The 55,494-nt window shown below is 46.1% G+C and overlaps 3 protein-coding genes across 5 annotated transcripts; 1 reads left to right on the top strand and 2 right to left on the bottom strand.

The window, feature by feature from the left end:
* Window positions 1-14,494: 14,494 nt before the first annotated feature.
* Window positions 14,495-31,461, bottom strand: CLCN6 (chloride voltage-gated channel 6). The gene is made up of 23 exons (XM_066563904.1): window positions 31,383-31,461; window positions 30,567-30,626; window positions 29,492-29,557; window positions 28,912-28,977; window positions 28,189-28,255; window positions 27,686-27,792; window positions 27,328-27,454; window positions 26,682-26,749; window positions 26,527-26,585; window positions 25,791-25,923; window positions 25,256-25,369; window positions 24,887-25,053; window positions 23,892-24,018; window positions 23,384-23,510; window positions 22,914-23,067; window positions 22,660-22,819; window positions 22,408-22,514; window positions 21,637-21,823; window positions 21,059-21,216; window positions 20,140-20,296; window positions 19,391-19,498; window positions 18,864-18,989; window positions 14,495-17,547 (listed from the first exon to the last, which is right to left on the bottom strand). Exons 1-23 carry the CDS (start codon window positions 31,458-31,460, stop codon window positions 17,467-17,469), a joined length of 2,604 nt encoding a protein of 867 aa, XP_066420001.1. The 5' UTR covers window position 31,461; the 3' UTR covers window positions 14,495-17,466.
* A 257-nt stretch (window positions 31,462-31,718) lies between these two features.
* MTHFR (methylenetetrahydrofolate reductase) lies at window positions 31,719-43,695 on the top strand. 3 transcript variants are annotated; one of them, XM_066563894.1, is made up of 12 exons: window positions 31,719-31,833; window positions 34,581-34,832; window positions 35,878-36,116; window positions 36,413-36,523; window positions 36,691-36,884; window positions 37,348-37,598; window positions 38,795-38,929; window positions 39,756-39,936; window positions 40,309-40,491; window positions 41,776-41,877; window positions 42,113-42,232; window positions 42,845-43,695. In XM_066563894.1, the coding sequence occupies exons 2-12, from the start codon at window positions 34,591-34,593 to the stop codon at window positions 43,040-43,042; spliced, it is 1,956 nt and encodes a 651-aa protein (XP_066419991.1). In that variant the 5' UTR covers window positions 31,719-31,833; window positions 34,581-34,590; the 3' UTR covers window positions 43,043-43,695. The 3 variants fall into 3 exon arrangements, with proteins under 3 accessions (XP_066419991.1, XP_066419990.1, XP_066419993.1); XM_066563893.1 differs by having other exon boundaries at window positions 31,736-31,833; window positions 34,421-34,832; XM_066563896.1 differs by lacking the exon at window positions 31,719-31,833 and adding an exon at window positions 32,556-32,580.
* A 968-nt stretch (window positions 43,696-44,663) lies between these two features.
* C21H1orf167 (chromosome 21 C1orf167 homolog) lies at window positions 44,664-52,743 on the bottom strand. Its single transcript, XM_066564137.1, has 9 exons — window positions 52,682-52,743; window positions 51,946-52,154; window positions 51,077-51,221; window positions 48,647-48,911; window positions 47,976-48,084; window positions 47,525-47,732; window positions 46,595-46,730; window positions 45,756-45,866; window positions 44,664-45,044 (listed from the first exon to the last, which is right to left on the bottom strand). The coding sequence occupies exons 2-9, from the start codon at window positions 52,124-52,126 to the stop codon at window positions 44,985-44,987; spliced, it is 1,215 nt and encodes a 404-aa protein (XP_066420234.1). The 5' UTR covers window positions 52,127-52,154; window positions 52,682-52,743; the 3' UTR covers window positions 44,664-44,984.
* Window positions 52,744-55,494: the final 2,751 nt, after the last annotated feature.

The following is a 55,494-nucleotide window of genomic DNA, read 5'->3' as shown; positions in this document are numbered from 1 at the left end:
ACAGTAACATTTCCATGCTGTGTGAAATCCTGTACACTTCTCTTTCTATTTCTTATTCATCTTCTTTATTGGCAGGACTGACTTTGGGGTTTCAAAGCACCCCTTGCCTACTACAGGTCTGTACTGAGCAAACACACCCAGCTCTCCCCTGATATACCTGGCCAGCAGAGTGCACCTTTGGTGTACTGCCTGTTTGTAGCAGAGTATTTATTTGTCAACATCTATCTGGAAATCAATTACAGAAAACTACATTTGTACTCTTTGTTTACTGAATGTATAAATAAACAAGTCTCATTATGTCACAAGTAATAAACTGTTTTCCATAATGTAATGAATTTGCTTCAGGGTTTGCTGTGTGATTTGTTCATATTTCATTCCTGAAACAGAGCCCTAGTTTGCAGTTAGACACTGGAATTCAGGAGCATTTCAGAGGGTTGTCTCTGGTAAACAGAAACCAGGACACAAAGCCCCAAGTCTCTGACCCACAATTTGAACAAAGGGCAGCTCTCTTAGCAGACATCACTAGAAAGCACTGACTCTGCATTTGGATCTGCCACTGATGGAGGAAAACAAATTTTTCTTAGTATTTGTTTTATTAAAAAAAAAGAAAAGAAAAAAGAAACAAAAAAACCCCATTTATTAAAAAAAAAGTTTTATTAAAAAGGAAAAAAGAAACAAAACCCCCCTAAACAAACAAACCAAAAAACTAAACAAATAAAACAACCCCAAAACAATACTACCCTTCTTTGAAGGAAATTCAAAGGCACCCCACTCTTCCATAGGCAAATCCAGGTATTTCAAACTACTGAGAAGAAAATTGAAAAACATATCCTGAAGGCTTCTCTGTTTAACATTTTTGGTTAGGTCTTATGTTGTTTGCTAGTTAATCTGTTTAAGTTAACTTTATTAACAAAGCAACAGCAACTGTGAAAAGGCACTGAACAGGTATTTGTTGCCATGTGCATACAGAGCCCTGAGTACAAGCTCTCCAATGATGGATTAGTTCATAATGAATTTATTACACTCTGAATTGCCATTCCTAAGAAAAAAAATCACAAGAAAATTAAGATTTCTACCAATCAAAAAAGGAATTAAAGTCCAGAATGAAAACATCTTCCAGCATAATTCCATACCAATAGTCAGTCTATACATGGCTTAAAATCAGCTATTTAGGCTAAGAAGAAGCAGATCAGATGCAGCTTTCTTAGAGTCCCTGTTCAGGTGTGCTAGCCCAGGGCTGGCCCAGGTGCAGGTGGAAAGGTTCATCCACAGAGCCCATGGACATCAGGGTGCCAAACAATGTAAATCAGCACCTTATGACACCTGGAGCTAATGGGAAGTTTGCAGCCTCCTTTCTAATAATCCTGAGTCTAAAGCTTGTTCCTAGCTCCCAGTAACTCTAGAGCAGGGATGTTGTCACAGACATGAAGGCTTCTTGATGTTGAAATTTCACTGAAAAGTCAGTGGAGGACAAGCACTACTGAAGTTTATTTGCAGAAAAATAACAGAGGTCAGAGTAGGTTGAAGTCTGAGCTGTGATCACTTGTGAACAGAATCCTACAGAAGATGAATAAGAAACAGATAAGAGTTGCAATTACAGAGGTCAGGCTGGTAATGTGCCATCCCATCACCTGGCATTTTGTGGGAACATTTTAAAAAGGCACTTTTCTCAAAGCAAGAACAATTTATTTCACATAAAAGGCTCTATAATTAGATCCCCAAGACTGAAGCCAGGTGTGTTTGTACTTTAGGTAATTTCCTGGGTTCTATTAGCATTTCAATAATCAAAGCTAAGCTTTGAAGTGAGCATGCCAGACAGATGAGGGAAGTTCCTCTCTAGCTGTGCCATTTCCATCTTTGCTAAGAAGCAGTGCATTAATTTACAGAAGTTGCTGAGGACAAAAGCCTCCAAGAGAAACATACAGGTACCTTTCTCATATTGGTGTGCTTTTGGTGTACCTGATTTGAAGTGATGTCAGGCAGCAATTGAGATTTGGTCTCATCCAAGACTCACTTCTGGCTAGCTTGTTACCAGAAGGCCAGTGGTATTTACTCCCCTTGATCATCACACAGATCCTGGCCAGCCTCAGGTGCCTTCAGTGCACACCAGTTCTGGAAGGCTTTGGCTGGAGGGTGGCAGCAGCAGCAGGGAGGATGGAGGCTCATCCTCCCAGGACAGTGTCAGGCCCTCCACACGGTACTGGGGTGGCACTACCAGGCACCACTGCCAGATCTGGGAGTGTGGCCGGGATCCAGCTCGACTTTCCTGATGGTTTCAGTGCTGCCAGCAGGGAATCCTGCCCGGAGGTGGGCACGGGGCTGGGGGCTCATTCCTACACCCACCCCTGTGCCATGGGCTGAGCCGCTGCTGTCAGTGCCAGGCTTGGCACGGCAGACCGGCATGGGGGGACTTCTTAGGACAAAGGGCTTTAAAAATCGCTTTAAAAATCCACCGGGTGGCGGCTGCAGCTGCAGGCGAAGGGCTGCGAGGGCTTCAGCACCTGGGACAGACGCCAATCGCCCCGCCGGGCTGCCCTCGCCTGCTCGGGGCTCGCTCCCTTCAGCCTGCAGGGCCCAGCACTCAGATAATGTACCACGATCAGCGGGAGAAACAATCCGTGTTTAGGATGAAATGAAACTTCCCCCTCTGTAAAATGTGAGGCGCCACTTATTTGAAGGATGGCCACTTCAGACATTTTTATATTTCTGCTTTGATTTTTGTCTAAAGGCCTCACCGATTAATTTCCTTCTCAATCTAACCATCATGCAGGGAAAGAGAGCCTGGGTGGGGTGTGGTGGCGCAGACATCTTTTATGGAAAATCCTTTCCTTAGGATTTTTCCTCCTGAGAAGCTGAGAGGCCTCAGGAACAAAATGTAACCAATGTTTATCTGCTGCTGTGGAATGCAACAGGTGCAGCTGGGATTGGGCTCATGTGGTTGTTTCTAATTAATGGCCAATCACAGTCCAGCTGTCTCAGACTCTCTGTCCAAGACACAAGCCTTTGTTATTCATTCTTTCTTTTTCTATTCTTAGCTAGCCTTCTGATGAAATCCTTTCTTCTATTCTTTTAGTATAGTTTTAATACAATATATATCATAAAATAATAAATCAAGTCTTCTGAAACATGGAGTCAGATCCTGGTCTCTTCCCTCATCCTCAGACCCCTGTGAACACGGTCACAGTGTGACACAGTTTTGTCAAAGGTTTTGTCACTGGGAGATGAAAGGAATCCAAACCCAGCCTCTTCCTCAGAACAGGAGGCTCTGTACAAACAGCTCACACTGCCCAGCCCAGAGTGGCAGTAGGAGAATGGACACAGAGGCAGGATGTGCAGCAGGTCAGGGTAGCACTTAGGGCAGGTCTGTCCATCAGCAGATGGAACCCAGATGGTGCCAACCCCCAGGGTTACAGTCCTTACCCTTACAGGGCTGAAAAACCAGGAGACAGAATCATCTTGCTGCGAAAGGGGCAATGCCACCTCAGCTGAGCTGTGTCCATCCTCCTCATCACAGGATCCACACACAGGCTGCCAGCAGCATCTCTCTGATCTGAACAACCAGAGCTGCTCTGGCACAGCCTCCTGGCACCACACCTCCCATCCCACACCCTGGGAAGCAGGGGAAATGTGCCAGGTTCCCTAAAAGCAGTCACAGAAAGCTTTTCAGAAGAACCTGCTGCCCTGTTAAGGCAGACATTTTACTGGGGAAATGCCCAGCTGAGCATGGGCAATGCCTAGACCTTGACTTTACTGCTAGGCTATAAAGCCTAAAGTCTATATTAATTTACCAAGATGATAAGACTGAGATAAACAAGTGACTTTTATAGCTTAACAATGATGAGCTGAGTTCTGACATTTCACACTCTGTTTGCTTTGGCAGAACTGCAAGATGGATAATTGAGGGCAGAATTTGGCTGTGAAAATACAACTGCTACTGTGACAGGCAGCCATTTCATCCCATCTCTACACTGTACATGGAATAGAGCACAAAAGTTTCCTGTCTTAGAAAAGGATTGTCAAAGCTGAAGTCATGCTGCTGCATCTTATTTATCAGCCACGGAACACAGAAGATGAAAAAGAATGAACCAGTAAAGAAAGGACTATCTTGGGTCTGACTTAATGACTAAAATCCTGGACAATTAGATTGTTTCACAGGGACAGGTCACTCAAAGCAAAATATTTCACATCTGAGATTAATATTGTGTTCCTTCATTTCTTGCTGCTGGGTTTGCGCCCCAGGGGCTGCTGTACAAAATAAAAATAAAACCCAAACCAAAACAAACCAAATTAAAAAAAAAAACAGACACAAAGGAAATCTCAGAGCAAGCTACAAAATACTTTTGTCCAGAGAGCACTAGAGAATACTTATTGTGTGTGTGGGGGGGGGTGTGAAAGGAAAGAAAGGAAAGAAACAAGAAATACAACAATAACTGATTCTAATTATCTTAAATTGGACACTCAAAATGAACAAATAATTCTGGTTTATCTTCTCCCACTTTTGCAGTTTACAAAACAAAGTAACACCTTGGCACAAACAAACATACACAAAAGAGCAGCAGGAAGAGAATACTTGTAACTAATTAATGAATTATAGAGACACTGCAGTATAGAATGTTAATTATAAAAAATAAGCTATAAGGATCTTAATTCTTTTTTAAAAGCACAAAATAAGAAAGTGTTGGAGTACAGAACAATACAAAAAAATAGCATTGTCTTTATGTTCTGAAAAAAATAAAGCATTGAGGAAAAGCAGAGAGAGCTCTTTTAATAAAGGGCTTCATCAGAGCACACACAGAGTTGGGCTGACTTCGGGCTATATTAGGAAGAAGTAGCATTTGAGCGTGACTTCACAACCTTGAGAATGTCCTTTCTAGTATAATTTTGGTAGCTGATCATGTGAGCAGTGTGTGCACATGTTTGTACATAAACACCATGTTAAGACATTTAAGACATGGGCAATAGTTTATCATTCTATTATTATTTTCAAAGCGTACTCGGGAGATTCTTTCAAGATCTTTTCGTATGAAAAGTCAACAAATTATTACTAGATTGACATTCAGCTTACTCCTACATTTGTTGTTGTTTCAATTTAAAATAACAAGAAACATTAGGAAAATGCAAAAAGAAAAAAAAAGCCATTGCTTCATGATTTAGAACTCTCTTGCATTTCTGTAAAAAGATTAAGTTTTAGTTATACTATATGTACAAAGACAAAAATGGAAGAGAAATTAGAAGCATTTCTGTACTTTTGTAATTTCTCATCTAAGCATAGGCAGTTTCTAGCTAATTTTAAGACATTCAGCACTTAAACAAATAAATACTTTTAGTTTTTAATGTATTATATTTAAGATTTTGTTTTAACTCCTCACAAAACTCACATATAATCCAATTCATCCATTCTTTCTTCAGGACAGATTCTGAATAATACCAGCTATCTATATAAGTTCTCATTGAACAAATTTCTTGTATGACGGCAAAATAAGATTATTGCTGAAGCTGGCTGCCTGTTCTTTAAATTTTATTGATGCAGGGTCAAGCCTTACCATCAGTGTTTAAAGAAATCCCATTATTTAAGCATTTGGCCGTTCATAAACTCTAGTGTTTGTCAGTGGTGCCGGAGCCGGTTGTCGCGGAGGGCTGGAGGTGCTCGCTCTCCCCACTGTCAGCTCTGCACTGAGGTGCAGATCGAGGTGCTGCTCTTGTTGGTAACACACAAACACAAAGTTTCAGTGGTGATATCACCTCATAGCAATGGGAAAAGTGGCCCAAATCTGGGATTTTCAGCACACTTTCTGGTAGGCGGTGGCCGCGCATATTCCATATAAGAAGGAAAGTGTGCACAATGCTTTAGGTGTCCTGAAAGACAATTTATCTTCATTCTTGCCTCTTCACCAAACATTGATCTGAAAGCCTGTTCTTTCCCCTTTAAAAGGCATTTTCCTTATGGAAATCTTCTAACTGAGCAAAGTTTAGAGAAGTTTTGGGATTGTTTCCCATCTCTGTAAATCTGACCATAGGGGTCTCTTGAAAGAGAATTGCTAAGAATTTCCAACTGGACTATGTAATCACAGCTCTTGGTATCAAGAGGAGGGGGAGTGACATGAAATCACTGACTTGTGACATACATTCCTCAGCAACAGCAGCTGCTGCCTAATGACAGCTAATAAAGGGAATCTTCCCTTGACAGAGCTGCATGCCTGCAGTGGGACTGGAATGTGCCCAAGATAAACCCACTGATAACCTAGGAAGCAGGGATCACCCAAAGAGTATAAAAGACGAGCTTCAGAAGAGACACACCACCACAAGGAAGAAAGAGACTTGAAGGGACATCTCAGAAGAAACAGCTTGAACTTCCCTACTCCCAACGAGGTCAGCGCCATGGACACTAAAGGCTCATTTTTCTATGGCTTCCTTTTGCTCCTGCTCATCCAGCTCCAGCCCAGCAGAGCCAACCCTATCTACAGCCTCAGCCCTGCCAAAGAACTGGCCAGCATGGAGGTGAGGACTCTCATTTTGCAAGGGTAAACTTTTGGGGTGCTTAGCAGGGTGTGAAGTGGTGCTTTGCCTTCCTTTTGCATGACTGGATTGCAATAACCACATCAGCCATCTCATGCTGGGGGACAAAGCTTTTCAAAGGAGTTCAGAGAAGCTCTGTAGCTCCTGGGCAGTAGTGGGAACCAAATTGTGATGTTGTAGGATGTCTGCTTTGGTGTTTTGGTCCTTTTTCTTTTAAAGATATATCTTCCTGAGAACAAAGTTCCAGGGAAGGAAAAAATCATCAGAGCAGCTCTGTAAGAACAAATAGAAAACTCTGATGTGGGGTCCTGTCTATGTGCTTACCCCTGCTCCACAGGGCAGCCATATGGCTCTAGCTTTGTAAATTTGAGAGATCTGCTTGTGTATGGATGAGAGATGAGGAGGTAGAGTGGAGCACCTAAAGACAAACTTTTAGAAATGTTACTAGAGGAATTAACACAATCATTTAGTGTGGCTCATCCAGAAAAGCTTCCAGAGCTATAAAATTACTGCTAAGCATTCTAACAAATAGAGAAAATCTGTTGTTACAGCACAGTACAAGCTTGAGACTCTGATGGGATCTGAAAGCTCAAACTTTCCTTGGGCTGGTTGGTACCAGTAACCAGCTTCCCAAAGCTGTTCTCAGGCCCTAAGAACAAACTCCCTGAGCTGATAAGGACAATTGAAGCTAAAGCTGCCCCTGGGCTGTTTCCAGCAGCCAGGAAGAGTGGCTTCCAAATGCACTCACTGTCAGGCAAGCCATAAGGCTCATTCCTCTATATTCACATTCTAGAGCTGGGCAATTAGATTCCTCTAATTGGTTGAGCTGCCCTTGAGGAGGTTATCTGAGCCCAGTTACACAAAGCTTTACAAATTACAAAGAATGGTACCCAGGAAGCAATCACACAGCAGGCATGAATTTACCACACAGGTATTTTCAGTCACTTTCAGGAGTGGCAATCCTGTAATGCCTGGGGCAGAGATTAGTGAAAACACCCAGAGCTTCTCCAAGTGATGTCCATTGAAACAGCCAGGGGTGACAAAGCAGCAATGTGAGAATGTGGGGGTGGGCTGTGTGGCTAGAGGTTCTCTCAGACTGTGTACCACTGGTGGGCTGAGTAGACCCTGTTCAACCCAGATCTTGCATTTTCTTCTCTGCCAACATGTGTTCCAAATTTGCCAGTAAGATACACATGATGGCAAGCAGCTTCACTCAGTTCACAAGGTGAAGCTATGCCTTCCCATAGATGGAATTAGTGTGAACAGGGAAATAATGCAGAGGAAAGAACCCAAAGACCACCAGTAAGGCTGGGACCCAACCCGTCAGCGTCCCCAGGGTGGGCTATGGGACCATCAATGGATACAGAACAGAATGACTGGAGGAGTTAGCAAATGACCACAAAACAAGGAATTTCATTAATTTAATCCTTCTCTTATAGGCTCTGCTGGAAAGACTGGAGGATAAGTTTGCAATGATGGAAGCCCTGGAGTCCAATCCTGACCTGCAAGAAGCCAAAACCCAGGAGGAGATGCTGCCGGAACTCGCCGACGACAGTGACAACCAGAAGGCTGAACCCAGGCTGGCACCCAACACCCCTCTGTCCTACAGGGACCCCTTCCTCAAGAGACTGAGGGGGCTGCAGATGCCCAGGATGATGAGGGATTCTGGCTGTTTTGGCAGGAGGATTGACAGGATCGGCTCCCTCAGTGGGATGGGCTGCAATGGTGAGTCCTGGCTAAGCCATTTCACTGAATAGCACAGACCGCGGCCGTGCCATGGCACAGGGGAGGAGCAGCTCCTCATTTAAATCTTTAAGACAATTCCATTCTGAAACTAATTTGAGCCTAGTATTTAAGCTAGTATTGGTTTTGCAAAAGCATTGCTGACAATGGTGACATGTACCAAGGCAAAAGCAGATTCTAGTAACATTTATTTCATGTTTGGTTTACAGGTTACCGGAGAAATTAGGATCAACCTCCCTAGAACCTGCTCTGAAGAATGCTTTACAGTACCCCTTCCTCCCAAGATGGAAGCCAGATGCTTTCCAAGCTCCTCAACAGAAAGTTATTCCTATTTTTATTTATTTATTTATTTATTTATTTGATGTTTTTTAAAGAACATTTCTTATGTTAGCACTGACTGACCATCTTTAAATAAAACTAACACATTAGACATCTGTGCTGGACCTCTCTCCTGTCTGTTGCATTAAATTTTCTTGTATTTGCCTAAAGTCAAAATCTTAAGTTTTATTGATATTCTGGTACCCACAAGCCTGGATCTTACTTACATGAGACAGAGAAAACTTAGTAAAAATGAAAATGAGTTTTTGACCAGAGGCTTTTCCTCTGCAGTAAGAAATGCTAACAGGTTAGCAGGAAAAAAAAAAAACAAACCTGCTTAACATGAAAAGATCATCATGAGTCCTCCTATAGACAGGGTTTCAGTGATAAGAGAGTCCTTTTGCTGGTTTAAATTATTCAGTCATGGGAACTGCCACAAATGCCTGGAGTAAGCAAAAGCTACATGAAAAGAAATAAATAAAAATCATAACACTGCACAAGTTTCAAGATAACCAGAGGGAGGAAAGGGAATTCATTGTATATGCTTTCTAGCAGTGACCCAATAAAGGTTCCGAGCATCAACAGAAAGATACATCAATAACTGTGTCTTGTCTCACTCTGCACCTGGCTGAGATGCTGATTCCCAGAATTTCTTCTTGAAGGATCCTCAAAGGTTTGGATATTATCATGAGAGGGTAGGTGGGATCACTGAACTACACAGCAGCTTGCTGCAAAAAGCATTTATCACTTTCTGGGAATGGCCCCTTGCAAAGTTGTTCTAACATGGCCAATGGGAACACTGGAAGTCTCATTAAGGTTTATTTAACCTTGCTAAATTTCACACCTAGGAGATGAGTTTGACCCAAAACATATTCTAGCACCCCACCAAAGAAGGAAATATTGCCAGAAACACATTTAGTCAGCATCCCAAGGAACAAAGAGCTTGGATCCCCATGGGAGCCCCAGCAATGGCATCAAGCCCAGCTCAACACAGCTGTCCTGTGGTTGACTGCATGTACTGCTAGGAACTGTGTTATTTTGAGCACCTCATGAGTCTCATTCCCAGAATCTCAGTGCATTCCCATGGACCTGAGTACCCTGAGAAGCTTGTTCAGGGCTTAAGAAGGCAGCACCAGGACAGACTCAGCTGGAACAATCCAATTCTGACTTTGCTTATGCAGAGGTGACAGGAACAGTACCTGGTGAGGATAAGGAATTGGATTGCAGGTGTTCCAGAGCTGCTGACAACAGCTCTCAGGGGCCACAGCTCCAGGGAAAGGGTAAATTCAAGCACACACCCCTCCTTGCACAAGGCCAGTCACAGCTAAGGCTGCTGCAACACTTTGATAAGGCTCATGTCACACATCACATTTGTGATAAGCCACCCTCCCAGTCACTCCCTGCAGTGCTGACATGGCCTCCAAGAGGGGTCTGTGTGCTCCTCTCCACACTGGGCCTTGTGATTCTTTCCTAGGGAAGAAGGGCAGAAGTCCAATCTGAGGGACTAATTTTGGAACACTCCAACAGGAAACCACAGTGTGATACAAATCCTCTCCTTCCAGCAGCACCAGCTACAGATAAAATATTTTGTGGAATGGTGTTCACACAGGTTTCCCTGACAGAAGAATAAATTCTCAGGCTGAGATTCCCAGCAGCATCCATGGGACATCTCTGCAGTGTAAAATACAGTGACTTTGCAATTTCTCAATTTCACAGATCATGGGGGTGTGAAGTCACCCTTTGGGGAGCCCTTGAGGGGACAATGGGGCTTTGTCTTCTTCAAAGGCTTTCCAAACACACCCACTGCAGCACGATGGGAACATGCAGGTGGATCCCTCCACACCAGCAATGAGCAACAGCCTGCCTTCCCCTGTGCTGCTGAAAGGAGAACAATTCATGTACTCTAACAATAGCTGGAGCTGAACTTTACCCAGTCAAGCACAGCTTGCACAGACACTGTAAATTGTCCCTCCCTGTCAGTCCCTCAAGGCACAAAACACTGATTAGTTCAGTGGAATGTGCTAAAAATGGCAAGAAGAGGCAATGCTTCCTGACCTAAAGCCAGGTGGGTCCAGTATTAGCAGCAAGCCAGTTCCTGGTGGAACAAGTCTGTATTAGCTTGCAGACAGTGAGTTAATAGACCCTGCAGTCTGGGAGAACCTAATGGAGGGTAAGCAATCGAGGAAAAAAGCATCTCTGACTGGATTTTTACTGCTACCCCCATACACACCCTGAGCTGTAAAGCACCCTCAGGGAAATCCTGCAGCCAGCTCAGAATAGTGCTGCACTCAGGAGTAAGCACTGGGGAAAGCTGAATGGGAGAAACTCAACACTGATCAGCTCCACAGGCAGAGACCATCACCCGCAAGGATGGAAAAAAGCTGCCACTGGTGCTGGGAGAGCTGGATCAGAGAGAGCAGGGAGCAATCTCGTGAACAGCCATCATGTAAATGAAGAAATATTCCAGTGGGAGCAGAGAAGGACCAGGCTAACACCCTGCACACAGCTCTAATGACATTTGCCACCTCCTGCCTTGCCAGACTTCATTGTAACTTCTGAACAGTGTTTGGCAGCACCCATTGTTGGCCATGCACAATTCAGCAGCTTGCTTTCCTTTGGACTCTGAAACCCAGTAATTCCATTAGTGTGCTCCATGCACTCTGAAAGGCAAGAGCCTTGTTTGGAATAGGGGTCTGCTTGGCACAGCAAGCATATTTGCAAATTAGATTTGATGGTTTCTCTGCCCCTCAGACACTGCACTATCCCTACCCAGCTTCCCACTAAACAAAATGCTTCCACTGAAATCCAAGTTGGCAGGCAAGAATGCCAAGAGGAGCTGTCAGCACTGCTTGGCTCCTCTAAGAAATCAGAAGTGAAGGCCAGGGCACACACCCACCCTCCACTGCTGCAGGGAGACGTGGAGCTGTGCCAGTTCACATCCCAGTCTGGCCACAACCAGCTTGCTTGATTTACTTCTCCTGAATCTTGGCCCCCAAGGGCCTTTGCTGATTGATATCTGCTTGATAAGTGTGTCCCACACTTCTATGTGGGAAGGAAGGAAGATTTGTAAGACTTTCCCCCTCTATTACCATCTCCTGACTGCTCTCTCAGAAAACCAGCACCTCCTCCCAAGAGGGATTGTGAAGTTTAAGCCAACAGAAGGTGGTGGGAAGGCAACTAGAGTCAGGCCTGCTGTGCTGGGAATTGGAATACAAGAAAAGAAGAATAAAACTGGTGTGTTAATCCAGCCATCCCAGAGAGATATTCTCTAGTATAGGCATCAAAGAGCTGCTGGGGGAGTCAAAAGGCTCAAGGTTGTCATGTCTGAGATGTTAGACATGAGTTTTAACACAGTATTGTTTTCTACTGAAACTGGTATATATGGGTTGCAGGCTCTACTTTAAAATGCTTAAAGTATCAGTAAGATGTGTGTTAAAGCATACACAGCCCATACAGCAATTGAAACAGCCTGGAGAAAGGGACATCCTACTCACTTTTAAACTGCTATCTTGTTGAGTTTGTGAGGGTTTCCAGGATGAGGTGAGAGATGAGAATCTGACTTTATGTTCCCAGAAGGCTGATTTATTATTTTATGATATTATATTATATTATAGTAAAAGAATACTATACTAAAACTATACTAAAGAAAGAGAAGGATACAGACAGAAGGTGTAACAAGAATCATAATGAAAAACTCACGACTGACTCCTCAGAGTCATTGGTCATTAAATAAAACCAATTCACCTGAAACCAATCAAACATTGACCAGTTGGTAAACAATATCTAGACCACACTCCAAAGCAGCAAAACAGGGAGAAGCAGATAATTATTGTTTTCCTTCTTTTCTGAGGCTTCTCAGCTTCCCAGGAGAAGAAATCCTGGCGAAGGGATTTTTCAGAAAATATGACAGTGACATTATCTCAACACCCAAACCTCACTGACTCCCCTGCCTTCCCAGACATCTCATCCCAGCTCCCAGTGAGCCTTTTCAGACACTGCATTTGAACAGTGGGTGCAGAGCAGACTGAGTGTATGCCCCTGCTGCTGAAAAGCCCTTCAGCACCCTGGACAACAAGAGCAGCTTCACCCTCTTCTCACAGCCCTGCAACAGCCAAGGCTCCAGGCAGCCACCCTCTGTTCCTCCCAGTGCCTGCTGCACGATTCACAACTGGGAATGCCCACACACTGAAGAGGCAGCTTGTATCCTGCTAGCAAAGCAAAAATTAAAAAAATAATAATAATCTCACTGAACACCACTGATTTTTTTCTGCTAGAGCCCCAGTGTGTCATTACAGGGACAATGATGCATGGTTTCAATGAGTCTATAAACCTCTCCCATTCCCTCCTGTGTTGCTGCATTTACAATCAAAGGCAGCACAAGCTGAAGCAGAGTTCCCCCAGTCCCTTCTCCTGATGACTCCTTCCCACCCCTGCCAGGGTATCCTTCCTATTCCTTGCTTAGTTAAGCCCTCTGTGGCACTTCTTGAGCTCCTCAAATGAGATTTTCTGCCATTCCCTCCCAAGAGATGGTTTTACCCATCTCAGGCTTTCCCTGGCATTACACACCCACCAAGGGAGAGCCAGAGGGCAGAGCCAGACAAGCTGCTGGCCAACTCTGGGTTAGAGTGCCTCAGAGTGTGTGCATCTGTACAGCAGCTGTATATTGTGCACAGCAGCTGTATATTGTATGCAGCAGCTGTACATTGTGTACAGCATCTGTATATTGTGTACAGCAGCTGTACATTGTGCGCAGCAGCTGTATATTGTGTGCAGCAGCTGCATATTGTGTGCAGCAGCTGTATATTCTGTACAGCAGCTGTATATTGTGTGCAGCAGCTGTACATTGTGTGCAGCAGCTGTACATTGTGTACAGCATCTGTATATTCTGTACAGCAGCTGTATATTGTGTGCAGCAGCTGTACATTGTGTGCAGCAGCTGTACATTGTGTGCAGCAGCTGTACATTCTGTGCAGCAGCTGTATATTATGTGCAGCAGCTGCATATTGTGTGCAGCATCTGTACATTCTGTGCAGCAGCTGTATATTCTGTACAACATCTGTATATTCTGTGCAGCAGCTGTATATTCTGAGCAGCAGCTGTATATTCTGAGCAGCAGCTGCACATTCTGTACAACAGCTGCACATTCTGTACAGGAGCTGCATATTCTGTACAACAGCTGTACATCCTGTACATCTGTATATTCTGTACAGCAGCTGCATATTGTGTACAGCAGCTGTTCATTCTGTACATCTGTACATTCTGTACAACATCTGTACATTCTGTACAGCAGCTGTACATTCTGTACAGCAGCTGTACATTCTGTGCAGCAGCTGTAAATTCTGTACAACATCTGTACATTCTGTGCAGCAGCTGTACTATGTGCATCCTGTAGAACCCAGCCCCTGAGGCACAGAAACATGGAAAGGCAGTGAGCTTTTGGGTCAGGTATTTCTACAGAGCTCCAAGACTGTACTTACATTTTTGGCTTGTAAGCCAAAATGAGATGAAAGCTCAAAAATTGTCACTAATTCTTTTCTGTAAGGAGACAGCAGGACAAAGCAGGAAAGATAGGCACAAACTAAATAAATATTCAAGATGAAATTAAGATCCTTCATACCCTGGGAAGCCAAGTGTAAAACAAGAGGTGACACACTGTAGCTTTAACCTCTTTCATTAACTTACTGGTGAGTTCCAGGTAAGAAAAGCAGCACAATGTGCACAATTTAGCTCCTTGTCAAACATGGCAATTCCCTCCTTTGAAACAGCTGTGGTGAGAGTGTGGAACTGCAGTGGTCACAAGCTAAGGGATCACAGCCATTCCTCTCTGCCCAGTCTAAGAGCACCTTCTGTACAAACTGTGAGATCCAGACAGCTCATAAATAGCAACGACTCAACTACCTCAAATCATGCTCTTGGATGTTGCCATGTTCTACTCGTTTTATTATCATAAAGGGCAAAAATAAAACAATGCTAGAAACATCAAAAGGCCTTGAAAGTGCTGAAGGAGACACACAAACATTTTACTCTCAGACACGTTACAGCTACATGAATACTTCCCAAGTGCCATTGTTCAAATAAAAATATATTCATACAAATTATAAAAAAAATACAATTTATATACACACACCATGGAATTAGCTTACATCATTTCATAACAAAAAACAGTGCAAAAAAAACCAAATGGAAAGGTAAGTTGATACCATTGGAATGGTTCACAGTAATTAATAATTCAAAACTGCATAATTAACACTGCACAGGAAGCCACAAGGCAAGGAGGAAGGCCCCAGACTAACCCCCTAACCTTGCCATCAGAACTAACCCAGTTCTGGGTTATTTTTCCCTTAGTGTTGCTCTGTTAAAATGTTCCTGGCACTTATGTTAGAATAAGTTTCTTAGTAAATCACTTAGCAACTAGAGCCAGGGTAGAAGCAGTAAGTGTGTTGTAAGAAAGGATTTAAGTAACTGAAGTGTGAGAAGACTGATTCAACACAAACCCCTTGGCATCAGTCCTCATCAGAAGGGAAATACTGCATCTCCAAATGTCAGGTGAACTTGTAATTCCTTTTCTGCAGGCTACAGAACAATAATTGCACACTGAGAATTCCCTTTAAAGCAGCTGACAGGGTCATCCACCATCCTCATTGAAAATGTCATTACTGAGAGAATGAAAGGGTGTTTTTCAGCTGAAACATTTGAATAAGATGCCCAGGCAGAGCAGACAGTGCTGCCAACAGGTTGAAGGCAAAGTGCCTTCTCATGGGGAAGCACCTGGTGCCCAGAAAAACCTTGGGAAGATTCTCCAGCCTGATTTGTCTGGATTGCCCAACTCCAGTCTCAGCAGCAATGACAAAGACATCCTGCAGCAAAACACCCTGGCACTTGTGCACAGGAATAAAACAGGACCAGCTCAAGGCAAACAACCTAAGGAGAGCCTTACTCATGTGCAGGAAGAGAAGGAACCTTCCCTTCCACACACACTCACTCCACATGATCAAGAGGAGAAACATTTGTCATGGGGAGACGCAGGACATTCTTGACAGGTGTTCTAACAGTACAGGATTGCCAGTTCCACCTAAGTGATCTGAAATCTCACAAAACCAGGATTCCTGTGATTCATAATTAATTACCCAGGAGCACAAATCCTTTGAATGAAAGGTAGCCTAACATAAGCATATTTCAAACCTACAGTCCAGCTTCAGGGAGTGCAAATGGGTGCTGGAAGTTTGCTGGGACAGCTCAGTGTAAGACCAGAGCTCAGGGAACACTTCAGACAACACCTGCAGAGACTATCCAGACAGAACAAACATCCTCACTCTACTTACAGGGAAAGAATTCACAAATCAAGGGTAGTACCTGATGCCAACTCCTATGCTCTAAGGAAATACAGAAAATCAACAGAGTCTGCCTTCTGTCCCAATTCCCAGCTTATGGCAGACAACAGGTTAAGTGCAGAGCTCAGAGGCTGTGTAGGAGCTTTTCTGGAATACATTCCCCATGTATCCTGGCTGAGAGAATGCTCTGTGCTTTATCAAGCCAATCAGCTCTGCAGTCCCTGAGGCACAGCACTGGCTTCCCACTGAGGGTTATCTGCACAGAGAACTCAGCAGGGCAGGTGCCTGCTGGAACAGTACAGGTGCTGGCCAGGATGGTACCTGCTAAAGCACTGAACTGGCTGCAACTGGCTCCTGAGGGCTGGTTTTACCCTTACAGATTGTTGCAAACATTATCCCAAGCATTTTCAGAGCACAGACAGCCCCACTTATCACCTGCAGGAGATCCTGCCTTAGTCACCAGCACCAATTAGCCCTCCCTATGGCAGCCTGGAACTACAGCAACTCCTCTCATGACACAGAGATAATTCAACCAAGCCCAGAGACAGCTTTTCTCAATTCTATTTGCTTCCACAAAGCAACACTTCTCCATGCTCTCAGGATGTGGAGTTCCCTGGTCTCTGACTCCAGCTGGAAAGGTGCCCCAGGCTCTCACTGTTTGAGCAGTGCAGGGACAAAGTGCCTACAAATGCCAAGAAATGCAGGAATGTCAAAGTGAAGTGGCACCAAGCATCATAGAAGAGCCTCTTACAGGGAGATAACAGCAACAGCTAACAGGGAAGAGATCTTCTTTTTCTGAGATGTTCGTAAATGTATTAAATATTTATAAACCCAAACAGTAACTGAAGTGTAACCATTTTGAGCTGCTCTCAAAAGTCATCTGCTATCAAAAACATCACAGCAGAAACATTTCCCCATGAAAGAAGGAGAGAAATTAAGAACAAATGAAGCCAGAGTGAAAAAATATGGGCAAAGGGGAACATTTGCAAAGACAGGTACATTTCCAAAACGCTGGATTTTTTAAAACTGCTTTTGCAAGAAACCATCCTCTAGAGCAGCTGATATCTGCAAACTTCAGTATCTCCTCTCAGTGGTGACAGTAACTCCCTTCTCACACAAATAAGGCAACAGTTGCAGGAACAAGGGAGGAAGAAGAAAAGGGAGTCACACAGGAGGAAGGGAAGGACACTGCAGTTCTTTGCCCAGGACACAGTGGAGGGAAATGGCTCTTTTTTCCAACTCTTCAAAAAACCCCAAAATAAAATGTCAGAACACACAGTGTCAGGACAACATCTGATGGAAAGAGATAACTGGGGGGCAGGGGAAGGAAACACCTGGATCAAGAGTTGTCAAACCAAGTGCCTGAGGCCAATCTACAGCTCTGGGCTCAGGCAGCTCCTCTAATTCTCTGGCTAGCAAAATGTTTTCCAGTTCCCCAGGCTTGATATGCACGTGAGAAGCCAAACGGGAGGTCTTGGGCCTCGTGTGGTCCAAGCAGGATGCGAGCATGTGTGCCAGCTTGGAGAGGGAGGAACCACACTGACAGAGGGGCAGGGCATCAAATGGTCTGATAGTGCTGCCTCAGTCTTGCCTGCAGGAATTCGTGGGTCAGGTTGTGCCGAGTGATTATCCCAACAACCTTAGACAGGAAGGAAAGAAGAAGAAAAGATACAAGTTTGTATCACAGATGTGCCACTGAAAGACATCCATAATAAAGTGGTCATTCTTTTCAACAACCCAAAAAGAGGAAACCTGAGAGCAGTTCTTGACCAATGCTGAGTTAGAGCAGGTTCAAGTTGAAATTCACAGAGACAACGTTCCTCCCTCTACCAACACTTACTCTTCAGGCAAGAATGCTGATTTAACTACACCCAACCAAACAACAACACCCAAACAAACAGCTCAACCATTGCTGTGGTGCCTGGCACCAGTAGGACCCTCTGCCTAGGAAGGGAAATCCTTTCCATGTCAGACAGCATAAGGATGTAAAATCCTTCGGGAAGTAAAAACTGCAATTGGAAATAACAAAGCTGTCCTTTAGGGCCTCATTCAAGACATTTCTGGTGCTCCACATGGCATGACTTCAGATAGCTCTTGTCACATACATTCAAGGAAGCTCTAGAGACCAAAACAGAGGAATGGTCAAGACTAGCTAAGGTACAGTGGCAGGAGACAAGAGGGACCCTCTCCCAGCCTGCTGTGGATAAAGTCAAACCATGCATTTCAGCTGGTGAAACACCTCTCTGTTTTACACATGGAAACAGTTCAGAACCAGGCTGTTCTCTAGTACCACAAGAGCATCTTGGACTAAAATGGAGTAAGTTAACATCTCATTTGCAACTCACAGGCCCTGCAGAGTAACTATGGGAACCCTGAGGCAGAAAAAGCAGTGCTGCCCCACACAGACCAGGTCAGGCTTAGGGGAAACAGTTTCTCATAGTGGTTACAGGAGGCTGCTGACATCTACTGACTGTTTCTGAGCACTGTAGATGGCAAAGGGACAATGAGTCAAGCACAGACCATTTAAACTCTCCTTTGCTTTGCTGCTCCTGTGAGCAGAAATAGAATACAACAGAAAAACCTCTTGCCCCAACAGACAGGAAATTTTGCTCTTAGCCTTGAATAAAGCTGTGAAAGGAAAGGCAAATTAGTGGCCTCTGATGAGCTCAGGGCCTCTCAACAGATAGAAAAGTGGGACAGCTTCTACAGGCTGCACACCTGAGACAGGAGAGATGCATGTCCTGCTCTTTGCAGGTAAAGGGGAAACAGGTAGGACACAAAAGATGCCAACAAAGTCACAGTAATCAAGCATTCAGAGCCCTAAAAAAATCCTGTTCTGATCTCTTTAAAACCTTTCTGTTTGATGTTAAAAGAGATCTTAACTGTCCCAAAGATGGAAAATGTTGCACAAACACTGTGGCTTCCTTGCTCAGCTAAGCCAAGACAAGGACTCACCTCTCCAACTGCATTCACAACTGGTAAATGCCTGAGTCCCATTGTCCTGAACAGGTTGAAGACTTGTGACACATGAGTATTTGGAGAGACAGTAAAGGGTGATGGGTTCATGTATGGGGTGACATCCTAAGAAAGAAAAGCAATCACGTTATTTACAAGAGGCATTTTCAATGTCTCTGGGAATTACTAACATGCAACTCCTGCAAGTCCTCCATGGCACTGATGCCTGGACAGAGTATTTGACTGTGGTCATCTTCTATTTCTGCACAAATATGACATTCTTTTGGTTTGGTTTGTTGAGAAGTTAAACTGGACAGGCAACACCTTATCCTAGAAGTAAAGCACCAATGGACACCTCATAGCAGGGGATTTCCACATGCAGAGAAGGCTGAGTGCTTGAGGAGCACAGGATGTTTGGTCACTGCACCAAAGAGTGTATTAAAACATGCCCTCAATGTTTTTTAAAAGCTTTGGAGAGTTGTAAATATATCTGAGGAGGGACTGTCACACTGCAGTGCATCTCTTACCACTATCATGCGAGGGTTCAGCAATGTGAGGTCCAGATCATGGATATCTGGGTAGTGGGGATAATCCTCCAACATCTCTGCGTGGGACAGACGAGGCTGACTTGCACTCTGCAATCCAAAGAAATCCCACTGAACCCGTGACACCATTCCAGACAGCACAGGGGCTGTGCAGCACAGCAAACCATGCCTCCTAATGGCTCCCCAGATCTCCTCCCACACCCACCTTCTGCAGAGGTGCTGTTACCCAAATCTATGCAGGCCTTTAGCTGAGAGAGCCTCTGACAAATCTACACTCAGCATTGGAGGGCAGCAGGAAACCAGCCTTGGGGGAGCTGGGCCTGATCTCAGTGACACAGCTGACATCTTTCTGCTAGGACCTCAACCCACAGCAGTAAAATAGAAAGTATGTAGTGCTGGATGCTCTGTTTGCATTTACTGTCTGCCCTCTGTTCTCCAGTTCTGCAGATCTTTATGTCATATATTCATATCATATATTCTCCATAGCTCTATGCAACAAACAGGTCTGTTGGATTACTTTTTTAACAGTGGCTATCCTTTTCCTGGGGATATTTTCAACTTCCTTTACTCTAAGTGCTGCAAGGGAGAATTCACATTACCCGTCTGCAACTTTAAAAACACACATGCATTCCTTAAAGTGTAAAAATAGATATATTCTTTTTGGCAGCCTGTGAACATTGTTCCCAAGCTCCTGAGAAGGCAGGGATGTGTCAGGGATGTGTCAGACTCACCGACTGGCTCTCAGAGTAGCAAACCCCCCGGTCAAGGAGGGTGACCAGCTGCGAGCGCAAGATCAAGCCATGGAAGGTCAAGGGTCTGAAGCGTTCCTCCATGGTCCACTCCTCACTGGGAGACTGGTCAGGGTACAGATTGGGGTAAGGAGTGTATCTGTGATGGATTTAACACCATGGGTTACAAGGTTCACACGCCCCAGCTCCCAAAAAAGCAGCTGTTTCAGCTCTTTGCAACCTTCCCCTGAGTATTTCAGGGACTCTTGCTAGGGACAAGCAAGACTTCACAAAAAGAAAATACAGGGGAGAGAGGTCAAGAGCCATTATGTGGTCAGAGCAGCAGAATGGGACAGTCTCCCAACTCAATTACAAATCACTTGCTTTAAAGCAATTTTCAGTGCCAAATTACTCAGATTCTAATAAAAGCTGAAGCATCTGGCAAAATATTAGGGTCAGGATGCCATTCATGAAAGTCACAATCACTGATGTAGAAAATTATTCACTAGACTGGGCTTCTACTTGGAAGTAACAGCAACACAAGCCTGGTGACTCAGTCCAGTTACCAGAAAGGTGGGATCAGGATCATGGCACCAGCTGGGATAAGTGAGCTTTCCAGAGCTCTCACATCTTTGCAGATAAGAGGACATTGATTTCTACAGAAATCTTCCCAGGTACTTCATCCTCTCAAGGAAATATGTCTGTATAAATGTTGAAGTAAATGCAAGAAGCTGGACATAACCCTCTTGCCTGGGACTTGGTCACAGGTGTGAGACACAGCACTGGCTCCTCAGACCTGACAAATAACTTCTAAAACATGGATACCAGCACTGCTCCCACTGACATACGAAACATTCTTTACACCACATCTCAACATATGGAAAACCCCTGCTTTCCTACATTGGTGCCTACCAGGACTCACCTTCTCTCCAGCATCTGTTGCAGCAGATCCTCTTTCTCAGGAGGCTCCTCTGTTGCTATGTGCTCGTCACACATGTTACGCAGCTCACTTGAAGGGTAGGACTTCATGGACTGGCTACGCTTGCGCTGCTCCCCAGCTCGGGTGAGGATGCTGGATTTCTGGATACGACAAACAATTTTGAGATACTCACTAAGCAAGTCAACAGTTATCCAAGAGTGACTATGAACTACTAATCATAGCTTTGTGCCACCACATAACGTGTTCATTAGCCACTGCTGCTGCAGCACTTGCAAGAATAGGACTGTGCAATTCAGTAACAAATCCAAATGTTTCCATGTCTATGCTAAACAGATTCGTTTTTCTTCTTAATTTTTCCCTCTGGGAATGCAGCCCACTCTTTCATCTCTACCATCACCCACACAATGGAATGAAATGGCATTCTTAAAAATGTTCTACTGCAGTAGGTGCTTATCTCTGACCCAAATTCTGCCCAAAAGCTTAAATAGCTAAAGCAAGACCATTCTGAATGTGAAACAAAGCTCTCTACTCTTCAACCTGTCAAACAAGCAAGCTTTTACCTTGAATTTGATGTTGTTACTTATCAGTTGATTTCCCTTCATGAACTCCCTCTCGTTGCCCCGGTTCTCTGTCACCACAGGGAAGGCATGGTGCACAGTGGTGCGCAGGATGCTGACAAGGGACTGGATCCGGGTGTGTGGGTACACGTACGTCAGGTTGGGCTCCATGATGTCACTGGCTTGTAGCCTGAAATTCAAGATTGCTGCATGAATAACACCAGTGACAGAAGGCTGGTGATGAACAAACTAGGCCCTGAACCAGATCCTGAAGGAGTCTGCAGCAGTTAAGTTCTGCTAGCTCCTTTTACCTGTGTGCTCACTTCCACTGTGGTATCAGCAGTGATGGTACACCTGATTTTTTAATTTTTTTTTTTTATAACATAACATTGTATCAGTGATGCACTAGAGGAAAGGCAGAATGTTCTAACTTACAATAAAGTTTCTAAACACTACTGGGAAGAGACAACAGGTGGGAAGATGACATTCCACAAGAAGCAAAGTCCAATGGAATGTTTTCACAAAGCTCTTGCTGAACTTCCCAAATCCACCCTGCAGATTTCCACCCATCCGCCCCCTCAGAAAGGGCTTCAGTGTCTCTTTCCTGCTGCAGGTCTGGTGCACAACTCCTTTCACAGCAGCCCTCACAGTTGCTCCTCAGAGCAACCAGGTTGGTTGAAGATGAGGCATCATTCCCCTGCATTAATGCATTTCTGAGCAAGAATCCCCACCACAAACTGCCACCCACAGCCTGGCCAAGAGGAGCAGCCTTACTTATCCATTTCCATGCCGGTTTCCCACTCCAGAAGAGGCACTCCTCGCAAGTTCACGTGGATGTCATAGATGCCTTTGTTGAAAAAGTCTCCTGTCCACTTGGCTACCTGCATAGCAAACACGAGGTCTACTGAGCTGCTGTTCCAAGTGCAAGGCCCCTTGGCTTACGACAGCCCTGAAAGTAACAAAGATTCATGGCCAGCACACGTTCAAGCAGTCTGCAAAAAGCCAGAGCTAGGGTGCTGCACTCACCATGAGGGTGATCATGATGGGGAGCCCATAGGTGATCTCATTGGTGGACTCAATGAGGATGACAGTCAGGCTGATGGTCATGCGGACCACTCCTCCCAGGAATGCTGCTGCCCCAATCAGTGCAAAGGTTCCTGAGTAGATGTGATCCAGACCAATGTAACTAGAGCAAAGCACAGAGCCCTCAGATTAGAAAAACCTGCCTGAGAGCTCATGGTGCACCTGCAGCATGTCCCTCACACGCACACTTGATGCACCTTTTGAGGAGGTTGGCGACCAGGCGTCCGAAGGCAGCCCCACAAAGCAGTGATGGTACAAACAGACCACTGGGCACAGAGATCCCATATGTCCAGCAGGAGAGTAAGAAATAGAGAAGGAAGAACAGGGATAGGGTGACTGGGCTGAAAGTACCTGCAACACAAGAAGAATCATGACTAAAGAAAGGGGCACATGTCTGTCCAAGATAGTCTTGCATCATCCACCCCATAGCTCACAGCAGGCTCATCTCACAACAGCTACTGAGTCTCCCAGTCCAAACACACGTGCAGACAATGAGTAAGTGAAAAGAGAGGAAAAACAGGTTTTTCTTCCCATCAAAGAGACTTTCACCAGTTTTACTAGCAGTCCACCAGAGCCATGAAGGCCTGAAGATGCTGCTAGCCTTGTGGTGCTGTTCCAGCTAAGATGAAGCTAAAGCATGGGATGAGGCAGTCTTGTAACTACTTACCATCCTGGTGGAAGAGCTGCAGGATAGCTGACTCCTGAGGGTTGAAGAAGAGCGTGGCCATGTCATTGTACGTTTCATTTGGGCAGAAAAAAGTTTTGATGCTTGAATTTACATCCTCTGATATATCCTAATGCAGAACACAAAAGACACAAAGGATTAAAATTCACTGTCTCCTACATTAGCCTTTGGAGAGAATGGAAATAACACTTCTGTTACTGTTAGCCATTGTCTTCACCCCAGGACAGCCATGCTTTGGAAGTTCAAACCAAACATCAATAGCAGAGATGGGGCCAACAACATCAATGGGCTCCTTGACTCAGAGCCTGAGTTGTTTGTACAAAAGCACAATGTAGGTTTCATTATTACCCTAAGCTCCTGCAACCCTCTATGGGCTCTCACTGCAGTTCTGTTATGCACTGCCTGCTGTCAAAAGCTCACTGCATGCCTGTGCTTCTCTGCAGGGTGAAAAACATGACAGGGAATATAATATTCACATATTCACCCTCACCTGCAGGCTCAGGGTGTCATTGCCACCGTGCCTGCTGGAAGATATCTGCCGGCATTCCCCCAGAACCATGGAGGCCACAAAGACCATGACAGTGGTGGTCAACGACACAAGCAAGCTCTCCAAGACTCTGAAAGACACAACACAAACCATGCACTGAAGCCACACTCAGCACTGTAACCTAGTCCCAGCTCTGCAGATGACTTTGATAAGGCTGCAAGAAGCAGCAGTCACCGTAGCTTAACATCAGAACAAGAGACACTGGAAATCAAGCTGAATTTTGACTTGGTTCCCAGAGATTGCCTGAGCTCTCCTTTTTAACTGGTTGCCCCAAAAAGAAGGTATTTCTGCCCAGAGAACACACAGCAGTCACACATGAAAAGCCCCAGGGTTCAGTAATGAGGCTGTTCACATGGAAACAATGTTCTGTACATCCTTACAGGATAAAAGGATAGATAGGACTGGGCAGGGTGATGCACAGTCTCTCAATCTCTTTTCTAACTGCTGAAATACACTTATTTTTCCCTTTAAACCTGGGCTTTGTGTTTAGGAGCTGTCCAGAGCAAACCAACAGCTACTTTCAGAATAACACAGAAGTTCCCTCTCTAAACAACACACATATTGTGAATTTAATTAACCAATATGATGTCAAAAAGTGAGATAGGCTACTTCATCCACATCAGTCTGGACAAGGCCACAAAAAAATCCTGCATGGAGACAAAGCTCTGGTTTGTTCAGCTTTTATGATAAAGAGCTCCCTCCACGGCCCTTATAAGAGGGATTGCAATTCTCTCAGTACCACCAAAGTCATCAAAAATTACAGGGACTGTAACATTTGCTTTCTGGTGTTCACTTTTAAGTTCTATGCAGGATTCATTAAGTGATTTTTAAAACAACCAGTCTGAGATTTGCTCCAATCCTACTCAAAGGGTGTTCTAGACTGATGCTTTTGCTTTGGGAGCAGAGATCCCTGTACAAACTGGAGAGAGCACACATACCTGACCAGCTTTGGCTTGGGGTGCACGTTGCGCATGCGGTACTTGGCAAGCCTCTTGTTCAGGCAGTTAAAGGTGGCTCCAAGAAGGCCTCCTACAATCCCCATCAGAATGAAGAAGCCCAGGTCCACAGCTGTCCAGAGGTGGCATTTCTTATCAGACTCAGAGCACTGTGCAGGAGAGTGTACAAAAAAGCATTACAGTAGTTGCTGCAATTTCCTACCAACAGTTCTGTCTCTACACCTCTTGATTTTGAGTAGCTAAAATCAAAGGGTGACAATTCTGTCTGAGGGTATCAACTCCAAAGTAACAGATAGAAGCACAGGACTAACAAGAGACTGGAGAGTGGGGAAATAACAGTAAATCTCTTACCTTAAACTCCCCAAAGTTCAGGAGCCCAGGGAGCTGGAAAGACCCCCAGCTTCCAAACTGAATCCCAGAGCGGAAAAAATTCAAGGTGAAAGTGGCAGCCATGGAACAGAAAAGCTGTGGAATAAAAATAAAAATTAAAAAAAAAAGGAGTAGGGGGGAGGGAAGCAAAGGTTCCCAGAATTAAGATTGGCACAGTCAGCTCTTCCTTGAGACCTATGCCTGGGCAAAGGAACTGACTGTGGAAAGGATCAGACTGCAGAGAGCCCAGGCACAAAATCCCACTCTCCCAGGTACACTAAATCTGCTGCCTAGAGCTGTCCCACAGTTCCAGATAATACCAAATCAGGTATCAGGGCTCATCTCTGCCCTTGGTCTGTGGTAGTTCTGGAACATTGATAGAGCAAGCAACCTCCCTCCTGCCAAGACAGCTCAGGAAGAGGCAGGATAATCAGAATGCCCTCGTGGACAAGCCCTACCAAGGGGAGCCCTCTTTCCAAGGAAGAGACACACAGAAAGAGTCAGAATCACCACTCACCACTTTCCATGTAAGTCCCTGGTTCCAGAAGGAGGAACCTTCTTCCAAACTAAAAAGAGTGCCTCCAATTGGGGCTCCAAAAGCAGCTGCAACCCCTGCAGCTGCTCCAGCAGATACAAAATCTCTTTTATCCCTGAAATGAAGAGAAAAACAACCTCAGTTTAGCAAATTAGAGCTCTGGAGATGCATAGGTTCTGATCTCTTGATCATCCCCATTTATGGAATATCCCAGGGATACAGGAATGAGAGGTGGGAGCAAAGCTGGCCATGGCAGACACCACCATTTGTTCATGAAGCTGCAGCATTGTGCTCTTTCTGTAGAGCACAAACACAGAATTCTGGTACTACACAACTGCCCAGTATGTGAGGAACCATCCCAAACCATGGACTCCAGCATCACTTGAAAGAATTACAGAAGCAAAAGGGCAAGAACTTGTTCACATTCAGGAGAAGTAGCCTTCTCTGTAGTATATCCTAATCATAAGGGGTGAGCCTTCAACCACCCACATTAAAGATTTGAAATGGGTAGAGATGTGCTGAGCAGCACAAGAGAACATCTATGAACAGGAAGACCAGAGCAGCTTGGAAGAGTGACACCCTGGTGCTGCCTTGCTGCAGAATGAAACTGCAGGACTGATAAAACAACTGACTGGTTCACCCCAGCCCACCACCCTTCTCCCAAGGAAGTCAGCTCAGTCATCCTCCTCTCCCCTCCTCCACATCCTGGGTACAGTACCTGTCACTGCAGAAATAGGGAAAGTTAAATTGGATCTTCCTCAAAGAGATGCTCTGGAACTACAAACAAAGTAAAGATTTAGAAACACGGGAGATGGGAACTTACTCTTACAAAACAGTGGCGTGACCAGGACTGTGGCTCAGGCCAGCACTAACCTGTGGCAAGCCAGCACCCACAACAGCACCACTGTGAATCATGGGACCCTCCTTCCCGACAAAAAGACCTGGAAAAACAGAGCTTCTTGAGGGAATGCACTTTCCCCACTGCCACCCTCCCTTGCTGACAAAGCCAGAAGAGACCAGCTCAGCACTCCCATGCCATGGCACATCTCTCTGTGCCAAGCCTGCAGCTCCTCACAGGGAGGTGCTGACCTCCTGCTCACTCAACAACCCCAAATGTTTGCAAAGATTCCACAAATTCTGCACTCCAAGTGGGTGAAATAACTGAAAAACAACTGTTACAAGGACTCTGAACTCTCCAGGTTATTCTGCTCTTCTACCCTCAGGCTGCTCCTGACAATGTGTCCTGGAACATTCTCAGGTCTCTCTCTTGGATTCTGCCCCAAAGAGTCACATGTGACTAGCCCACTGAGAAAATCACTTGTTTCCCTGATAGTCCTGATCCTTCTGTTTATTCTCTACTCTCTAAATGCACTCAGAGCTCATGACTCTGCTCCAAATCACCAAAATGATTTTACTGGAAAGGCAGGGCCTTCTGTGCCCTATATCAACAGAGAAAACATTTTTTCCCCTTCAGTGACTCCTTCACCCAACAAGTTCAACACAGCAGAGCCCTCCTTACCTCCTGCCACACTGAAGAGCACTCCTGTAGCTTTGCACACCACTGTCCGCAGACGCACAACCCCGGGAACCTTCACTCCATTGAGGTAGCACTTGATTTCAGGAATTCCTGACCCAGCTGCTACAGGCTGCAGGAAAGAAACTCTGACACTATGGTGCAGTGACTTCATACCTGACCAACAACTTCTCATCAGAGAGCAAGGGACCAAGAGATCCTGCTTAGCTAAATCACCTAGCACTGTGAAGGTAATTTGATGCTTTGGGGCAGAAAGTGTTTCTAGCAAGGATATTTCATATCAAGGAGCTGTGTGAGAGGAAAGCAAGGTTGTGTAAGGAGCAGCAATGGACTGAAGGCTTACTTGGATCAGGACCAGAAGACTGGCAAGAAAAACAAAGGTCAGGTTGAACCCCAGCAGCTCCAACAAGGACAGGGCAAGGCAGCCTTTCTCAGTGCACTCCTCCACCGCTGCAGGGATGGTCAAGGAAAACAACATTCCCCACACCAACACACAATCACTTGGTACTACCCGAGCCTACCACTGCCTCAAGAGCCAAGTCTGTGCTTCCTAATCCAGCCAGAGCAGCTAACACAACCTGTCAGGAAGCCAGGCTTCCTTTTCAAAGCTCAACACTGAATTAGGAAGAAGGGAAACCACTCATTCTTTCAGTCTCTGCTTATGTACCTGACACTGGAAACATTTCTTGGTTTCAAGGGCTGAATTACATAAGCAAGTTGAAAACTTGCTTAATTATGAACAACAAGCCCAATGGCAAAATTGTGAAAGTCAGCTGTTCTGAGCAAAACATGGGAACAGAAAAGAAAAGGTCACTTGAGTCTAGCAAGGTCCAAGGTAAAAGATACAGCTTTGTACCACCTGAAACTTGAGCTGGGTAAAGAGCCTCACGAAGAAATCTACAAACAGGCCCACCTGGGAAAAAGAAGACAGAATTGCCATCAGTAATTTCTACATACAGATGAAGACTACCCTGTAGTTAGTCCTACCAGATATATGTACACAGGGGAGAACAGAAAATGAAGAAGACAAAGCCATCATTTAGAGTAAAGTGGCTTTGAAAAGTCAGATTTCTTCCTCTCTCTCACTGGGACAGATGCATTCTAGCATTATTCCTGAAGAGATGCACTTCTGCACCTGATTAGTACCCATTAAAGTACTAATCTGGCACCATTTTTCACACCCTCAAACATACTTAAGGGTACAGAAGAAAACTGGTATTTAATTGAGCTATACAATCAGCTGAGCTGATTTTCACAGTTCAGCCATAAACTGTCATCCTTTTTTACTAAGTTGTTTGCTTTGGACAAGTTTTCCTGTAGGCAAAATTAAAGGATTTGCCAGACTACTTAACAAAGAAAACCCAGCAAGTTCTGAAAGAAAAAAAAGGCTTCCTGAAAAATAGTCCATAACAACATGCTGTAATTCCCAAAAGACAACTCCATCTACTAAGCTCTATCACCATGAAAGAGAATGGTTCCTCTTAACTTTACTCCTTAGCCATTGGCTTCTAAATGATTCCTGCTTAGTCTCCTGAATTTTCCTCACTCCCCAAGCAGCATGATCCTTACCAGTCCTGTACAGACTCCAATAGCAAAAACCAGCACCCACTTCACTGCTTCGTACCTCTGGGCTTTCTGTTTGGAAAGAGGATGAAAAAAAAGAAAAAGTAAAATAAAAGCAACAAGTAAAATAAAAGCAACACAGAAACAGGGATTTTCTGGAAGGTGGGTTTAGGCTCCACAGCCAGAAGGATAAATCAACAGAAGACTGTGTTGTGACAACAGCAAATTGAAACCAGGAAACTGAAAGACTCAACATCTTGCTCACTTTAAACCTGAGGATCACAAGAGATGCTGGCAGCTATACTCTCCACTATTTTTTTTTTTTGGTAATAGAGAAACCAGGAGAACATGTAGAATTTCAGTCATAAATAAGAAAAAGATTTCCATAAAATTTCCTGCAGTGCACAGAATCACAGAATGATCTGGGTTGGAAGGGATCTTAAAGCTCATCTCATTCCACCCCCCAGCCACACCTTCTCCTTCCAGTCTGGTCAAAGCCACATACAAAAAGGTTTTGAACACTTCCAATCCACAGTTTCTCTGGACAATTTCCACAGTTTTAGTTTATAAAAGAACAAGGTCTTACCTTGTTGTCCATGCTTTCCAAAATTTCCAAGTACGGGTCATTGATACAGCGATCATAATCCAAGCTCTGAAATGCAAAAAGGTCAATTTAGGAGAATCAGCTGCAACAGGTTGTGAAAAAAATTACGTCTGGAAGATCTTGTTAAAGACTACAGAAGTCATTGCTACCCCCACAGCAGATTCTGCAAAGAACAGTAGGAGAAAATACTCCTGGAAACAATTTAAATATTTAGATCAGTCAGACCTTTAAGATCACAAAGTGAAAGAACAATTTCACTGCTCAAGCTGAGAGAGACAGTGGAACAAACAGAAGCACAACTGATTTATACATCTTTATATATTAGAGAAGTCACATTGTACAGTGACTTCTAAAGTTTTAGGGGATAACACTGGATCTTTATATTCATCCTCTCACTGGAACAGGAACATTAGCTAGGAACTCCTGTGCAGATGAACCATATCAATTCTTCAGTTTGTCACAGCAAGGAGTTAACAGCAAGAGTTTCCCACTCACATTACTCCACTAGTTCTATCCACATCTTCACCTTTTCAAGCCAAGCTGTAACAGGCTGGGCTGGTGACACCCATACTGACAGCAACTGTCCTAAAAACTTCAGGGCCACCAGACAGTGATGCAAAAAGCAAAAGCCTCCTGTAAGCAGCAGAATCTGATATATGGGAAGATCTGCTGTGAGCCAGCATGACAACACAGACAGCAGAAAGGCAACTGTGACCATGTATCTACAGATACTTTCTATAGTCACCAGAAAACAAGGCCACCAGAGCCTATAAATCTCACACTGAAGAAGTGGGAAAATGCACCAGCCTCTGAAAATGAATTTTCTCATCAAGAGTCTGACTTGAGAGGAAACATTCAACCTACTCACAGAGCTTTATCCCAGAAACATACAAAGATGAGAAACAGTTCTTTGCAAGCACAGCAACTCTCGGTATTTCTGCTGATGTCAACGCAACCAAATGATCCACACTGAGTATCTGCCCCATTATAAACTCAAACAGATCAAAACCCATCTGCAGTTCTTATCACATTAATATCAGATTAGTTAATTCCCCACCTCATAGTCTTTTCGTGGAAGGATCTCATCCTCCTCTTCATGAGTTTCTCCTAGGATCGTCTGCAAAACAAATGCAGGAAAGGAAAACCATGAAGGGAACGAACGTATCTACAGCTGTTCATGAACACTGGTAGCAAAGTCAAAATTGCAGAAGCCCTATACCATTGTTGCTTATAAATTGAGAGTGTGGATTACCAGATCACCACTTACTTTGTGGTAACGCTAAAGGGTCTTACCTTACAGCTTGTCCCTCAGCCAGAACACACATCGTTTCTATATAGGAGCTCCGGAGAGCAAACTCCTAAACCCACATCCCTTCACAGCAACGGGGTACAGGGGAGCACAGGACAACAATTCTGCAGAGAGCACTCTGCAGTGCTAGAGCCAGAGAGAGCCGCTGCCAGGACCACTCCCCCTTAGAGCTGCGAGGGGCAGCGGCTCCAGGCGCTGGGATGCGAGGCCCAGACAAAGAATGAGGGCTGGGGTAGGGACAGCGGACAGCGCGGGGCTCCGGCACTGGCGGGGAAGCACCAGGCCCGGCAGCAAAGCGGGCGGGAACGGGCTGTGCCGCCGGGACGAGCATCGGATCACAGACTGGGCCAGGAGCAGCACCCTGAGGTGGCGACAGCGGGCCCTGAGGCGCGGGGCCCACACTCCAGCACCGCTGCCCGCCCGCCCACCCTCAGGCGCTGCCCAGAGCCGGGTGGGGCCGGGCCGGGAGCAGGGGTGAAGGGGCTCCGCCAGCACACACGAGTCCCGGGGGGTGGTGAGGGGGCGGCTGGGGGAGGGCAGGGCAGGGCGGGGCGGCGGCCGTACCAGCTCCTCGGGAGTGCGGCTCTCCCGCTCGCCGCAGCAGCAGCAGCACAGCCCGGCCCCGCACCCGCACCGCGCCATCTTCCGCCGCCGACCGCGCCCCGCCCGCCCCGCGCGTCACTGCGCGCGCCGGCCCCGCCCGCTCAGCATGGCCGCTCCCCCTCAGCCCCCTCAGCCCCGATCGGCCTCGCCTGCGCACGGCCGCGCCCCCACTGCCGGCCTGGCCGCGCCCCGTCCCTTGCCGACAGCGTTCCCTCCCGTAGCCCCGCCGGTCCCGCCTCCTCGGCCCGCTCTGGCCGCACCCCCAGGCCCCGTCCGGCCCTCAGCCCCGCCCCGGCCCGCGGCGCCATGTCGGGTGAGGGCAGCCGCGGGCCCACACGTGACGCGCCCGGCCGCGGCCGCCTTTAAAGCGCGGCGGGCGAGCGGCGCAGGCGGCGCCCGACAGCGGCCGCAGGTGAGCGGGGCCCGGGAGCGGGGGTTCTATCGCTGCCCCACCGCCCGGGGCTCTTCCCGGCCCGTCTGCCCGCCGGCTGCTCCGGCCGGGCCGTGCTGTGCTGTGCTGCTGCTGAGGTGAAGGGGCGATTGGGCTGCAGTGACCTGCCTGGCTCCAGTCCCCTCCCCAGCACTCGGGATCGCAGGTGCCGCTCCTCACCTTCTTCCCCGGCTGCCGGGCTCCTTCCGGCCCTTCCCCCTCGGCTGTCCCGTGGCCCCTCAGGTGTTCGGGCGGTGGATGCAGCCCCGGTCCCTTGGGGTGCCCGCCTGGCCTCAGGCTGATGCCGTGGCCCTGGAGCAGCGTGTGCACCCTGTGAGAAAAATGCATCTGCTGCAGCCGAGTTTAGTCTGGAAGGTAAAACTGAGCTTAGGGGAATGCAGGCTCCACGCTCTCTGTGTTGGTGTTAGCTCAGGGCTGGAAGGAGTTGGGATACAGATTCCACGCTCTGTGTGTCGGTGTCAGCTCAGGGCTGGAAGGAGTTGGAATACCAACATCATAAAAACCACAGCAGGTGCATCCATGGTGAGCATCAGAGGTGTGCTGAGCCACGGATCTTTCAGCCCTGCAGCGTGACAAAGACAGGAGTAGGAGTGTCGACAGGTGTTAAAAGTTGTCTTACTTTGCTGCTGTTCTTGTTGTTTAGGCTTATCTTTTTTCTCTTTGCAATAGCTAGAAGTATCTGACAGCAAATCTGTGATGCATATCATGGTAAGGAAATTGTTCCAAATGCTGCCCGTAGATGAAAATCTAAGTGTGTCGTTTTCATGTCTTCATGATTTGATATTGCTAGTAAGATAAGGAGCTTAGCTCAACAGCCAGTCTCATTTTATAGAGACATAGAGACCTGAACCCTTTTTCCATGTGATGGGTGTTAAAATCTCAAATCAGAAAACAAAGCTCCTTTAATTTGCCTGCAGGGCTGTGCCATGCTTGCTAGGAATGCAATGCTGGGAGCTGACAGCATGTGATTGTGAAGCCCTAGCTTGATCACCAACGTGTGCTTGGGGATAATTCTCCCAGATTAATGCATGTGGATGTCAGGCAGAGTCCCCTGAGCCTGGTCAGGGCTGTGACTGTGCACCCAGTTGGCTTTGCTTCACCTGTCAGTTGGTCTGTGCTGCTGATTTTTACTGCAGCTGCTATGTTGGTACACAGGAGAGCTTGGAACAGAAAGCCTGCGCTTCTTTCTCACATCTCCTGCCAGCTGGACAGGTTCCTCAGGTGATAAAAGTAGACTTTCTCTCAAAAGGGTTTTGCTTGATTGGCAGCTCAAGTGTAAACAGTAGAAGATGAGTTCAAAGTCTTCTTGGCTGAACTAAACCCACAGACCTGATGATAAGGACTGAGAGTGTGATGGTTCACGCAACTGCTTCCTCCAAAACAGCTCCAAAGTTATGTAATGCTTGGACATGCTGCTTGCCAGTGAGAATTTTAAGTTTTGGCAGGTACTAAAGCAAATAACACAGATCCAAATATTGTGGTAGCTCTTCCATAACTGTCTGAGGTAATCCCTACCTCGTTTTAAAGTCACAGGATGGGACATTTTGCAGAGCTAAGTGGAGTTGGGTATCCTAAACCTACTTGTACCACTGACTTGCAGTGATGTTTTGCTTTCTGTAATGCCAAGCAAGCACAGCTGGTCTCGTTGCAAGACAGGGAGATGAGGATGGTCCCTGCAGGCCTTGTTTCCAAGCAGCCACAGTTGTTGACAAAAGGAACAGCATGTCTGGTAAAGAATTGGGTGTGTGCAATGGGGCTGGCATAGGGGACAGTTGTCTGTGGAGAAGGCTAAGGGTTAAAAATGCAGGTGTGAAGCCAGCAAAGAAAACAAAGGACAGTTTGTGGGGATGGCCTGGTCAGAGGGGATTCTGTGCTTTGTTTCTGACATAGCAATAGTTTGTGCATTCTGGAGTACCTGCCCCATTAGCACTGACTCTCCTACCTGCACTGTAAGCAGTGCTGCCTTTTGGGAACAAACAGGATGGAAACAGTACAAGAAGCAGCTGCAGTAGACAATAAAAAGTATCTGCTGGCATGCCTGAAATAGGGGTCTCCTCAAGCCAGGTCTCATAAGCTCTTGGAGATCTATTTCACACCCAAGATAGCTCAACTACCTTAGAAGGCATAAAATCAGCAGGGTGGATTCTGTGGTAGTGTTGGAAACAAAAAGGTTTTAATAAAAGGCAAAATAACAAAACTCTTTACAGAGAAAAACTGAGCCAGGTGCAAGAGGTTCTTGCTCCTGGTAAAACACCTCACAAAAGCCATTGGTTTCTTTCTCTTCTTTTTCTAGTAAATTGCTCAGGTGGAACTTTTTGGCTCCTGTCCAATTAGCTATCCTTAAGTTTGAGGTGAAGTCCCCCAGGTCCTATGAGGAGTCTTCTTTGCTAATTGAGGAGAGAAACTTCTGGACTTATTTCCTCTTTAATGGGACAAAGGAGAGTTTTGTCACTCCATCAACAGGGGGCACATTCCTATGCATGCCCAGCCCAAGGCTGCAGTCACTATCAGCACTATCTAAACGTGCTTTTTCCTGTGTTTTCTCCAGATTTCCCACTACAGCTTACAGTGAAAGCTGGCAAAAGGTGATGGTGATGAATGCTGGGCCTTGGCGTAGGCTTCTTCAACCATCTGCCGCTCACCTCAGCAGTCCCTGCTCCATGCACACACCCACGTACCGACCATCCTCTTTGTGCTCCCCTCTGCAGAGCTCTCACCATGGTTAATGAGACCCAGCATTCCTGCAGTGCCAGCTCCAGCTCCAGGTCCGATGGCGGCAGCAGCAGCGGCAGCGAGAGCTCCAAGGACAACTCGCGCTGCTCCACCCCCGTGCTCGATGCCGACCGGCACGAGCGGCTGCGGGAGAAGATGCGCCGCCGGCAGGACGCTGGGGACAAGTGGTTCTCCCTGGAGTTCTTCCCTCCACGCACAGCCAACGCTGCTGTCAATCTCATCTCCAGGCGAGTGCTGCAGGGTAGGAGAGGGGAGGTATCTGTGGTGGAGGGCAGGGAAATAGCTGACTAACAGAGGCAGGCTCTGCTCCATGCTCTGTCTCCCCTTCCAGGTGACAAAGCAGGTAGTGGGGCTGTGCTTTCCTGCTGAGGAGGGTAATGGACACCAAGTAACTTGTCTTCCTTGGAGGCCCTGAAGAGTTAAGTGTCACGGTGGGATTACTGAGGGGCCAGGTTGTTTCCCCACTCCCATGCCCTGGGAAGATGGAGTAACCCCAATGTCATGTTCTGGGTCTGAAGCACAATGCTGGGGCAGAAAAGTACCTAGTAAAAGCAGAAAATATTCCTTGATGGACAGTGTGCCAAAATCTCTGCAACAGATTCCCATTTCCTTTCAATATTCATCCAGCCACTATGGTTTGTGCCTCTGTACTACAGTTTTAGCCTCTGACACAGGTATCCACATCTATGTGCTAAATGAAAGCTGATAGGTCACAGCAGAGCTAGGAGTTACTCTGGAGCCCCAGGAGCCACCATGGACATGCCTGGAGGAGGAAAGAGTATTTCATAATTCTTTTTATAATTGATATAAGCCAATGGCATATGTTGAACAGAAGGGCCTGTTCCACCTTGGAGCAGGAGAGAGACAAGTTAGGGAAGCCCTGTGGCCTCTACAGTTCAAGGTGGCAACAGAGGCTGCAGCATAGTCTCCTATCCCAAAAGGAATGGGACTTGCATTGCTGTCTGTCAGAAGCTGTGTCAGTCTGTCAGAGTATGCAGGGAGAGTCTGTTGTACACAGAACACCTCCATTGCTGCCTCTTCTATGAAATTGTAAACTGTTCCCCATACAGCCTTCAAGGATGGCTTTCCTTATTTACATCTTGCTAATTTACTTGCTAAACTCTTAGTGCAACGCTTTAGTGATCTGTCCTGTCGCTGTCATCCAAGCTCTCTCTGCCTGCTGCTGGCATTCTAGCAGTGAGCAGGATACTCAAGGCACAGGGAGGGGATTTGGCTCTCTGCTGTAGGCTAACACAGCTTTAAACCCTACAGGTTTGACCACATGGGAGCAGGTGGTCCCCTCTTCATTGACGTGACATGGCACCCTGCAGGGGACCCAGGATCTGACAAGGAAACCTCTTCCATGATTATTGCTTACACTGCAGTGAACTACTGTGGCCTGGAGACCATCCTGCACATGACCTGCTGCAACCAGAGCAAGGATGACATCACAGGGTACCTGCAGAAGGCCAAGAGGCTCGGGCTGAAGAACATCATGGCACTGCGTGGAGGTGAATCCTTCTGTCCTGTGATGTTAGTGCAGAGTGCTGCTGCTGTGTCCAATTCCAGAGTAAAACCAGAGAAGATTTAGGGGCTCCTTCTGCAGGAATTAATTACTGAGACTGTGTTTCACCTGAGCCCTTTGTTAGCAGTGCCTTCAGCTCAAGGGCAGACAAAGCCAGTCCATAGGTAAAACTGCAGATTTGGGAGTTCAGCTGTCTTCCTTTTGATACCAGGTTTTTACAGAACTACTGGATCTGAGTTCAGCAAACAGTTGGAGAGAGCTGTGGATTTGTTCTCTTTTCAGATCCTGCTGGTGAGGAATGGGAGGAAGAAGTAGATGGTTTCAACTACGCCATTGATCTGGTTAAGCACATTCGCAATGAATTTGATGATTACTTCGACATCTGTGTGGCAGGTAAATGCCTTCTATTGCAGAGTGTGCAGGGTCTGAGACAGGGAAATCAGCTCAACAGTCCCTCCCTGGACCTAGGCTGTGACAGTACAATCAGATTGGATGCTTCCTAATTTCTGCATGTTGTCCTGACCACCATTTTTCATTTTTTTTCCCCCTTCTCCCCAAAGGCTACCCCAAGGGTCATCCTGAAGCAGAGAGCTATGAGGCAGACCTGAGGCACCTGAAGGAGAAAGTCTATGCTGGAGCAGACTTCATCATTACACAGCTTTTCTTCCGACCAGAAACCTTTCTCAAGTTCATGAAGGATTGTCAAGCCATTGGCATTACCTGCCCCATTATTCCTGGCATCTTCCCTATACAGGTGAAATCCAGTAATTTGGATTTAGGGAGGGAATAAGGATATAGGATGTTAGGTATTTGTGGGTCAGGGCCTGAGAGAGGTCTGTAAATATCCACAAAATTTCAGGGAAGAGAGACTGCTGAATGTAATAAATCTGTCAGTGGTATGCCAAATTAAACTCTTAGCCAGGTAATAACAAGCTGAAAAGGTTTCTTGTGCCCATATGGCAGAAAGGGATATAAAGGACAATGGCCTGCAAGTCCTGAGGTCACTGAATATGCTGGGCTTGGGCAAGGATGTGGGGAGAAACGACCTAAAGTGGCATGACCTGGACTGTGTTACCATCCTAGAAATGAGGCCTGGGAGCTGATTCCAGGAGCCCCAGTTCTAAATCTCGTGGCACAAAAATCACGATAAAGTACCTGTGTTAGTGGGATGGCAAAAAAGGGTCTGGGAAAAAATGATAATCTGCATCCTCATCCAGGGCTACCACTCCCTGCGCCAGCTGGTGAAGCTCTCCAAGCTGGAAGTGCCCCAGGAAATCAAAGATGTGATTGAGCCCATCAAGGACAACGATGCAGCCATCCGGAACTACGGCGTGGAGCTGGCGGTGTCCATGTGCCGGGAGCTGCTGGACAGCGGCGTGGTGCACGGGCTGCACTTCTACACCCTCAACCGGGAGGTGGCCACCACCGAGGTCCTGAAGCGTCTGGGCATATGGAATGAGGACCCAAGGTGAGCACAATGCCTTGGCTTCTGTTAGTTCCCCTTTTCTGTCCATCTGTCCATCCATCCCCTCTACTGAAGGTACAAATAATGGATGGGTGTCACCATGATGTTTTCTTGAAAATCCCTTTGCCAGGATTTTTCTCCTGAGAAGCTTCAGGAAAAGAAATGTAAGCAATAATTATCTGATTGCTTGAAATGTGGTTTGGGGGTTGCTTACCAACAGGTGCATCTTTGATTGGTGTAGTGTGAATTGTTTTTAATTAATGGCCAATCACAGCCAGCTGTGTCAGACTGAGTCTGTCATGGGTTTTTATTATCACTCTTGTTGAGCCTTCTGAGGTCTCCTTTCTCTTTTTTAGTATAGTTTTAGTATATATTTTTCTATTGATATGGTATTGATATGGTATTGATATGGTATTGATATGGTATTGATATGGTATATTATAGAATATAATATATCAGCCTTCTGAGAACTTGCAGTCAATTCTCATCTCTCACCTCATCCTGGGGACCCTCACAACACCACAACAGATGGGTCAATACCTCTACTCTCCTTTTCTCCTTTTCTTTTTTCTTTTATCACCTTTTGCATTCAGTAGTTCACCCTTCCCACAGATCTCCAACAAAAGCTGGGAGGAATAGAGGAGACAGCCAAAGGAGGAGTTTGTTTGTTTTAGTCAAGTAGCTTTAAAGCAGGCATTGTGGGACTCTAAAAATCCAGAGCTTAGAGCTGCCACTTGGAAGAAACACGTTTTTGATGACCATCACAAGCCCTTACAGGCCAGGGTTATGCTCCCACTGTGGATTTCTAGGGGTTTCTGCAGCTGAGAAGGGGAATGTGGACTTCTCCCTGAATCCACAGGCTTCAACACAGACAAGAAACAGCAAAGGAAAATTGACAGCTGTTTTTTATTTTTCCTTGAAGTAGCTCCCCATGGTGCTTTGCCCTTACCTTTTCCAATTTCAGGTGTCAGTCCTGTACCTTAACATTAAATAGACCCTACCGAGCATCCTGTGAGGGAACTGAGTAGGAAATATTTCCCATAAAGGAAGAAGAGTTTCCTGTTTTACTTCTTGACAACCAGAACTCTTTTCAGCCCCTGTTACTTCTCCCCAGGGGCAAACTGCACCACAGGAAGGCTTCCAGCCTTTACTGGAAAGTCAGCAGAGGAACTGTGTTAACATCTGCTCATCCCCTGCAGGCGGCCTCTGCCCTGGGCAGTCAGTGCCCACCCCAAGAGGAGAGTGGAGGATGTGAGGCCAATCTTCTGGGCCTCCAGGCCAAAGAGTTACATCTACAGAACCCAGGAGTGGGATGACTTCCCCAATGGCCGATGGTAAGCGGGTACCTGCTGTGGGGATCCAGTTGTGGGTTCCTCTGGGTCTGGAGTGAAGGCACTGAGACAGGAGTTCATGTTCACACTCAGGTGTTTATCATTTTTATTATTTCTTATCAATGAAACAGTCTCACTGCTGTGAGTTCTGCAGCCTTTCATTAGAAGGCACAAAATGGCCAACAATCTCTTGGTACAAGGGCTTTTCAGACTAAACTGTCCAATTAAGAGCTGACACCTGGATTATTTCCCCTTTTATAACCCAGTAACTGATCCCAAAGAGCTGCAATGCAGACTTTTCTGCCCAATTACAAAATGCCACCCAAACCCATGAAGAAGAAACCCAGGACAACACCCTGTGCCCTCCATCTTGCTGCCATCCACAACACACTAAAAATCCCAAAACCTCAATTTCTCACTGAGTGACACACCTACACTGCTCTCTAGAATCTATTTCACACTTTTGTGGATTCCAGTCTATCTTGAAGTCTGGGAAACTTTCTCCATGAATGAGGGTCAGAGTCAGTGCTCCCTGGGGGTCAGGGTACCCCAGAGCAGACACAGAAATATTCCCAGAGCCCTGGGTTTCCACAATGTGCAGGAAGGGAGCAGTGGTGGGAAAGCCTGGGCACACCTGAAGTATCTTTAACAAAGTGGTCCCCTGTTGCTTGGATTTGAGTGAGGTGAGATGAATAGCACCAAGATGTTGAGACTTTTGGTGTCAAGGTGGGTTTTGTTGGGTACTTCTCTTGCTGCTTGGCTCTTCCTGCATCACCAGATCAGCTCATTTTCCTCAGTAATTTCAGGTCTGTGTCTTCTTCCCTTACAGGGGTAACTCCTCCTCTCCAGCTTTTGGGGAACTGAAGGATTATTACCTCTTCTATCTGAAGAGCAAATCTCCCCGTGAGGAGCTTCTGAAGATGTGGGGAGAAGAACTGACCAGTGAGGAAAGTGTCTTTGAGGTGTTCACATGTTACATCACTGGAGAGCCCAACAGGAATGGGTACAAGGTGAGAGGCCAGGAAGGGGTGGTCAGTGTGCCACAAACAATAGTGCACATTTTCCTCTTGTTCCTGCTACCACATTGTTTTTCTAAAGAAGAATTAGCACTTCTCTATCCAAAGGGATTTCCTGGCACACTGGTTGAAGGGGGTCCAACAGCCAGAGCTGAGGCTCAGCATAAAAGAGCATACAGGACCAGTATTGATTGACTTCAGCACTCTTAGAGTTGTGCATATCCTAACCCTTGAACCAAACCTGGGAATTCTCTCCTGAAGCAGGAGTGTTTGAGACTGTTAAGGCACTGCTGAGTTACTTCAACACCCAGACGGAATTCCAAGGGTTGTTACACCATTGTGAGCCATCCTTTCTCCTCATGGTAGGTCACCTGTATGCCTTGGAATGATGACCCTCTTGCTACTGAAACCAACCTCCTGAAGGACCAGCTGGAGAAGGTCAACAGACGAGGAATCCTGACCATCAACTCCCAGCCAAACATCAATGGCAAACCATCCACAGACCCCATTGTGGGCTGGGGCCCCAGTGGAGGTTATGTTTTCCAAAAGGTACTGTATTTCTCTGGGCTGGGCAGCCAAGAGTTTGACCTGCTTTGCTCTCTGTCAGGCTGGGAGCTCCCAGGCTTACATCCACATAATCTTTCTGTCCACACCTTATCTTACTGCATTCTTGGTGAGATAAGGCAAAGCTCCTTTGGTGTCTTAAGAGCCATAATGCCATCTCTATGGCTGTTCCCCCCCACTTCAAAACATCTACTGAACATCTGTAGAGTTTCATGGTTTTATTCTTAGCAAGTAATTATTGGTAACTTATTTCTATTATATATACACGTGTGCCTGCCCCCTGCATCTGATTCAGTGATGCACAAAGCACCCAGGTTTTTCACACAATGAGAATCAATGGGATAGTATCTCTACCACCCAGCATCTCATGGTGATAAATAGATATTTTAAAATTTCCTCTGTCCTTCTGTATGTCAGAGTTCTCCACGGTTGCCCCCAGCCCCGTGCACTGTGCTGTTTAGACAATGATCATATTCCTTCCCTGGCCTGCAAACAGTCATGCCTGCCATGCCTGTCTCCCCCTGTCAGGCATTTCAGGCCCTAGAATGGCTGTGATAGGAATATCCCATCAAGGTAAATGCCAGGCAAGTAGCTCCTACTGGGAAACAAAGCATCCTTGTTCAAAAGGGATCCAAACCTGGTAAAGCCAGAGACCAGCAGATGGCAAATGCATTTATGTTTTCAAAGGAAGAAATTCCCCTGAGGTGAGGGAAATCCATCATCTCACGCAATTGCCAGGAAATGGGGGGAGGGAAGCAGTTGTTGGGAGCAGCCAAGCACAGAATTTGGTTATATAAGCACACAGGGAGAATTGTGAACAAAAGATGAGGACAGGGAGTGGTGCTTGGGAGGGGCCAGCTGAGACCCCAGAGTTCTGCTCTCACCAGGCTGGGCTGCCTTGGCAGGACACTGCTGTAAAATGAAGATTAAGCTCAGGCTTCTTCCAGGCATTCTGGCAGATTGCTTCCTTGAGCAGCAGTTGTGGTAACACTGGAGTTTGTTCCTGCTCATGGACTTAGCTGATGCAAAGCAGGCAGCCTGTAGCTTTCTTCAGTGCACTGCTCCTGGGCTGTTCCTCTGCTCTCCCCAGTTATTTTTTCCCCTAGCTCACTTACTGCAGAGGCTCGAGCAAGAGTAAATTAGTATGTGTTTCTGGGAATGAACATACAACCCCAGACTCTACAAATGTCATTGTTTACCTGTATTTGTCCAGTTCTGTTGTGATTTAAGGCTCTGATTCTCTTCCCCCTTCTCCATCCCTCCCTGCAGGCATACCTGGAGTTCTTCACCTCCAGTGAAATTGTCAGGGCACTGCTCAAAGTGCTGAGGAGGTACGAGTTGAGAGTGAACTACCATATTGTCAATGTCAAGGTAAGGCCATTATTCACAGGACACTTTCCTTTCATTCCTTTCACCACCTTGGGAGAGACACAAATACCAAATATTCAGACATGAGGGCTGATGAAGGGAAGGGAAAGTAAAGCACTTCAGCTGTGGTGTGCAGAATGTCTGGTCCCTAAACAAGGAGAGGGTAAATAAACTCTTTCCAACTAACTCAGTCCTTCTTCCAGCAGTTGCTTCAGAAAGGTTTTCCTTCCTTTGTCAGGGTGAGAATATCACCAATGCTCCAGATCTGCAACCCAATGCTGTCACTTGGGGCATCTTCCCAGGAAGGGAGATCATCCAGCCCACTGTAGTGGATCCTGTGAGCTTCCTCTCCTGGAAGGTGAGTCCTGCCTTCTGTTGGATACATTGCTGTGATTCCCTGGAAATTCAGAGTGTCTGGTTTAGTTTATATCTCTTAAACCCCTCAGAATTGAGGGCTGTTGCTATATTGGCTTGCAGAGGTCTTGTTCCTCCTGCTCCCTCAGCTCCAGCAAGAGCTGTTGCCAGACAGAAAGCACCCAGTAATGAGGACTGAGAGCTGCTACTGTTACTGTACCAGGCCTCAGAAGAACAGGAGATTCTGATAAATTTCCCCTCTGTAATTTTCCTGTGCCAGAAATGCTGGCAGGGGAACAGAAACACTCCTGTCAGCTGTACCTGTGCAAGGGGATTTTATCAGCAGTTAAACTGGAAAAGAGGGTGGACAGTGGCTCTTCCTCCCCTCTTACACATACAGGGGCAGCATTGAGCCATGCATTGCACTGCAATGTGTCTCCTTTCAGCTCTGAGCACTTTGTGCTGACTGGAAAGCATAAGGCTCCTTGCTCAACTGTGAGCATTTTTACTGTGAAGAAACAAGGCACACTCTGGCCAGTCATGTGTAACACGTGTACCTAAATCAAGTAAGGTCAAGATGTCTCACAACTGCCAATTGTTGTTGTTGCTGTGGCAGGATGAGGCCTTTGCACTGTGGATCGAGCAGTGGGCCAAGCTCTATGAAGAGGAGTCGCCCTCCCGCATGATCATCCAGTACATCCATGACAACTATTACTTGGTCAACCTGGTGGACAATGACTTCCCGCTAGAAAACTGCCTCTGGCAGGTCGTGGAGGATACTTTTGAGCTGTTGAACTCTCCACCTCAGCAGTGAAAATTCTTTTTCTAATCTCTTACTTCCTCCTCCCATCCACTGACCTCGGGGAATGCAGCAGCTCCTGTGTTGACAATGAACACACTCCCACACGGTGACCAGGGTGGTGCTCTGATCTGCCCTCACTTTGTGCTCCTCTGTCCCCACACAAAAGCTGCCTGAGCCATTCTCACTGAGCATTAGCCAGAACTACCTGAACCTCTGAGCCGAGGCTCCAGACTAAGCCCAAAGGCCAGGGTCTGCAGGATGAAGAGCTGCTAATCATGGTTAAGCTAATTACAGTAACAGAAGAACACTAGATTCTGGTAACTCTCCCCTCTGGTAACTTTGCTGTGCCAGAAATGCTGGCAGGGGAACAGAAACACTCCTGTCAGCTGTACCTATGCAAGGGGATTATATCAGCAGTTACCAAACTGGAAATGAAGGTCAAATTGCTTTTATATTGCACTCTTAAAATAGATTTCACAGTTGATCATCAGGCACTTTTGCACTCACTCCAGAAGAAGGTTCAAATTTTCTTCCTAACTTTTCTCCTTGTATTGTATTTCCTGTTTTCTTTTTTAATAGGACTATGGGAATTTCCATTTGGAAAAACTAAGTAGGAATCATAGTATTTCCTAGATTACATACAATAAAATACATGCATATAAATGTCTCTTTTATTAGGCCATGCTCTAGCAGAGACTCATGTTGTTTGCTAATTAATCACCTGGCACAAGGGAAAACTTTAAGAAAATCAATTGTTTCTGGGGCACCCCCTGCCTTCACTTTCAATGCATGTCCTGAGTATGGGAGAGTGGAGAAAGTGTAAATTCTAGAATTTACCAAAAGTAGCCAGCTACACTATTGAGCTCAATTCTGCAAGGTCAGGTACTCTTTTCCAACGCCTGTAGGGAAAGATAGGTTATCTTTGCTGAGCTAAGCTTATCTTTCCTGACCTAATGCCTCTTAACAGCCTCAGGCCCCAAGGCATTGGAATAAGGGGTTGGGGAAGCTACTGAGGCTGCTTTGTGTACTTAACAATCCTGCAAAGCTGCCACAGGCTAGGAAAACTACCTTGGAGCGGTTCCCAGTGGGATTTCAAGATCCCTGCCATGCTGTGAGCATCTCTTTCAAACAAGGAAGGAAGAAAAGCCTTTTCCAGATTGTTCAGACCCTCTCGTTACAGCTGCCTGAGAGCGGGCTCATATATCCAGGGTAATTACAAGGCATCAATCATAGAGGCAAGTAATGGGAAGGCTGGGGATCAGACACGCCTGTCTAGCCTCAGCAAAGCTTTTGGTGCTCAGCTGTTCCCAGCAGGTTTCTTCATACCTTGCCCATTCAGCACAGAAATGAAGCAGCAGGAAGCAGTCAGGAGGTTGGCCACCCACTGAAAGGCTTAATGAAGAGCTGATGGACCTAGACAGGGGGAGGAGGTGGGAGCCATGTGGAAACCTGCCCCCCCTCCAGGGGAAAAGCCAAATCTAAAAATAAAGAGCTGTGTTTGCACCTACCCAAGCCAGACTTTGAAATCAAAAGGATCCAGCACTCACAAACTCCTGCTCATCTCTAAGACTCTGTTTGCATACTCCCCCTTGACACCAAGCTCCTGGCCAGGGAAAAAACAAAGGAAAGCCTGTAAAGCTTTTCTGCCCTTTAATCAGAACTCCAGCAAAAGCATGGTCCAGACAAGAAGAGAATGCAACCTCACAACTGTAAGTAACTTCTCTGTTTGTGTTGCTAAGGAGGTAAGACACAAGTCCTTTAAAGAGGACCTTTCACTAGGTACAATCTCTTCCTGGTTGTTCTTTGGCTGTCATCCTTCTGACTGGCAGCACAGCTTTTATTGTAGGAGCAGAGTGTTCTTTCTTGACAGCACAGGACCACCTCTTTGTTGTGACAGGAGCTGGATCCTCCACGTGTCCTGAATTGAGCAGCAGCTGCAGGCAGGCCCCTCCATTCAGCAAGATCCTTTGTCCTTACACTGGAATGCTGTGAGCTGCCACCACCTTCCAAAGGCCTGAAAGAGCAAAGTGCACAAATCAAACACTTGGGTTACCCTTGAGGGGCTGCAGCCACTCTTACAGAACCCCTAAACGTGGCTTTCCTAGCAATGGCTCTGCCAGCTCCTTAGCCTTCACTCAAAACCCTTCCCTGTCTCTCCTGGAGCCAATATGGGGCGTGCAGAGTACAAATCAGTGTCAGAGAAGAAAGACCAATGCCCTCTAATTTCAGTACCTGCTCCTGTCTCCTTAAAGGAGGCCCTAATCCTGCATGAATCTTTGGGAGGCAGGCAGAGGAGCAACTGGATATGAGTTCTAAGGCTTCGCCTGCTCACTCAAATTCATAAATTCATAGTGATTTGCTTGCCCCTGGGTGCAAGTCAGCACAGTCCTCCTGCACCAATGTGGAGCCTGTTTCTTCCCTGAGTGGGGTCTCAAGAGGCAGGGGATTAGAGGATTAACACCACTAATAGCAGCAGGGAAGGGGGCACATGTCAGGGAAATTGACTCCTGACACAAAGCTTTGAAAAACACCCATAGATGAACCCGTGTAAAGCTGGAAGCTTTTTTCCTTTTTTTACTGGCAAGTCCAATTCCTTGATGCATTCAACTTCTCCCTAAGCAAGTGCATTGTGCAGGCAGAGAGATACAGGGAACACCAGTTGTCTCTTTGGGTTGCTTTTTGTATCACTGAGGTCCACTGAATTGAAGAAGGCACAAATGCTTACCTGAGACAGGAGGCTCCTGGCTTCCTCCTGCAAAAGATTCTGCACCACACAGCTTTGCAAGTATCTTTGTCTCCACACCCTCCAGGCCTTTGCTATCAGCCGCTGCTGGTCCTGAAGGAAAAGAGGCAGCACACAGATTAACTGGGCTCTGGCAGCAAAGTTTCCTCACTTCCCTCCAGGCCCACCTTGTTCCAGTTGCTTCATGAGTGCCTCTTAAAGAATTTGCCCTGGTAACAACACAGGACTAATAACAGAGCTCTTGCTGAGCTACTCTCTGCAGCACAGTGTGGGTAAATCCCAGTGCCCTGGGGAGAGGACAATGCCCCACTGTGCCCCAGCACAGCTCCTCACTGACTAGGGACATGCTCACACTCTGCAGGCATCATCTTGTTACCTGGGCAGGCCAGAGCACAGCTCACACAGCTAATGCCCAGGAACCTGGCAGGACATGCCTATGAACAGAAGGGGAAGCCAAATGACAGCTCATGGTAAACTGTGGACACCAGTGGGATGTAGCAGGAGCACAGATGAGGACAAGGATTGTAATAACTGCTGTGAACTTTTGCACAGTCTATAGACAATCTAGACAAAGCCTGTTTCAGCTTCCCATCTGTAAGGGCTAAGCACAACTAAATCTGTGGATATGCCAGTCTGCCAAGCTGACATTCCAAGAAGAACAATGGAAAAACCAGCCACAGCAGTAAATCAAGATTTTTGGTGCCTACTGGTGTTTGTTAAACCCCCAGGTCTCATCTCCCAGGATGTATGGGAGGCTACAGGCAGAGCAGGCTTGCCCAGTAACACCCATCACTGCCACCCCAGTGGCACCAGACACTCACCAGCACCTGAGCCAGTATCACCCCCCTGCTGGCTTCCCTCCACTGATGCCATCCCCTTGCCAGACAGAGCAGTTTCCTGTTGTGCTGGCACCGGTGCAGTACCACTGTGTGATGCCACCTCTTCAGATATCTCCTCCTGCAGGCAAAAGAAGCAAATAAGCTTTACCAGCCATACAAGGGAGCCCTTCCCTGATGGTATTGATTTATTAAAAATATGGATATTGATCTAGTACCAATAACCAACTGTGACAGACAAAGACTCTCTAACAATTTAAAGTTAGAAAGTGAATGTTTATTTATGTTTATTGTGGGATAGCTCCCAAACACACACTGCAATTTACAGGTGATCACAGAGTCCTTTTGTCTATACGAGTATTGAATACCCAAAATACAAATGCATATTCATAACTTTGGTACATCCCATTCCCCACTTCATATGGTAGTTAGTTAAGCATGAGTAGTTTGTTCCTCAAAACGGGTCAGTGGTCCCTTTTTTGGGGAGGGGTCCCAAAATGAGGAAGTAAATGAAGTCTTCCTCGTTCTGACCTTTCTGCCTTTTCAATGCAAATATGAGAAATGAACCCTTGGTAGAACTCCCGTTCCTGTCTTCAATTGGTTCCAGAACAGGGGAGGCCTACAATTGTCTTATGCTCCTAAAAACAATTGTCTTATGTTCCTAAAAGCTATTTATCAGTTTCTATAATGAAAAATCATTATAAACCCAGCTAAGCAAACATTATGTTAACAAGCAATCAATTATTAGTTAACTACTAACTCTTAACTTCATCAAGGCCTACCCATTTATTTTGATTAATTCCAATGAAGCTTATTTCTAACTAAAACCTCAGCTCCTCTAAAATCCCTAAATTCCTGAAAAGTTTATGTCTCAGTACCAGTAAGAGGAAGCCCAGAGCCCTGCACTCCACTTACCCAAGCCACTTCTTAGCCCACTCCTCCAGGTCCACCCCTGCTGCGTTCTCCTGGATCCTTGCATGCCCACAAGAGGGTCCTACCACATCAGGTCTCTCCAGAAACCTCTCAGCCCTGTTTTGGCTCCTGTAGATCACCAGCCAGCGCTGAATGGCACTGGGAAAATGCTCAGTTGGTGCTGAATCTTCTTCTCTGCCTCTTCTGCTTTCTAAGAAACAAAAGAGGAATCACACAGGAGCTAACCTTGGAGCTAGAGAGGGAGACATCAGAGCTGCCATGAGCCCTTAGTCCTTCAACTCCTGAACACAGAAGAAATCAACTGAGTTTGATTGCCATGAGCTCCTACTCCATAGAGAAATCCCAGTCACTGAGCTGGTAAACACCAATCCCCTTTCCCTCACACTCCCCACATGGGTCTGTGAAAGGAAGAGAGGAGGGAGAATCTTCTTACTCGTGGGCCAAGAGAGAGCCATCTTTCTGCTCTTCCTGACACCTATGAGGGTACTGCGCTGCCGTAAGCACTGGGAAAAGGCAGCTGCTCTGGTCCAGTAGTTGCAGGCCTGCAAACAGAAATAACACAGCTGCAGCCAAGAGTAAACACAATGCACACAGCACTCACACAGCCCAGAGAGACAGGCTCACAGCTCTGCAGGTAGCTTAATGTGCTAGACCCCAGCCTGGAAACTGCACAGATGAGATCCCAGCAGGACTGACTCAGCCCTTCCAAATCAATGGAGCTCTTTGTAGTTTGCTAGCTGTGAGTCTTTTGAAAAAAGCTGTATCTCTGGCAGCTTACTCTGCTCTGCAGGGCCAGTGATTATCCCATCTTATCTTTGAGCAGAGAGGAAGGAGTGCTCTCATCTCTCTGGTCAAAATGTCCCCTTTCCTTATTGCTGTGCTCCATATGGTTGCTGCAATCAGTGCCAGATTATGGTGATGAAGTTGTGTGCACAGTCGGTGAAGAATTTCACAGCAGGGACTAAGCAGTCACCACAAATCAACCCAGGTTTTTATACAAGCCTTGTCACACTATCTCAGTGCCTCATGACTCACTGAGTTAATAATAGCTGTCTCATAGAGACCTTTATCTTCTCATACTTAGGGAGCTTTATCTTCTCTTACTTGTTTGACAGCGGCCACAGATCCCAGGCGCAGGGCTTGCTGTCCTCTTGCAGCCACTCGCCAGCGGTGGCAGGCTTTACCTGGAGAGGGCTCCTGCCACTTGTGGCTTCTCCCTCCTGGCACTTGCTCAGCTCTCCAGAGTTTGTCCCTCCACTTAACAAAGCTCCCAACCAGGAGACGGTGCTCTCTGACTCTTTTAAAATGAGAGAGGGCTTCACGCTGCCTTAGTTGCCATGCAGTGACCTGGGCCCAGGTGACAAGGCACCTGAAAAACAGTTCCAAGCACAGAAAAGAAGCAGATGCCTAAAGTAACAACTCCATGTCAGACCAAATTTCACCCTCTCATCTGCCCTGCAGTATCCCACATAAATGGCCAAAGCAAAACAAAGAGCATTCAACAAGAAAAAATCTGTTCCTATTACTGCTGCAATCGAGATTTATGCATTGACCTCTGTGCTTCGTGTTTTTCCAGTGCCTCATCTCTGGGAGGTGCAAGTTCAGATTCTTCAAATATCTTTCTGCTGAAAACCTGCCCTCATTTTACTTCAAGTTCCCAGCAGTTACCTGTCACCTACTCAAGAGACTCTGCTTCCCTCTGCCATTCTAGCATTTCCTCCTATTCAAAGGCCTCTGCAAACTAAATCCAATCTTATATTACATTTTTCTTTTGCCTACAAAACAAATTCTTTTCCTAGGCTGCCTTGCCAGTACACATACTTGGTCCCCCACACCAAAAAAAAAATTACTTAGCCAGTCTTCAGTCTATCTCTGTGCTACCAGCTGACCAGAAAGATGGTGCTTGATGAAGGCTTTTTCATTTTTCCATTGTGGGATGAAAGTAAAACTGTTAAAATCTCCTTCAGCATGGAACCCAGCAGATTCCTGAAATCTGCTTGCAGCATTTATGACAGCCACTTGCTGTCAAGATTCAGATTTTGTTTCTTGGCTGTCACAAACTAAGACCCTGTGTATGTGGGATGTACAACTAGAATCTTTGCAAAGACAATTTTATTCCAAAAAATCAACAACTTCAGGAGTTACTATAATCAGCACTATAAATCTGTACCCACAATAATCTTCCTGTATCTCACAGGCTGATGCACAGGAGGCCAGTCTTCCTCTGCAAGCAGAGAATGCAATCTGCTTTTAATTGTAGCTTATCCTTTGGTTCCTTGTTCCATTTGGACCTTCATTATGCAAATCACCCCACTGCACCCCTAGGGCAGAGGTGTGAATATTCTGTGCCTGGCAGGCTTTCTGGAAGATCAAGAGAAGCTGTTCCAGGTTATCTCAGCACAAAAAAATGCTCCCCTCAAAAGAGAGAGCTCATCCAAGTGAGAAATTAGAAGCACTCTCATCAAAGGAGACTCAGAAGGAAGATTAATGGTGGAGACATACTCAACAGGAAGGAGCAATATTAAGGGCTTATCCTAAATACAATTCCCATGAGGGAGCCACACAGATAGATTTGCAGAGGAAAATGCAATTGGGTGGGGTAAGTGCAGAGTCTAAACATCACAGCCACCCAAGTTTTACTGGGTTTTTAGTTGCTCTTTCCTCTGCAGATCTTTGTGTCCTCTTAGTCTGAACCTGCAATTCAAAAGAAAACCTGATAGGGCCAAACCTGCATTTCTCATACCTTAAATGAACCCTTGGCATAAATAATCTTATCCATTCTTATCCTCCTGAATTATTTTAGAGAAACACTTCAACAATCCTGGTTCACTACAGCTGGACACTTCTTTGCACTTCAGGCAGGCCTCATACAACATAAACTACAAACAAAATTGTTTCCAATAAGAAGACCACTGAACACAGTTAAGAGAGAAAAAAAATAAATTCTTGTGGTTTTGGGATCTGTCAACATAACATAAGACTCAAAGGCAGATTACAGCTTCACCTATATTGTAGTAACACCAAGATGAGTTGAATATCATGGCTCTCCCTTCATAAGCTTTATACTGCTTTGCTGCAGGAACAAATCAATTTTTCACATTAAATTAAAATCAAGACACTGTGTACAGAATCCTAAAAGACTAACTCTGTAAACATCAGATCTCTGCAAGCTCTCTGCCCACCATTCCTTTCAGCAAATACTGAAGTACAAATAAGGCTTTCAAAGTTTAAACTGCGCAAATTTGTTTGTATCTCTCCCTTGCTTAGTGCACAAATACCACCCTGCATAACTAAGACTGAATACAAGTTCTGGAAGGAAAAGAATTTTTGTATGGGAAAAATGAGTTGGGGTGTGAGGCTTTAGGTAAGAGGCCTCTTCATAGAGACATCCTCAGAGAAGTGCTGCTACAGAAGCTCCATTTATACATGAGCTATCCACACTTTCAAATCCAGGATAATACAGTGGATACCACTACATAAATTGCTCTTCATGCAGAGCTTCCCTTGGAAATGCTTTGAGAGCAAGAAACAAACCTGTGCAGGAGAAAACGTTCCCAGAATAAAACAGCATATTTCTGTTTCCTTGTTTGGTAATACCATGTGTGCAGGACCAGCCTCTTCTTCTCTTGGCAGCTGTGCCAGGCCCATTGCTGCTGCAGCTCTCCCAGAGCACGCTTCCCTGTGAGAGAGCACAGCTTCCTGAGTCAGCCCAGGGACTGCTTCTCCATTGCAGAGTCCACACAAGAGCAAAGAATACATTTCCTGCAAGCACCAAATGGGACCAAACTTGCTAAGATTTCCTGTCCTCTCTTTAGCAGCTAAAGAGACTTTTCAATTCACTTTGTAGTTTTTTGTCTGCAAGGCAGTCAGACCTTCTTTCAAATTTTCCCTGCAAGAGATCACAGATTACTTCCACTCTTATCTGCAAGGCAGTTTTCCATTAAAAACTGGGAGTTTTTCTTCCCTGGCACAGTGCAAGTACTTAGAGCATATGGAACTCCTTAAGGGATCAGGATTGTTAAGCCACCCCAAAAGATACACCCTGTTCCCAACCTGACTGCTTGGTCTGAGGAGACATGTTCAAACTTGGAATGCTGCATGGAAGTCCATGTAACTCCTCAGCTGCTAAAATACACTGCTTGAACCCTCTTTTGTGCAGGTAGAAGTGTCAAAGGAGCATCTTCCCTAATATAAAGCACAACAGAACAGTAGGTCACATGTCCAACTGATGGCCAGAAGAATGCAGTGACACATGCACTTACTGACTCCTGGAGTAGTATGTGCCTTTCCAGAGGAGCAGTGCACAGAATTCCAGCCAAAAGTGTGACTTTCTCCACCCCAACTATTCCCAGAGCTGCTCTCTCCTAGAGGGACAAGTGATGCAGTGGGATGGGGTAACTCACTCTGCCAGCAGGAATGCCAATGCCACAGAGCATCAGCAGTCATCTGGTGAACATGGCACCTGAATCTCCGGTCAGCTTCCACTTTCTGGGCCAGTCTCCTTTTCCACAGGCTGAAAGCCATCTGGACACAATGAACTCCATGTTTTAGGGCTGCTGCTGCTTCTTGGTTCTTATTTTCCATGACCCAGTGGTGCCAGCTGAGGAAGGCCCTGAGAAGGACAAAGGTTGCTGCACTGATTGTAGGAACAACTCACAAAGATACACACCTTTGTAATGGAAAATTTAACAACAAACACACACACAAGGGAGTTTTGGAAACGCATCTGATCTGTTAACATCCTTTCCCCATTAAATGTCAGGGGAAATGATGGACAGGACAAGCTGTTCAGAGGAAGGTTTTCTGCCCTGGCTGTGCCAAGCCTGTTGTGCTCTTCAGCTTTGGAATCAGTAGAGAGCAAGGCCAGTTCAGTGGATAGGAAGTTACCAGGACTTGTTATCAGCAGAGCTGGGCTTGCTTTAATTTGTGAGGCATTCCATCAAACCAGAAATTACCGTGTTCCTACATAGTAATTTTTAAGCTGGAAAAACCCCAAAATAATGGGCTGCAAAACTCCCACTGAAGACAAAATAAAATAGCTAGAGGAAGAATTTTTTTTACCTTTTTTTAAAATTAAAGCAAGTGTAAAGCTTTCAAAACAGAGAGCTTTAGGAAACTTCTGGAAATCATGATCCCTACCGAGACAGCCGAGTGCGCCTGCAGTGCTGCTGGGCCTTTACATGGTGCTGAGTTTGAGCTGACCAGACAATGAAGCACCTCTGCAGGCAGTGCTGCTCTGCTTGCTGCCAAGAACTCCTCACTGAGTTGTCAGAGGTGTAATCCTGTAATCCAGAAAGGCAAAAAAGGGCCCTGAACTGCTGTTTTATCAGTTACTCCACACAGCTCAGCTGTGTCTCCTTGCCACTGTCACTTCTGTGATTGCCCAGCTCCATCCCATCCACCCCACTTGAACAGCCAGACATGAGGGTCTAACACATCCTTTCTAATTCCCTGACATGGCCCACATGAACAGCCAGACATGAGGGTATAACTTATCCTTTCTAAATCCTTGACATGGCCCACATGAACAGCCAGACATGAGGGTCTAACACATCCTTTCTAATTCCCTGACATGGCCCACATGAACAGCCAGATATGAGGGTCTAACACATCCTTTTTAAATCCCTGACATGGCCCACATGAACAGCCAGACATGAGGGTCTAACATATCCTTTCTAAATCCTTGACACCTGCCCCACATGAACAGCCAGACATGAGGGTCTAACACATCCTTTCTAAATCCCTGACATGGCCCACATGAACAGCCAGACATGAGGGTCTAACACATCCTTTCTAAATCCTTGACATGGCCCACATGAACAGCCAGACATGAGGGTCTAACACATCCTTTTTAAATCCTTGACATGGCCCACATGAACAGCCAGATATGAGGGTCTAACACATCCTTTTTAAATCCCTGACATGGCCCACATGAACAGCCAGACATGAGGGTCTAACACATCCTTTCTAAATCCCTGACATGGCCCACATGAACAGCCAGACATGAGGGTATAACTTATCCTTTCTAAATCCTTGACATGGCCCACATGAACAGCCAGACATGAGGGTCTAACACATCCTTTTTAAATCCTTGACATGGCCCACATGAACAGCCAGACATGAGGGTCTAACACATCCTTTCTAATTCCCTGACATGGCCCACATGAACAGCCAGACATGAGGGTCTAACACATCCTTTCTAAATCCCTGATACCTGCCCTACTTCCACTCAGCTGGTAGGGAAGAGTTACCCTGAGAAAAGTCTCAATCTCTCAAATCTTCTGTTTGAGAGAGAATAAAATAGCAGTGAGACCTTCCATATGCTGATATTGAAACCCAAAGGCTCATTGCTAAATTTGAATATTCAGAAAACACTTGTATATTTACAACACTTTCTAGCCTCACCTTTTCCCATGCAGAGTAACTGGTGAGAGGCTGGGAATTATTATCTGGACTCTGCAGCACTGAAGACTGGAACTGATTTCCCACAAACCAATTTCCTCTGCAAGACAAAAGTGTTGGGTGAGGAAGGAAAGAAAGAAGAAGATAAAGTCCCCTGGAAGGATGGTGTGACATGACATGAGGGATGATCCAGAAGGAAGGAATTCAGCCAGCTCAAACAAGGGGTCACTCCTACCAGCATCCCAAAAAACCACAGTGTCCAACTCACCCAGATCCAGGGAAGGAGGTGTGCAAGCACAGCTCAGCTGGCAGCTCTGTGCACTGGTGGAGTTGAAGGAAAGAGCTGTGACACGACACATGTGTGACATCCTCAGCAGCCAGAGGGCACGAGAAGCCATGCTGGCTGCTGTCACTAAGACTGCATTCCTGCAGGTATGAAGGGAGGAACATGCTGTGAATGCCCTCACAGTGGAAGTACCCTGCTGACAGCTCTGACCATGCCATTTACTCCTTTTTTTATCAAGGATTCAGGCAAATCCAAAATGCATCCAAAGGAATTGCAGGCTAGCCATGACACCTCTGGAGAGTAAACATGTAAGTGGTGGGAAAGTTATTTCTGTACTAATAATTTCCATACTGAATCCAGAAATACATGTATTTCTATATTGAGAAAAGGGGAAATGAGCATATGCACTGTCTCAGTGAGGAAGATCTTTATATCTCATCTCTTCCACCTAGCAGCCACAAACAGAAGCAACGGTACAAGGGAAACTCACTAGCTCAGCTTCCCACCTCTCTAATTGATGACCCAGAAAAGGCACAGAGAGCATTGACTTTACACCTTTAGATTTCATTTCAGCTTGAAGACCCCACAGATTCAGCACTAAATTTTAGGCACAGTTTGCTGATGACAATACCATGTTGAAGCAGAAATTTTCCCCTGAAAAATCCCAGCAATTTAATACCTCAGAGCAGTCTAGGTGTGCCAAGACCTTCTCACCTTTTCCAGTGAGCTCTGCGAGGTCAGAGTAGCTGGTGCACTGCTGTCAAAGCCAGATGATGTTGAGAGATCCTCAGAAAACAGCATGGCAAGAGGTTCCTCACAGACAGCTCCATGCAAGTGCTTAGAACTTTGTTCAATTGTCTTCAGCATGAGATACTTTTGGTGCCATAATTTCAGAGTTTTTCTGAGTTTACACTGCTCCAAAGTCTGAGAGAAAGAGCTGAGACAGAAGATACTGAGACAGTAAAGTGAAAGAACACCAGAGGGGGTGACTAGCACAGACATGATGGACAACACACAGGGTAAAAGGGGCTCTAGCAAAAGGTACAGAAAATCAGGTGGACACTACTAATGGGGGCAGGGCTCCAGGGACTGGCTCTTCTGCACTCACTCAGCCTTGTGATGCTCACACAGCCTTGTTTTCCACAGCAGATATACTCTCTGCAGCTTCAGTTTTTGGCAGAAGTCATCAAAAGAACAGGCTGTTTTCTCCAGAAACTGTTTCTCTCCAGTCCATGATGTCTGACCTTCATGGCTCTTTGTCACA

The sequence above is a fragment of the Molothrus aeneus genome, chromosome 21, assembly GCF_037042795.1.
Source record: "Molothrus aeneus isolate 106 chromosome 21, BPBGC_Maene_1.0, whole genome shotgun sequence".
Classification (NCBI taxonomy): Eukaryota; Metazoa; Chordata; class Aves; order Passeriformes; family Icteridae; genus Molothrus; species Molothrus aeneus.
Note: the sequence above shows the minus strand (reverse complement) of the source record. Positions and strands in the feature narration are given on the sequence as shown.

Excerpts from the sequence above, each read along its gene's own strand:
- CLCN6 (XM_066563904.1), bottom strand. The coding sequence starts at position 31,460 with ATGGCGCGGTGCGGGTGCGGGGCCGGGCTGTGCTGCTGCTGCTGCGGC. Across the intron at positions 25,370-25,790 it reads AGGGACTTACATGGAAAGTG|CTTTTCTGTTCCATGGCTGC; the intron begins GTGAGTGGTGAT and ends TTTATTCCACAG. Across the intron at positions 17,548-18,863 it reads TTGTGAATGCAGTTGGAGAG|GTTGTTGGGATAATCACTCG; the intron begins GTGAGTCCTTGT and ends TTCCTGTCTAAG.
- MTHFR (XM_066563893.1), top strand. The coding sequence starts at position 34,471 with ATGCTGGGCCTTGGCGTAGGCTTCTTCAACCATCTGCCGCTCACCTCA. Across the intron at positions 36,117-36,412 it reads CATCATGGCACTGCGTGGAG|ATCCTGCTGGTGAGGAATGG; the intron begins GTGAATCCTTCT and ends TTCTCTTTTCAG. Across the intron at positions 42,233-42,844 it reads TGAGCTTCCTCTCCTGGAAG|GATGAGGCCTTTGCACTGTG; the intron begins GTGAGTCCTGCC and ends TTGCTGTGGCAG.
- C21H1orf167 (XM_066564137.1), bottom strand. The coding sequence starts at position 52,126 with ATGGAAAATAAGAACCAAGAAGCAGCAGCAGCCCTAAAACATGGAGTT. Across the intron at positions 48,912-51,076 it reads GAACGTTTTCTCCTGCACAG|GTGCCTTGTCACCTGGGCCC; the intron begins GTTTGTTTCTTG and ends ACTGTTTTTCAG. Across the intron at positions 46,731-47,524 it reads TGGGCTAAGAAGTGGCTTGG|GAGGAGATATCTGAAGAGGT; the intron begins GTAAGTGGAGTG and ends TTTTGCCTGCAG.